General features: G+C 43.6%; 3 protein-coding genes across 6 annotated transcripts; all 3 read right to left on the reverse strand.

Moving 5' to 3' along the window:
* Nucleotides 1-24,095: 24,095 nt before the first annotated feature.
* On the reverse strand, nt 24,096-40,244 carry RRAGC (Ras related GTP binding C). Of its 4 annotated transcripts, none has more exons than XM_054721580.1 (8): nt 39,914-40,244; nt 38,381-38,584; nt 37,247-37,446; nt 33,880-33,994; nt 32,575-32,717; nt 30,084-30,232; nt 25,529-25,584; nt 24,096-25,383 (listed from the first exon to the last, which is right to left on the reverse strand). In XM_054721580.1, exons 1-8 carry the CDS (start codon nt 40,148-40,150, stop codon nt 25,303-25,305), a joined length of 1,185 nt encoding a protein of 394 aa, XP_054577555.1. In that variant the 5' UTR covers nt 40,151-40,244; the 3' UTR covers nt 24,096-25,302. The 4 variants fall into 4 exon arrangements, 3 of the variants coding, with proteins under 3 accessions (XP_054577555.1, XP_008149380.1, XP_054577556.1); XR_008557132.1 differs by lacking the exon at nt 24,096-25,383 and adding an exon at nt 25,861-26,049 and having other exon boundaries at nt 25,520-25,584; XM_008151158.3 differs by having other exon boundaries at nt 25,296-25,584; nt 39,914-40,243.
* A 4,193-nt stretch (nt 40,245-44,437) lies between these two features.
* On the reverse strand, nt 44,438-51,016 carry MYCBP (MYC binding protein). Its single transcript, XM_008151160.3, has 5 exons — nt 50,919-51,016; nt 50,646-50,718; nt 47,194-47,242; nt 46,825-46,954; nt 44,438-45,638 (listed from the first exon to the last, which is right to left on the reverse strand). The coding sequence occupies exons 1-5, from the start codon at nt 50,931-50,933 to the stop codon at nt 45,594-45,596; spliced, it is 312 nt and encodes a 103-aa protein (XP_008149382.1). The 5' UTR covers nt 50,934-51,016; the 3' UTR covers nt 44,438-45,593.
* Nucleotides 51,017-51,769: 753 nt separating this feature from the next.
* GJA9 (gap junction protein alpha 9) lies at nt 51,770-53,853 on the reverse strand. Its single transcript, XM_008151161.3, is given in 5 exon segments — nt 51,770-52,504; nt 52,506-52,558; nt 52,561-52,687; nt 52,690-52,813; nt 52,815-53,853. Coding segments are annotated over 5 exon segments (1,557 nt in total). The 5' UTR covers nt 53,798-53,853; the 3' UTR covers nt 51,770-52,234.
* Between the last annotated feature and the right edge of the window lie 5,159 nt (nt 53,854-59,012).

Genomic DNA, 59,012 nt, shown 5'->3' on the forward strand with positions numbered 1-59,012 from the left:
AACATGGGTGGGCATAGGCCCGTTAACTGCTAACGTGAAAACAGTAACCATGAGGGGTTCTGAGGTCTGTGCTCGGGTGCAGTGAGTTTGCCCTGAGGGGTCTGGAAAAAGGAACTCACCCTGGCTTTCCAAAGGTGTGTTATCTAAGTGCAGAAAGACTGTAGTCTCGGTTACTGTAAAGATTGACTGTTGTCAGGAAAAAGACTGACCTAGGACATGGCTACCACCATGACGCGCTTTTAGTTAGAAAGTTTTCATCTCAGACCGTCGAATGTGGCTCCTCTGAGTTCGTCAGGCCACCATGCAGGCCTGCCCTGAGCTTGTCAGGTGTAGTAGGGGGCCCCTTTGGGGTCCACAATTCCTATCATACACTCCAGAGACAACAGGACTGACCCAGGCCCTGGGCCCCTCCGCTTTGGGAAAGGCATGGTGACCCCACCGCTACCTCCATGGCTATCTCCTCCACCCAAACAGACGCCTCTCTCCCGTGGCTGGGCCCAGGTCCCAAGGTGGGCCGGCTCAGAGGCGCACCAGTCCCGATCACTGCTCCCTAAAGGTGTGGCCCTGAGAACTGGCGGGGCGGGGGCAGGTGAACTCTGCCTGCCTTTGTAGGGCTTGGGTCAAGGGAGAGGCCAGCAGTGGCTGCTCCAGGTCACCTCGCAGCTAGTGCGAACTTCAGAACGCCCAAGGCTGGGAGAGAGGGAAGGGAGAAGGCTCTAACTGAAGGTCACCTCCAAAGGGACCAGACCAGGATAGGCCCGGCGGCTTCCCACCGCGGATTCCACCCCGCACGACCTCGCCGGCCCGCCCCTCGCCGCCCCTCCGGGCCCGGTGCGTGCACCCCGAATCGCCCAGGGCTGAAAGTGCCGGCCACCCCGCAGAGCTCTCCGTGCCCTCGGACCCCCAGTTGGAGAGCCGGAAACAAGCCCCCATTTCATTCCAGGCAGGGGAGCCTGACCTGCTTCCAGCAACCCTCTTCCTTTGGTCACTTGGACCCCTCAACCCCGGGCTTGGGTGCCCACGGCAGCGCCTCCGACGGAGCCACCCGCGAGGCCTCCAGCCAGACCCGCCAGAGCGCGGCCGTGGCGCCCGCCGAGGCCTCCCCCCACCCGCCTGGGCGGCCCGCGTGGCCCCGCGGAGACCGAGGCTGCCATCTAGCGGGCGCGCCGCGCAGACGCCGAGGGTGCCCGGAGCCGGGCGAGGGCGGAGGGAGCTCCCGGGGCTGCGGCAGCTCGGCGGGGTGTATAGGCTGAGGACTCGCGTGCAAACTTCAGCACGAGCTGTGTGACCTTGGACAAGTTCCCGGCCCTCTTTGAATCAAACCTTTCCCGGTAAAACGGGGATAATACGACTTCTCCGCTCAGGGTCGTCGGAAAACGCGAGACCTGGGGAGTGGCGCACCCGCCCTCCTCCAGGCCACCCGCAACGCGCGTCAGCTCCGCATCTCACCCTGGTCCAACCGAGTCTTGAGCTAACCCGGTTCCCCCAAAAACGGGAGAAGGAGGAGGCGCCGCGGAAAGCCAGCAAAGCAGGAATCCGCACTGAACAGCAGGATCCTTTTCTAGGAATTGTAAATCCAGAATTGTAAATAAAATGCTAATGATTTATTCGTGCTCAAACTCCGGGGGCTGCGTCGCAGCTTTTGAAGACAATTCCAAGCAAGGCTTTCCAGGAAGGCGGGCCTCCCCGACGCGCCTTCCCGGGCTCCCGGGCTCACAGGCTGTGGTTCTGGCTGAGAGCTCTGACCGCTCCCTCGGAGACCTGGACGGGGTCGGAGGTCTTTTTCCTTCAATGCACAGCCGACTCAGACTCCTCAGCAATCCCCCGTCATTCATTCATTCAGTAAATACGTGCGCATCACCAAGTACCTACTAGTCCCTTCGGAATAGGGCTAGGAAACCAAGGTGGGACTCATATCTGGTGGAAAAGGTTGACGTAATGAACAAGCCAACAAATAAATACATGCAAATTACAAATGAGTGTCTCAAAAAAAAAAAAAGTATAGATTATAACTTACAGGATGAATTCCATGAAAGTTCAGGGAGCCTCCAGGGGCCCTGGAGGGGTGGGAAGAGTTGATCCTGCAATAAGCCTTGATTGCCCTAAATATTTTACGGTATTCCTTAAAGAATGAGCTTTTTAAAATTTTTAAAACAAAATAATTCAAACAATATGCATGTGCATCTCCAGCTACGGTGGTAGCCGTAGGGAGCCGCCTGACCTGGCTGGGCAAGGTGAAGGTCACTGAGCACCAGCAGGTGGAGAACACAGAGCCCATCAGACTGCTGTCCAGCCAGCCTCAGCCGGGGCAGCAGCAGAGATGGGCTCGCTCTCAGCTTCCTCTCCCAGCTGAGAAGGAGGCTCACAGGCCCGGGCTCAGAGCCCCCTAGGGAGGCGTCAGTGGCCACAAACCCTACACCTCACTCAGAGCAGGAGGCCTGGAACAGCCCCGCCCGGCTCTCCAGCGGCTCCCTGCAAAAGCACATGGCTGGCTTTGTTTGTTTTTAATAAGAGCTGCTCTTCCCACACTCCTTCTTATGTAATTTCTTGAGAAGCGGCGAGTCTCCGGTTCACACTGACCTTTCTAAGATACCAATGCACTAAGGCTGATCCAGAGTCTTGCCTCTACCACTAAGCTGATGTTTTGCATCTGGGGGCCTCCACCAGCCCACCAGGGAAACAGTTCCTCAGTCACTGGTCACTGAAGACCCTCTTGCTGAGGGAATGCAGGCTTCCTGTGGAGGGCTGTCCTGAATGACCTTTATCATCTCCTGCTCTGGACTGACTTGACTCTGGACTGGGCCTTGGAGATATGAGACAGACAAAACAGCAGCTGCCTCCAGGGGCTCAGGGTCTAGATCAGGTGCCCCACTGGCAAAGCAAGGAATTCTGGGATTTTCACCCTGCCCAGCCTCAGGGAGATCTGGAGCCTAGCACAATCCTGTTCCCCTTCAGTTACTGTCTGTTTTGAGGGAATTCCTGAAACAATCGGGTTCCTAAAGCTACATAAAAAGAAGTTGGTAGCACTTAGGGCAGCCAGAACCAAAGTTCAAAAATCAACCTTTTAGGGGCACCCTTGTTCCAACACCCATCCCTTAGGGTGAACTACTTTATGAATCACACTTTATTTCGCAGGGCAAGGTTCAACGTGTGTCTTTAAGATAATTTTCATGAAAAAAAAAAAATACTAGCAATGACAGTGAATGAAATTCAGTTATAGAAACAACATGGATGAATCTCACAATTAAAGAAAGAAGACACAAAAGAGCACATGCATACAGGATGGTTCCATTTACACAGCGTTCAAAAGCAGGCAGCAAGAAGCTACTTTTGCGGGGAAATTATGAAGACAAGGAAATGGTCAAGACAGTGATTACTTCTAAGAGGGGGAATTTGAGATAAGGGGGCACACAGTGGACTTTGGGGGGACTGGTAATACTCTATTTCTTGACCTGGGTGTTGGTTGCAAATGTACTTATAGTTTATTTGTCAAATTGTACCTGTGTTTCATGTACTTTTTATAAATGTGATAGCGTACAAAAAAAAAAAAAACACATTCAAGGAAAAGGAGCCCAGCAGGTATGGCTCAGTGGTTGAGCATCAACTTATGAACTAGGAGATCATGGTTGGATTCCGGTCAGGGCACATGCTCGGGTTGTGGGCTCAATCCCCACGAGGGGGAATGCAGGAAGCAGCCGATCAATGATTCTCAACATGGATGTTTCTATCTCTCCCTCTCCCTTCCTCTCTGAAATGAATAAATACATATATATATATGTATGTATGTATATATATATATATACATACATACATATATATATATTTAAAGAAAACGGGGGGGGAGGAATATGTGGTCTATTTTTTTAAATGTATTGTGATTTTTTTTGAAACTGAATTCTTCAGTTTGGGTGTCCGTACCCTGCCTGAATTCTCTACAACTGCTTGTATCATCCCTTTTATTCTTTCATGCGACTGCAACAGAGCCTGATCCCAACTCAACTTGATCGATACGGGGGGGAGGGGGGGGCGTGAAGCGCTTGGCCCGGGAGACCTGGATTCTAGTTCTGCAGCATTACTACTTCACCGGGTCACCTCGGGCAAGGCCCTTGCTCCCTGGGCCTGTCTCCTCCACTGCACGAGGAGGGGGCTTCGAGACGATGGTGTCCCAGGTCTACAGTTATGTGAGAGGTGCCCATTGTTGAGTGAGGTTTTCTCTGTTCTAGAAACCCCTCTCTATCTCCTACAGCACCCACCCCAGGAGCCCAGCAAATCCTGCGGTGTGGTCACGCTGCAGAGGATGTGAGCATCTCCAAAGCAAGGCCATCAGACACCCCCGGTGGCTGCCTGAATCGGGCTCCCGCCCCTCCCCACCTCCCAGAGGCCACACAGAGAGAATCACAGCTCCATCAGTTCTCAGATCCCTCCCCTCTGCTGAGGCAAGAGCTGTCTTTGGGCCTGATGTCCCTTGGGGACGTGAACGCGGCTAAAATCCTATTGATTAATCGGGTCCCACCCTTGGATCAATGGCTGGCATTAGGCGAGCTTAGCACAGTTTTATTAGTCTGGCTGCCCTCTTGCAGATGTTATAGATGAAGAAATAAAACGAGGAGGAGAGGGAAAAAGGACAAAATCATTAGTCTGAAAGGAGCAAAAGAGCATCTTCTCTGTTTTGTATTCAGATTTAGAGCTGCGCTGGGAGCACACACAACAAGCCATTTCTATGCTGTTTCCAGAAGTTCGGCTCAGCCTCCTGGTTTCCCGTTTTGCTGGATAGCTCAGGTCCCAGGAGTATTTGGTAGGCAGCATCCGCCAGCCCAGCCTGTGAAACCATTTTCCAGGGCCCAGGAAAACACCTGAGGTCCCACTCATTCGTTCATCCACTTCTCACGAGGCCTTTGGGAGGAAGCAGGCCTGACTGTTCTCCAGATAATCCACCTTGAAAGGGCCATATTTGCTCCGAAGGGACCGGTCCTCCCACGGAACTTGAAGAGAAGCCTGCTCTACACAGTCCCCACCTTGCCAAAGCTTTGGTTCCAGCAGAGGAAACCCGTGGCCTCTACTCGCTGACGCTCTCCGGAGAGACGCTTTGAATTAAGACCAGAAATGCTTTTAAAAGACTTCGGTCCCTCGCCTTCTAATGGTGACCTCTTCCTTAATTTTGTGATGGCTTCATCTGCCTCCTTCGATCATCTGGGTAGCTATAAAAAGCTAAACACCTCCTACTAACCCCATTAGGATGAAAGCAGAGGATTTTATTATTCATTTTTAATAGGAAGAAGCTCAAACTCCCCCAGGAAGTGTGAAAGGTAGGGTTTTGATGTATCTGGTATGGAGGGGTTGCAACAAAGCAAGCCCCCAGAGGATGGGAAGGCCTCATTCAAGGACAAACGGAAAGGATTAGGGTGACCAGATCATGCAGGAAAGCGAATGATCTCAGGCAGCCCACGCCGACTCAAGGTGCCTGAGCCCTGTGGCGCGGGCTGATGGCAGAGCCGGCCTGAGAATCCAGGAAAAACCCGAATCCCCTAGAACACTATCTCCTGATAATTGTCTGTTAAACATTTGTAACTGGCACACAAAGGTAACTAAACAGAATGGCTCCCTCCAGGACTGCGCCGTTCATAACAGTAATAAAGCCCCTGCCACAGACAGCGGCATTATCCAAACGCCACCAACATCAATATTCGTATCAAATGCCATCTGGCTAAGGAGCCTGCAAGCCTAAACCCCTCCTACTCTGGGACTTCACAGCCTCGTGGGAGAGGACGCCATAGCCCGTCCCCCTCCCCTGATGCTGAGGGCAGGAGAGGCCGGGCCAGCAGGCTGGTCCGGGGCGGGTACTAAGGCACACAGGGAAACAAGGGCCGGGAGGGCGAAAAACACCCAAGTCTAATTTATTCACTGGCATTGACTCTTCTTCCAGTCTTAATTATGAAGATGCAACCAACTGCTCCTTCACGTTGTCATAATAGGAAACTGATTGAGTATTTATATAAACCTCAAAGGAATCATTGTTCTGAAGAGAAACAGAGCTTAACCTCCCGCCAGTCCCCCGGGTTGCCTTGCAGACAGCGTCACATGCAGAACCCTATACTTAAGTTGAAAGAGCTTTCTGTGGGGAGTAATTACGTGACCCCAGAACACTAATTCTTCCTGGAGAGAGAGGCTGGGTGCTGGGGGCACAGCTCAGCTCCTCCTCTGGGCCGGATCCTGCTTCCCCAGCCACGGCATCGGTGTCACCCAGGTGACCTCCTGAGAATGGGAGGTCACCCGGCCGTGAGGCTCCACATCTCGGAGCGTGGGCCTGTGAAAGGAAGGAAGAAGCCAGGAGCCTCGTAGGTCTGGGCTTGACAAAGTGGTGCTGGGCACTGGCAGAAAGAAATGCAGGAGCAGGCTGCAAACATCCTAACACATCATGCCCGGCTCATCTTCCTCTCCGCCAACTTTGGCTATCTAATCTAATAATAGACAAATATGCAAATTGACCGCACCTTCGCTACACCTAAGCCACGCCCACCAGCCAAGCCACGCCCACCAACCAATCAGGATGAGTATGCAAATTGCCCCAACAAAGATGGCGGCTAATTTGCATATCAAGACAGCGTCCAAAGAAGCCAACAGCTGCAGAAGGGAGTAAAGCTTGGGGGAAGGGCGGGGCGGAGGCGGGGCCAGGGGGAGGAGAAGGGCGGGGCGGAGGCGGGGCCGGGGGAGAAGGGCGGGGCAGAGGCGGGGCCGGGGGAGGAGAAGGGCGGGGCGGAGGCGGGGCCGGGGTGAAGGGAAACGCGGGTGGGCTGGAGGAGAAGGCGAGGCGGGCGGCAAGGGCGGAGCGGAGGCGGGGCCGGGCCGAAGGGAAACACGGGCGGGCTGGAGGTGAAGGTGAGGCGGGCGAACAAGGGAGGAATGGAGGCAGGGTAGAGTGCAGCAGGAAATCCTATTGCAGGATTTTTCCTGCAACGGGAAAGCTAGTTATGATTATAAATATCGATAAATGAATAAAGGAATGCCTGTTGCATGGGGTTATGGTGAGATCTGAATGAAGTAGTGATGATGATGATGATGATGATGATGATGGCTATCATTTATTGAGTTCAATATGTGCCAAGTACAAATCTGTGTGCTCCACATCTTATCTCATTTAAATCTCACCGCAATCATGCGAGGAGAAAAAGTATTTATCTCAATTTCATACAAGAAGAAACAGAGGTTCAGAAAAGTTGGGTAAGCTACCTAAGCTTATACAAGTGGGAGAGCTGGATTTTGAGCCCAGATCTACCCAGCGGCAATGTCCAAGCTCCTGACCACTGTCCTGCGCTGCTACCACGGCATTTTGTAAGCTCTGATATACGGAGCACAGGGTTTTGAGTTAGAAGGCCAGGGCTCTAGTCCTGGCTCCACTGCCTCGTGGCTGTGTGGCCTTGGGTCAGTCGCTCTGCCTCTCTGGGTCTCAGTGTATCTGCCTGCTCAGGGATGCTCTCCTAATGGGTAAAGCACCGCTCAGATGAGAAGAGCAACAACAGGAGCTTCGCTGTCAGGAACAGCAATGCCCAGCAGTGAACAGCGGGGAAGCTGCAGCAGCCACGGCGAGAGGAGCAGCTTTAGGGAAGCGCCAGGGGAAAGGGCTCTGCTTGACCCAGGGTCTGTCTGTCTGACCCAGGGTCTGTCTGTCTGTCTGACTCAGGGTCTGTCTGTCTGACCCAGGGTCTGTCTGTCTGACCCAGGGTCTGTCTGTCTGACCCAGGGTCTGTCTGTCTGTCTGTCTGTCTGACCCAGGGTCTGTCTGTCTGTCTGTCTGACCCAGGCTCTGTCTGTCTGTCTGACCCAGGGTCTGTCTGTCTGTCTGACCCAGGGTCTGTCTGTCTGACCCAGGGTCTGTCTGTCTGTCTGTCTGTCTGACCCAGGGTCTGTCTGTCTGACCCAGGGTCTGTCTGTCTGACCCAGGGTCTAGGGAAGCCAAAAAAAGCAGAAGGACCATTCCCAACCACGCAGGTCCTCTTGAGAGCGACCAAGGGCAGGAAGAGGGTGTTTGGGCTTCAGGCTAAGAACAGGCCTTGGGTCCCACACAAACCGACTTGGGGACAATCATACTCCCAGAACCAGGGATGCGACAAGGTGACAGGACATCATTACCCTTAGCAGCAGCGCCCGCAGCTTGCACACCGAGGTGTGGCTGTCTGGCAAGAACTGCTCTGACTTGTACCACCTCGATGACAGTGAAGATGTTATAAGGAAGCCCGTCTCTACCCCCACTTTAAATCCTTTCGGGAAAGATACAGGGCTCCGTGGATTTAAAAAACAAAACGAAAAGAAGTGAGCTTCCCAGCATTGGGAGCATCCACACACAACCCACCAGGGAGGTCCCAGGGACGGATTTCTCCTTGAGAGGGAGATCTTCAGTCCGAGAACGTCAGTCCCGAAACAGCCCTTTCTAATGGCCCAGCACAAAGCCTCCCTACAGGAGACAGGGACGGAATTGGACAGGGGACACAGCTATGTCCTTAAGTCTTTGACACCAATGTAGTACTGGTCATACTGTGTCTCCTGTGGCAAAGTCTAATTGTCCCACACCCCCTCTCCCTCCTCGCATGCCTGTTGGGGCTGGTGTGGTGGACACCCGCCAAGGGCTAGAATGGGGTGGGTTTGGAGCCCAGGACAGAACTGGGCTCCCTGGCCTGGGAAAGCAGGAGACTACACTGCCAGAGGGAGCAAAGTCAGAATGCAGCTCAGTCCAGAGCAAGGAGACGAGGTCCAGCAAGGCAAGGCAGGATCTAATGGGAAATCCACATAATTACATCAAATGTCAGCCAGCGTTTAGAGCTCGCCTTTAAGGCCCATGGGGATGTGACTCGTGGCCTGGTCAACCTGGTTAAAAAACGACCAGGGTAGGATGGGTGCTTGGATAGGAGCAGCTCCTGGCACCACAAGATGCCAACACCCTGCCCTTGACTGCCTGTAGTGCCCTCTGAAAGCCCAGGGCACATTTTCCTCACTCCGACCTACTAACATCACAAACAGGGCACTTGGTCTGCTTCTCCCTAATGTATTCAGGCAGAAGAGTCATTAATACTTCACAAGGAATGAAAAATCAAAGGAGGAAGACGATTTTTTACTGTATTTTTTAAACATTTGGGAGAGAAAAGTCAGATGTCAAAAAAAAATTCCCATTTACATCTTTTAAAATACGAGCAATTAATATTTTCCACGGAGGTTCACGCTCCCTCTCTTCATTCTGTTTGCAGGGTATTGTTAAGCCATGCTTTGTAATTTGTTGCATGTTTAAATATTCAGTCTGTATTTCATTTGGGCTACACATTTAATTCAGCCAACATGTTCATTTTAAGATCAATACTGTCATAACTATGTTGAAAAATTAAATTATTGTAACTTTATTTACATTTCTTAAAAGTACTGTGAAAATTATTCTTAACCAGGACCTAATCAATGTTAGAGTCTAAAAATATGCCACTCTGCATGAAGCTATAAAAAGATTAATGTACATTTTTTTACAAGAAATTAGTAGCTTAATGAAGTGGATAAAAACGCTGTCACAATTTTTATTGGATCTAAATTGCATAGTAGTGGAGGTACAGTAAGTGCCTTCTACATAATGACATAATGAGTCATGACTGGTGCTGGAAGGCTAATTTGCCCTTAACTGACACAAAACCAGGGAATTAACATCCCAGTCGCTCTACGCCAATAGCAGATGCATTATTTCATTGCACAGCAGGGTTTTTAACTAAACTCTTAACTGTAGAAATATTGATCTATTCTTCTGTGAAATGATGAAATTGGAATTTTTTAAAAGGACGTCTTAAATTATGGCTGCAGCAGTGACATTTGCTTTCACAGTACCATGCCTGCCGACAGAGTAGATGCAAGAGAAGTTTGGTGAGGCTCATACCTGTGTTTTAGAGACTTTAGTCAGAGGAGAGAGGAGGGGAGCATTTTTTAGGAGAGCAAATGCTGGCATTTGAGAAAATGACCGACAGTCTATAGCTATATGCTCAAGTTCTGGAATGGATGTTCTTGAACATGTCCTCGTCCAGAAATTGGCTTACTTCGAAGATTATTTAGGGCTTGCATGTTGTTTGGGGTAAAACACCACCAAAACAGCGATATTCAACTTAAGTCTGAAATAAAAATTTAGTAGTAAATGGTAGAATGGGTAGAAGGAGCTAGAGACCCTTACTAGAGACAAATATAAAGTTAGAGACCCTGTACCACCCTGGTTTCAACCTTTTCATTCTCTCATTCACTCATTCATTGGACAGCTACCAAGTGCCAGAGATAGATAAATACAGTACCTGTCCTATGGTGGCTAACCATAGCTTCTGTCAAATGACACATTGCAACGTGTTTCTTTATTTAACCAAGTGAATCAAAATTCATCTTGCTTTGCCCTACCCCATTTGGATCAGTGAATAGAGCACCTACCTGCAGACTGAAGGGCCCCGGGTTCAATTCTAGTCAAGGGCACATGTCCAGGTTGTGGATTTGATCCCCAGTGTGGGGCATGCAGGAGGCAGCCAATCAGTGATTCTCTCTCATCATTGATGTTTCTCTCTCTCTCTCCCTCTCCCTTCCTCTTGCTTTGAAACTTTTACAATAAACCTGGTACTAAATGTAGATACTTTGAGCTAGCACAATCCAGGAATTTAGAAGGAAAAAGAATGGTGTACTAACAAATATACATCTGACACGTCTTGTGTGTATCTGTTTGACACATCAAAAACAAACAAACAAAAAAAGAGTGGCAAAATCAGAATTCTTTGTGCTTGAGGAGCTGGGGAGACCTAACCTATTTAAGTCAATTCAACAAGCCTATATTATGTCACATGACCTAGGCCTGAGAAAACAACTCAGTGAAGTTGGATCCAGCCTACAGGCCAGTGGTTCTCAACCATACTCACAATAAGTCGCATGGGGTCAGCCTCATTTTATTGGTTTGGGATGGACCTGGTATCACTATTATTTAAAACCAGAGGCCCAGTGCACGAAATTCAGACACTGGGGGGGGGGGGATCCCCTCAGCCTGGCCTGCGTCCTCTCGCACTCCGGGACCCCTCAGGGGATATCCGCCTGCCAGTTTACACAACAATAATGTAAGCTGGCAGGCAGACATCCCTTTCACAATCTGGGATCCCTTGCTCCTTACTGCTCTGCTCGCTGCTCCTTAGCGCTGCAATGGAGGCGGGAGAGGCTCCCGCCAATGCCACTGCGCTTGCCAGCTGTGAGCCCGGTTTCTGGCTGAACGATACTCCCCCTGTGGGAGTGCACTGATTACCAGGGGGCAGCTCCTGCATTGAGCGTCTGCCCCCTGGTGGTCAGTGTGCATCATAGTGACCGGTCGTCCTGGTCATTCCGCCATAATGGTTGCTTAGGCTTTTATAATATAGATCACCTGAGTGCTTCTAGAGTGCAGCTAGGGTTGAGAACCACTGCCATAAAGGCCTACAACATAACAATAGGAACTACACAGACCATGCTCGAAGAACTAGACTTGATGATCAGGCTCTGACTAGGAGCTGGAAGGAAAAGAACCACAGACCGGCCAGGTGAGGATGCACAGAAGAAGGGCAATTTGACATGATAGAAACTGCAGACAATAAATTCGGTCCCCCTTCTCTGAGTCTAGGGCCATACTATACTGCATGTTAAAAACCAATAAACAGCCGAAACCGGTTTGGCTCAGTGGATTGAGCGTCGGCCTGCGGACTCAAGGGTCCCGGGTTCGATTCCGGTCAAGGGCATGTACATTGGTTGTGGGCACGTCTCCGGTAGGGGGTGTGCAGGAGGCAGCTGGTCGATGTTTCTCTCTCATCGATGTTTCTAACTCTCTATCCCTCTCCTTTCCTCTCTGTAAAAAATCAATAAAACATATTTAAAAAAAAAAAAAAGCAATAAACATCTCCTCCTCTTCTTCCCTTCAATTTTCTTAAGATTCTTTAAAATGCATATATGGCCCTCGCTGGTTCGGCTCAGTGGATGGAGTGTTGGCCTGGTGATTGAAGGGTCCCAGGTTCAATTCCGGTCAAGGGCACATGCCCAGGTTGTGGGCTCAATCAATCCCCATTAGGGGGCATGCAGGAGGCAGCAGATCAATAATTCTCTCCTCATTGATGTTTCTCTCTCTCTCCCTCTGCCTTCCTCTCCGAAATCAATAAAAATATTTTTAAAAATAAAACGCATATATGTATATTGTTAACTATAAGAAAGGATACATATTCACTGTAGAAAAACTGTAGATACATATTCACTGGAAATCACGGTTAAAGAGGTACAAAAGAGTAAGAGACTTTTCCAATGTTATTTTAAAGAGGTACAAGAATCAATCAGTTCTAAAACATCCAAAAATTGATTGCAAAAGCATGTGTGAAAGATTCTGTTCTTGAACTTGCATCAACATGGAGTATCATCCTTTGGGAAAAACAATGCCTATTTGATAGAGAAAGGAGAGCCCATTGTTGTTTTAATATGCATTTTCCTGTTACTTATGAGGTTTAAGGTTTTTCATGTTTTTGGCCTCTTCTACTTTGCATGTGAGTGTCACACTGATATCTTTTCCTCATTTTATTTTGGAATGTGTTTCTTACTGATTTGTGAAATTGTACTAAGAATATTAACTTCTTCGATTATACATTAACAAACATTTTTCCTAAGGGTTTCTCCTGTTTTGTATATAGTACATTTTGTTTTGAAAAGAGCAATAAACAGAACTCTTTATTAAATTGCCTCTAATGTCTTTTCTATCTCTCCTCCCTATCCTCTTTGCATGTTGACAAGCCCTTGGGACTTGGAATCCAAAGATGGACACGCACGGACCAGCTAGGCAATTTAGGGCACACACTTCCCTTCTCTGAGCCTCTGTTTTCCTCCGTCTGCATCCCAACTTTTGTCAGAATGGCAAGAACTTTGCTATTTTATTCACTGATAGATCCCCAGAACCTAAAACAGAGCCTTGCACCCAGTAGGTACTCAATAAATATTTGTTCAATGAATGAATAAACCTCTGGCCTGGACCCTTGCTCAAAGCAGGCAACCAGCAAATATTGGTCACCCACAGGCAAGCCCAGACATCACTGCTCCTAAGAAGTCCTTCACGGGTCAGAAGTTGTATCTCCCAGTCCTGCCATTTACATGTTTCCCATTATTCCCCAGCACGGCAATGGATCGGCAGTGCGGTATGAGGCCAGCCTGTTCTGAGCACCCTGGTGGGTGCAAAATGCACAGACCCTGCCTAGGCCTGGTGATGGCCCTTGCAGGATTTCATTATACACGTAGAATAATTAAAAGAGGAGATGAGATGGGCCAGAATGTGGGCCAGGAGTCTCACTGAGAAGCGAGATCACGAAGGGGAAAGCGGGAGCAGGGCAGGCTCGTTAGAGGAGGGAGCACCGAGGGACATGAAGGATGAGGACACTCCTGACATACAGAGAAGAGGAAGCTGGCAGGCCAGATGGTAAACCGTGATCTAAGCTTACTTTCATTCCTGAGACTGTGGGTCTAATGTGCTACTTGACCACAGATCAGTACATTTTATATTCATGATTTCCCTCGCTCAGACTGTTTTACTTGCTCATTGACACTTGTACCATATGCTAATGTATTGGTTTCAAGAAAAGCTCTCCTTTTATAGTTTTTACACATACAAGGGGGAAGTTTGGAAACCCCATGGGAAAAAAAAAAAAAAAGTGAAATCCAGAACACTCAGCCAAATCAAGTTTTTCATTTCTGTTCTAAATATGCTTCCTGAGTGGTTTCTATTCAGATTCAAAACTGGCTCTTCACCTTTGTGAGTGCAGACCCTTTGGAGTATACAGAGAAAAGCCTGGTTCCTTCTGTCCAGTCGGTACATGTAATTTTGCACACAAATTCAGGGGCTCTCAGAACCCCTCTAGCTCATCCATTGGTTCCTGGGGTCACACAGCGAACTCCTTGCATTAGAAGTTTGCCCTAAGAGTATCCAGTAAACCCCAGTTCAAATTCTGTAATCAGTATAATCTGCTTGGCCTGAAAAAACATTATTTTTAGCATTTTGCAACTGGCCACAAAAGCTGGGTCTTTCTGGTTCACTTCTTTCCAGAGATTCTTTCTTTTCTCACTCCCTAACTGCCTGAGCTCCTAGCCAAGAATCATGACCCATACAGCGTCTAGGTGTTAAATTAGGATTACACCAGCTGCTATAACAAAGAAAGCCCATCATGTGAAAGACCTCACATCAGAGGCATTTATTCATTGCTTCTGTAACAAGTGTTTCTGGTCAGCAGATGAGCTTTCCACAGTGTGATCAGGAATCCAGGCTTCTGCCATGTCAAGGCTCTGCATTTGCAACAGTGTTGCTGTGCGCACAGGCAGAAGGGGAAAGGATCATGCATGGAGGATCATACATGAGAAGCTTTTATGGGCTAGGCTTGATAATAGTATACCTCACTTCCACTCACATTCTATTGGCCAGAACGCAGTCACAGAACCATCCCTAATGGCAAAGGAGGCTGAAAATGTTATCCCTGTGCCCAGGAAGTAGAGGAAACTTGTTTGGTGACCCCATTGTCACAATGGGTGTCTACAGCTACCCTTGAAGAACTCTGGGCCAAGCTGTTCAGAATCCCCACGTAGCCATTATCCCTCCTCCTTCTGTAGACTCAATTTTCTAAGGAGCTCTGCTACTACCAAGAAGGCAGATCTTTGCTCTGGCATCAGACTCTACCAATAATTAGCAATATGTTCTTGCACATTCCTTAGCCTCTCTGTGCCTCGGTTTTCTCATGTAAAATGGACCACAAAATAGCTCCAACCTCATGACATTGGGTGCATTATATGAGAAGGCAAGTAAGCTGTTAGCATAATGGCTGGCAAGTTGTAAGCACTCAAATATCATACTACTCATAATTACTGTAACAAAATAATCCTATATAACAAAAGCCTCATATACAAATTGTCCCCTCCACCGGAGTTCCACTGGAGTTGGACTGCTGGACCAGTCGCTATGACACGCACTGACCACCAGGGGGCAGATGCTCCAACCGATAGGTTAGCTTGCTGCAGGCACTGGTGGGCTGGACTGGAAAGTGAGGTGTGAGGTGAGAGCCATCAGGAAGCTCCCAGGGTTTGGTCCCAGCCCCTGGCAGAGGCAGGTGGGGGTGGGAGCCAGGAAGGACCGGGTGGCGCGGGAGGCTGCTACACTTGATCCGAGAGTCGTGGACTGCACAGCCCTACGCAGCCTGTGGCGTTCTCAGTAGCAATTTAGTTAAGTTTCACTAACTACTCCAGGAGAGTGGGCAGCACCATTACAGGGGGAAGGGCCAGGGCTCCAGGGGATGCAGCAGAGAGGGGGGCGGGCCTCAGAGAAACTGAGTCCAAAACTTGGAAGGAAGCGGGAGGCAGCGAGGGGCGGAGGGTGACAGCTGCCCAAGGGCCTAGAAAAGCTGCTGGGTGGGGGCAGCCGAGGAGCCCGGTGCCTCTCCCACGGGACAGGTTCCACGTCCCTCCATCCCCCTCCCCGTGACCTGTCACCCCAGCTCTCCTCCGAGGCGCTGCCTGGGCTCACCCAGCGCACAGCCCTGCCTGTACCGCCTCACCAGCCCCCCACAGCCACGCCCTGCCCCACACAGCCTTTGGGGAGCTCCACCCCCCGGAGGAGAAAGGGGGAGACTGCAGACAGGAGGTCACAGGAGGAGGGGGCAGAGTGGGGTCCATCAAGTTAGATGGAGGGAGAGACCCCACAGGACTGGGGACAGAGATGGGCAGGGAAGGAGGGCCATGGGGAAGCATCGCCCTTGGTTGAAGTAGAAATCCTGACCCCATTTTACAGACCCCAGCAGAGTGTGTGTGTGTGTGTGTGTGTGTGTGTGTGTGTGTGTGTGTTTGTGTGTGTGTGTGTGTGTAGGGAGGGGGTAAAGACAAAAGAGTGTGAGGGGACTGGATGGATGGAGAACAGTGACATTTGATTCATGGCCTATTTATTTTTATTTTTGTTAATATGTTTTTATTGATTTCAGAGAGGAAGGCAGAGGGAGAGAGAGACAGAAACATCAATGATGAGAGAGAATCCATCTGCTGCCTCCCACACGCCCCCTACTGGGGATTGACCACACAACCCAGGAATGTGCCCTTGACCCGAATCGAACCCAGGACCCTTGAGTCCACAGGCCGGGGCTCTATCCACTGAGCCAAACCATCTAGGGCGATCCATGGCCTATTTAAAACCACTGCAGTAGGCTGAGCAGGGGTCTTACCATGATGGTGTTACCTGATAATGAGGGTGTCTCTCCTTATGTTGGGGTAATCGGAACTGCAGTGAAGTAAAGGCACACCATGGAGCCTGCAAAGGGTTTCTATGCACACAATGCAATTTACTTTGTGTGGCAGCTGAAGAGGGTGAGCAGAGCCTTGGAAGGACATGAGGTCTCCAAGACTGGGGCCGGAGGGAAAGTGCATGCCGAGCATTCCACAACATGAGTTACAATCTATAATAATAAAAGGATAATTAGACCGGACATCCTTCCAGATGTCCTTCCAAACGTCCTTCCAGGCAAAGCCGCAGTGGCTACGAGGACCAAGGGCAGGCAGATGCAGCAGCCAGCAGGAGCAGCAGCAGTGGGGTGATGGGGGCAGCGCCTTCCACTGATCAGCCTGGTCGCCTCCTGGGGAGCGGGCCTAAGCTGTCAGTAAGACATCCCCTGAGGGCTACTGGACTGTGAGAGAGGGCAGGCTGGGCTGAGGGACCCCGCCAGTGCACGAATTTTCATGCACCAGGCCTCTAGTCTGTCCTATCTAATAAAATAGTAATATGCAAATTAACCATCACTCTGCTACACCCACAAGCCACACCCATAAGCCAATCAGGAGCAAGTATGCAAATTAACCCAACCAAGATGGCTATGGCCACGGAGCGAACAGGAGGCTTGGGTTTCCCCGGCAATGGAGGAAGCCAAGTTTCCTGCACACCCTGGCCGGCCCAGGCCTCCGCTGAAAGCTACAAAGTTTCAATTATAGAAGATAAATAAATCCCAACAAAAATGACTGCAGCCACGGAGCGAGCAGGAGGCTTGGGTTTCCCTGGCAATGGAGGAAGCCAAGTGACTGGCCTGCCCTGGCCTCCGCAGAAGGCTACAAAGTTTCAATTATAGAAGATAAATAAATCCCAGATACCAGGGCCTCTGCTTGGGTCACCAGGGGGCGTGGCCGGCCTGCAAACCACCACAGGCCCCTTGCCCAGGCCGACCCAAGCCCCAAGGGAACCCCCACCCTGATCCAGGACACCCTTCAGGGCAAACCAGCTGGCCCCCACCCGTTCACCAGGCCTCTATCCTATCTAATAAAAGAGTAATATGCAAATTGACCATCACTCCAACACACAAGATGGCTGACCCCATGTGGTCAAAGATGGCTGCCCCCATGTGGACACAAGAGGGCAGCCACAAGATGGCCAGCAGGGGAGGGCAGTTGGGAGGGACCAGGCCTGCAAGGGAGGGCATTTGAAGGTGATCAAGCCTGCAGGGGAGGGCAGTTAGGGGTGACCAGGCCTGCAGAGGAGGGAAGTTGGGGGTGACCGGGCCTGCAGGGAAGGGCAGTTGGGGGGGGACCCAGGCCTGCAGGGGAGGGCAGTTAGGGGTGACCAGGCCTGCAGGGGAGGGCAGTTAGGGGCAATCAGGCTGGCAGGGGAGCAGTTAGGCATCAATCAGGCTGGCAGGGGAGTGGTTAGGGGGTGATCAGGCTGGCAGGCAGAAGCAGTTAGGCGACAACCCCACCCCCATGCACAAATTTCGTGCACCAGGCCTCTAGTATATATATTAAAGCTTCATATGCTAAGTGTCTGACCAAGCAGTCAACAGACCGGTCGCTATGACATGCACTGACCATCAGGGGGTAGATGTGCCAACCGGTAGGTTAGCTTGCTGCTGGGGTCCAGCCAATCGGGACGGGGCGAGACAGGGCCAGACACACCCTGGAGCTCTCCCACAGTCCTTCCCTAGCCACCAGCCCCTATCGGCCCCGATCGGGGCTAGGCAAGATGGCCCTGATCAACCCCGATCACCAGCCAGACGGAGGGACCCCACCTGTGCATGAATGTTGTGCACCGGGCCTCCAGTACTATTATATTATAGGCTAGATTTTTAAAACAAAGAGAACCCAAGAGACAAGCCAAGGCTCCTATAAGAACTGAGGTAAAATGTGGTAAGGGTCCGGCCTAGATGGGGTAAAATAAAAAAGGATACCAGTTATCCCTAGCCAGCTTTGCTCAGTGGATAGAGCATCAGCCTGTGGACTGAAGGGTCCCAGGTTCGATTCCGATCAGGAGGCAGCCAATCAGTGATTCTCTCTCATCATTGATTTTTCTCTCTCTCCCTCTCCCTTCCTCTCTGAAATCAATAAAAACATTTTTTAAAAAGAATACCAGTTAAACAAGCACTTCTATAAGCATTATCTTAAATTGGAAAGAAATAAAAAATAATTTAGGGATTTAATAATCCATTGGGAGAGGAGAGTCTAGGACAGTGGCCGGCAAACTCATTAGTCAACAGAGCCAAATATCAACAGTACAACGACTGACATTTCTTTTGAGAGCCATATTTTTTAAACTTAAACTTATTCTAATGCCACTTCTTCAAAATAGACTCGCCCAGGCCGTGGTATTTTGTGGAAGAGCCATACTCAAGGAGCCAAAGAGCCGCATGTGGCTCGCGAGCCGCAGTTTGCCGACCACGGGTCTAGGACCTTCAGAAATATAAAGTGGCCCTGATCTCCAGTTTGTAGGTCTTTCAAAGTCACCAATACTCCCAGGCAAAATCAAGGTCTCTGGTTTTCATTCTTCAGACCTCTGCTGCATTTCACATTTCACAGAATACCTAGTATTCTTTTCACTTCAAGTTATCATCCTGATTTCTTTCCCAGCTATCCTCCTTCCGTTGATTGACCATGGCCTTCCTGAAGTCCTGCCCCAGACACCCAAAGCCTGGGGGTCCGATTCCTGGTCAGGGCACATACCTATCAATAAATATATCCTCAGGTGAGAATTTTAAAAGTATAAAAGTTTAAGGATCTTCTCATTTCCTCCCTGGCTACTTGAAATCAGCCAACATCATGAATGACACAGTAACTAACCGGACCAGGAAGTTCATGGCCAACAGACAACTTCAGCAGAAACAAATGGTCATTGACGTCCTTCACCCTGGGAAGGCAAAGCTACCTAAGACAGAAATGTGGGGAAAACTATTCTAAATGTATAAGACCACACCAGATGTGACCTTTGTGTTTGGATTCAGAACCCATTTTGGTGATGGCAAAACAACTTATTTTGGGATGACTTATGATTCCTTGGGTTATGCAAAGAAAAATGAACCTAAACATAGACTTGCAAGACATGGCCTATATGAGAAGACAATTAAAAAAAAAAAAAAAACAGAGAAAGGAATGTAAAACAAAGAAAGTCAGGGGACCGCAAAGGCCAATCAATGTTAGTGCTGACAAAAGTGAGCTGGGGCCAGGCTGGCGTGGCTCAGTGGTTGAGCATCGACCTATGAACCAGGAGGTCATGATTCAATTCCCAGTCAGGGCACATGCCTGGGTTGCGGGCTCAATTCTCAGTGTGGAGCATGCAGAAGGCAGCCAATCAGTGATTCTCTCTCATCATTGAGAGAGATCTGTTGTAGATGTATTCTACATCTCTCTCTCCCTCTCCCTTCCTCTCTCTTAAGTCAATAAACTTTTTAAAATTAAGTGAGCTGGGGATTGGACAACAGGAGTAAAGATTCTCCAGTGGCTTTATCTGTGGTGACTGTGCAGATATTTCACAAGAAGATTAATAAACTAAGAACTTTTATGTGAAAATAATACTGTAAGGATCTTAAAGTAGAAGTTGCAGCACTTTTAGGGCAACACATTGGTAATAACAGGCATTTGCAAGTTGGGGGTGGGGGGTGGGGAGCCTACTAGTTTCCTTCCACTCAATTCCTCATTATAACTGTCCTTTTAAACTTTTAAACAGTTCTCAGTTATATTTTAAACCGTTCTGAAGATGCACTGATGTATCTAGTTCCTTTTACACTGAAAGTTGTCTTCGCAGCACAAAGGCACAGCTGGAGACTGTGGAGAGATGATACGGCTCTAAGAAAGAAAAACAAGTGTCCATGGAAGGATAGTGGGCTGGAGCCTTTTCCTTTACATTTTAACTCTTAAGTGTGAAATGATTACAACAAAACTTATTTGAGGCAAAGAGAAGTGATGAAAGCGGATATTTTTATTCAAATATGTGGCATTTCCTTCCTTGGACGCATTTAAGAGGACATACATCTACAACAGGAAGCATAGGGAGCAAATCGTTTGCCTGCTGTAGGAATGTGGACAGAGTAGTCTTCTTAAGGCCTTTTGTAACCTGTAATCCTTGAGGTAAATGATGTCATGACCTTCATTCTATCCAACTCTTTGTTAAAAAGCTGTTAACAGATACAAAACTGAAAAATTGCAAACTGCTCCAGTTCCAATAAAATGTCTCAAATCAGCTCTGAATATTATTTCAGGGGAAATAACATCAGCAGTTCTTTGGATCTCTAAGTTAGGTGTACACTGGGGTGATACAGGCAATTTAAACTTTCTGAACAGAGTCAACAGCAGGAAACAGAAAGCTAGAAGCCATGTTTAAATGATACAACACTGCCACCTAGAGATCAAACACTACAGAATTGGTCACTACAGCCAAACCCAGGCCCTGCCTTCACAATTTAAATGAGCATGGGTTTTCTTCAACATAGGAGACACAGTGAGGAAATGCTACAGAGTAGAAAATAATATGGTTCCCCCATCACTACCTACAAGGACAGGTCCTGAGCTGAGAACAGACTCACCCATGACAAGGTTTGAAGGGGTGGAGAGTAGAGGTAGAAAAGGGGAGTGGTCAGAAGATTTTGTGAAGGATGTGGCATTTAGGCTAAGCTTAGTAGGATAATAGAATTTCTACAGACAAAGGGAAGTGGATTCCAGGCTCAAGGAACAGCCAGCATGAGCTACTAAACTCAATTGCGGAAATACATAAGCTTTACTCTATCTCACAACGAGTGCACTGAATGTTGTGTTAAAACATGTGGGGAAAATGGAATAAAAATCATATTCCCAATCCCATTGAAAAGATCTATATATATAAAACCTAAGCGACCGTTCAACCGGTAGCTATGGCACGCACTGACCACCAGGGGGCAGACGCTCAACGCACAGACATGGAAACATGGAACAGACTGATGAATCTCAGAGGGAAAGGTGGAGGGGAGAGGGCGGGAAGAGATTAACCAAAGATCTTATATGCATACGAGGGTCCCTTGGCCTGGCATGCAGGGATCAGGCTGAAACTAGCAGTCCGACATCCCCTGAGGGGTCCCAGATTGCAAGAGGGTGCAGGCCAGGCAGAGGGACCCCACCAGTGCACGAATCCATGCACCAGGCCTCTAGTTTCAGTATACTTGCATGCTGCTTGAATAGGCATTTCATAAAGGATCAAATAAATTTAGGAATATGGGATATAAACCAAGGTCAAATTCTCTATTACAGATCTTCTCAAATATTGTAGAACCTTTAATATTTGACTGTACATAGTAAATCTCCAAGAAGAGACTATAGAATGCTGTTTGCAAAATTTAACTGTCAAACTTTTCTGCAAAATATCCCATGAGTAAATCCTACTTGAGAAGCAAGGTCAATGGCAGTTTACAGATGAAGGTTCTGGAATCAAACTGCATATATTCCAATTTTAACTCCACCACTCACAAGTGAGCCTCTCTTGGACTGTTTCTCCATCTGGAAAATGGGAACATATACTTACCTCTCAAGGTATTATGAAGATTACATAAGGAAATACACATAAACCACCTAAATCATTGGTCCTTCCTTATGCTCTTTATGTCTCCCAGCTCTATGGGAGCAGTCCAGGGAAGATACTATTAACAGAAATACACTCTAGCTATGTGCAACTGCTTGCTGCTCACATTCCCTGTAAAGACTGTTCCTTTGGGGTGTCTCGGGAGGTGGAGGAACCAGGAGTGTGTAAAGTTCCTTTACTAGCTTAGATGGAGAATAATAATGGTATCCACTTTACTGGCTTAGATGGAGAATAATAATGGTATTCACTAATCTCTTTGGGATATAATTGGAAGAGCTTTCAGCATTAGCAAAACAAAACAAATAGAAAACCATAACAAAGTCCACAAATCACACACATTGCTTTCCCCAACTACAAAAGTTTGTACTATCAGAATTTTATCTTTAAAATCACTTGTTTCTGTGTATAAGCACAGAACTAAAAATGTAGAAGGTAAATTAGCAAAACTCACAAATATATTGGGGCATCATTATATGTCTGTATGTGTGTGTATGTATATATACATATACACACACATATATGTGTGCATATGTGTATGCATGTCAACATACATGAATGTGTGAGAGAGGTCGTGATGTGTGGGACAGCTGTAACACCTGGCTGCGAAAGATTTTAAAGGCTTTATTTCACCATCTGTCCCTGCTCTGAGGTAGCCTGGCACACATAAACATCCCTCGGGTGCACATCGGGCAAATCCTTAATAGTTCAATATGATTCTTCCATTCCCCTTTTCCTGAGTTGTCCCCTTTCCTCATTGACTTTATTTTCTATTTCACCTTTTCTCCTTAATCACTCTCTGAATTTATAATTTTCCATAGTAGTGGGGAAGAAATATTGCTTGGGCATCTATGTGCCATGTTACACTCATCTAGAGACATTACCTCCACTTAACCAATGGGAGCTTAAGGCTAAATGGGCTGCCAGATCTGAAGCAAAGGCCCCAGCTGGCTACCAACTAGGTCTATGACAAGGCTGGCCACCCTTGGTTTACTTATGACAGTGCACTTTAGACCTATTGCAGTGTCAACACTCTCAACAGTACCATGTCTGGAGTAATTCATATGGTCACACCATCCATAACCCTGGACAAGGCTATGTAATCCTCTGGATTTAGTTTCCATAATTTGAAAAAGAACATAGGACTTATGGTTGTTTTTCACTTTGTGACTTTTTTTTTTTAATTTAAATTCTTAACTTGATATTTAGAGAAAGGGAGGAGAGAAACATCAATGTGAGGCAAAATAGAGACTGGTTGCCTCCTGCACGCTCCCACTGGGGATCGAGCCTGTAACCCAGGTATGACCGGGAATCAAACTAGCAACCATTTGGTGCACAGGACGGCCCAACTGAGCCATATCTGCCTGGGCTATTTCTGTGATTTCTATTTCAGAGTTTCAAAACTGAACTTCTAAGGTAGCCCAATTATGGAAGTAAAGATCATTTGACTCCCCTCCCTTTTAATAAGCTAATGTATACTCTTTACTCCAAACCATTTAGACCCAGCCTAACTATATGAGCATCTATATAGATAAACATTGATTTAACTGACATATAAAAGTCAGTAATGAATATCTCAGGAACTGGAAGAAATGAATCACAAGCTGGAATCAGTACAAGTTTGTTGTTGTTGTTGTTAACCCTCACCCAAGGATATGTTTTCCATTGATTTTTAGAAAGAGTGGAAGGGAGGGGAGAGACAGAGAGAAACATTGATATGAGACACATCGATTGGTTGCCTCTGGCACACACCAACCAGGGCTGGGCATTGAGACTGCAACCGAGGTACATGCACTTGACTGGAATTGAACCCAAGACCCTCCAGTCTGCAAACCGCTGCTCTAACCACTGAGGAAAACCAGCTAGGGCAGCGCACATTTGTTATATGGCGTCCTGCTTAATTCATCTCCGTCATAGCTTGAATATAATACATCAATTATGCCAAGCCCTGGATATTCCCCATCATGAAATCTGTTGGTATAAAACACCACAAAAAACCATTTTCACCTGAGCCTAGATCTCCTATCCTAAGTAGAAACAGCCCAGGAGAGATGTCTGGACACAAGATAGGAAATTCCTGCATCAGGATAGAACTTGAAGTCCTGAAACATAGGCATGTTAACCATGTGAGGCAGCAAAGGAAAGAAAATGGATGATAAAATGACAGAGTGGGACAACCCAATGTTCTATCACCCCACCCTCTCATACCTTAGGCAAATAAAAAAACTGATTTTGGTGTAAATACATTTATTGATACCCATTTTATATAGTTCAATGAAATAATCTATAAATATAAAAGCACTTTTCTGTTGGATATCACCATGGTCCATGTAAATACTCAGCAGTCAGTCATCTGCAGGAAGCACTCCAAGTCGCACTGTTAGGTTTAAAGACCTGAATATACACATTTCATTCAACAGTGGCACGTATGTACTCAAGTGGTCCAGTGGCTTTGGAATAAATGACTACTGGGCATGTGAAGTAAAAATAATGTGTAAGTTTAAATCAACAAAAGGGTATCAACCAACAACAAAAAGAAAAAATTATGAATTAATATGCTAAGCGAAGGAAGTACCACAGGTGACACTTGGTGTCAGAATACTGAAGACGAAGAGTGTTAAACAACACATGTGCTCTCCAACGCCCAGGGGACCAGTGCCTTAGGGTCATTCATGGTCAACAAAACAGCAGTACTTAAAAGAATCTAGACAGCATAGAATAAAAGGTATGTAGCTGCTGGTATCGAGTTTAAAGAAAAATGAGTTAAATATTTCAATGACATAATGAGTTTCTCCCCTAGAAGAAGGAGATTGTGGGGAAAACAATTTTTTAAAAATTCCCTTTGTTACACTGATCATGATCATTTATCATATGTAGGAGAAAAGAACCCAGATATCTGGTACCCCAAACACCGTTGCAAAAATTTTCTTCTGTTTTAAAATATTTTCCTCAGTGCTTCCACTGCTGAACCTTGCCCTTGATCTGATGCAACATAAAGTTTTCTCATTTCTTCAGTAACAAATACAGGAATGTCCTTTGCTGCAGTCAGACCACAAGTCTTCTGAGTTAGCAGGCAAACGCATTTAAAAGGTCTTAGGTATGCAATGTCCAAAATTGAAATCTGAGAGGCAGTGTTAGAACTTAAGCAAGGCAGCATTTTTAGAGACTACTCAACTGAAAACCTAAGTGGAGCATATAAAAACTCAGTTCTATTATTTTCAACTGGTAAATGGTGGCAACATTCCATGGAAAGGATGGGTAAGCGGTGTTATCTCCAGGTCCGAAATATCCCAACCACTTAAAGTAGGACCCCAAAGAAGAGAAACACACACTTGACTTCTGTGGTCTCTAGAATTCTTGTCATTTTTGAAAAAGAAGAAATAGTAGATTCGGTTGTAGACCACTGGCTGAAGGGGTTTTCATCCAAATGAGAAACTCTACCCCTCGTCTCTAGTGGGACAGGCACCAGATTCCCACAAGTGGCAACTCCCATGTCCTGCAGCACGTGGCATCTGACCCTGGAGTGAAGAGTAAGCTGGCACAGAGCCCCGACCACTAGAATTCAGGCTAGATGGCATTTCGAGGCGTGCCATTGTGTGCCAATGCTTTCAGGCTGGGGACACTGGTCTGGTGACCACAGCCCCTGTGAGAAGTCACACCCACCTCAAAAACCTCATGAATAGCTTTTCGGAAACAATGGAAATTGTAGTCTATTAAACCTGCAAGGAGAAAAAAGAAGATCAGTCCTCCTGAATGTCAACTGTAAAGTTATCTACTAAGAAACATTTGGTGACAGAAAAAAAAAATTATATTTATTAAAAACATACATCCAGCTGAGGAATTCCCTACACTGAAAATAAAGCATATGCCCAAATTGTTAACACTGGTTACCTCTGGGGCCTGGGAGTAAACAGGTAAAAAAAATAAAAATAAAGGAGTTAGGAAGGTAAATTTACAATAAAATATAAAATGAAAATAAAATACTTTTTAATTACCGAACTTTTCCTTTTACACATCTTTGGGGCAGCTAATGAAGACTGAAGGAAACTGCTAGAATAATCGTTGGCAAACTGGTCAGAAGAGCCCTGGCGTTTGGGAGGTACCAGAGGCCCCCCAGCAGAGCTTCAGGCAGCCTGTACCCCACCTCAGGCAAGGCAGCTCCTTCTTCATGTTTCATGAACTGGCTTACAAATAAGATTTTGATCAACCAAACAGTTTTATTTTATGACAGAAATGGCTAGCTGCCCACTAAATATCCATTTTCCTTCTTTTACCTCAGAGCCAGAACCCCAATTTTATACAAGCACACTGATGCTCAGCTGAAACACTGCACTCCGCAGACCTCCCTGCAGTTATGTATGGCCACATGACCAATTCTGGCCACTGAGATAAGTGTAAGTGTGTGGGATTTCCGTGAAGTTTCCTTTAAAAAAGAAAGAGGCTATATTCTCTCCTCACCCCTGTTCCTCCTTAATGACTGGAATATGGATAAAATGGCCAGAGCTCCTGGAGCCATTCCAAACCATGATGTGACCTTGAGAATAGAAGCCAGCGCTAAGAAGGCAGAGCAGAAAGAAAAGAAATGATGCCCCCCTCAAGGACACTGGGACAGGAAGATGACACACAACAAACAAATCAAAACAATCTGGTGTCAAAGTGACTCCAAACGTGAACAAGCCCAAAGGAGGGAAAGCAAAGTGCAGGGCAAAAGCAGCCAATGAAACTTCAGAGATGAAGCAGCACTTTGGGGAAACCAGTAAGATTTCATTAGGCAGGAAACAGGAGCAAAATTATAAGACAACAGCAGGAAACTGGCAATCAGAACACAGCACAGGTGAAAGATGGGGAAGAAACTAGTCTGACTGGAGAGAGGAGCAGAGAATTCTTGGTAGAAAGTACTGAGAATCAAGTCTAAATAAGTAGGTTAGAGCCAAATTAAGAAGGTCCTTCAGAGGCAGAAAAAAAACTAGAAAAGTTTCGATAAGTTCAACTACATTAAAATTTACTTCTATGCAAATGGTAAAATAAAATTAACAGTTGTGAAATTAACAGTTGTGAAATGTTGAACACTGGTCTGATATTTGATATTATGAAATCATTATTAATTTGTTTACATGTATTAACAGTAATACTGTTATGTTAGAAAAGAATACTACCTCTTAGAGATATCTGCTGAAATCTATACAAAGTGATTTGATGTCAGGTATCTGCTTCAAAATAATCTAGTAGAGAAAGAAGTAGAGAGATGAAATAAGATTGGCTTTAATTTTGATAATGTTGAATCTGGGTGACAGATTAAAAAGGGTTCATTACATGATTTTCTCTACTTTTTTTAATATGTTTGACAGTTTTCACAAAAAAAAGAGTAAAAAAAACATTTCATTGGGAAAAGGATATACAGAAAACAAGAGTGACCCTATGTTGATGATTACTGAAGCAGGGAGATGGGTACATGAAGAGTCATTGTGCTGGTCTACTTTTGTGTATATCTGAAAATTTCCATAACCAAGAGTTTTAAAAAATTTAAACAGAATGGAGAAAAATAAAGAAATCCTAAGAAGCACAAAAAAGATCAGTACAAAAAAGCAAAGGAATGAGAAGAGGTAAATCACCAAAGAAGAAACCTGATCAGGCATAAAAAGGTAATTAATTGCTTGCCCTAACTAGTGAAAGGAGTAAAAATTAGAGCCAAATGAGATGTTATTTCACACCTACCAGACTGATAGTGACTAAACAGTCTAACAACATCAAGTATTACCAAGGACATAAAGCGACAAGAACTACCACACAATGCTAACGGGTGAAAGTGGTAAAACCACTTTGGAGGGCAATGTCTTATAAAGACGCTGTTCTGGCCCGGCCGTCACGGCTCAGTGGCTGATTGATACAGGAGGTCACGGTTGGATTCCGTCAGTGCACATGCCGGGTTGCAGGCTCAATCCCTGGTAGGGGGCCTGCAGGAGGCAGCCGATCAATGATATTTCTCTCTCATTACTGATGTTTCTCTCTAGTCTTCTCCCTTCCTCTAAAATTAATAAAATATTTTTTTTAAATGAGTGAACTCAATAGAGCTGTATGTTATCAATATGGATAAATCTCAAAAACAATTTTGCAGAAACACTATTTACATTTTTACATCATTTATACTCTATACTGTTTATAGATAGATGTGAAGTAAACAAATAAATCATGCATGGGAAAAATAAAACACTACAAGTGCAAAGGAGGGGTTTTCAATTGAGAAGTAACACAGAAGACACACAGGGCATACATGCATTTGTCATGTGTTACTTCTTAAGCTCAAAGAAATACAAACATTTTTATTTTATCCAAAAAGTTACACATATCTGAAATAATTCATTAATATTAACATTAATGAAAAAATAGTAATCATTTAATATTAATTAACATTAAAATCTCAGGGAGAAGAGCAGGGACTTGTTGCAGTGAATAATAGCTATTATAGATCCATAAGTAATAACATAAGTAATTTTCTGAATTCTAGTCTTCCTCTGGAATAAAAGATGATACATACCAAGCCTTCTATATATGTCCAGAAGTGGGCAAAGGTAGGTTTATAGTTATTCATATAAAAATAATACAACTAATAAATAATGATACAAGAATATAATTCTCTCTCCCTATCCCTTCCTCTCTGAAATCAATAAAAATATATTAAAAATAATAATACAAGAATACAACTCTTTCATGTACTCACAACTGTAAACCTACTTTTGCCCACCCCTGTATATGTTGAATGCATAATCTCAAGTACGAAGTTGCTGCAGCACCATAAGCCTAGAGGAATGAGGTCTTATGACAGTGGAAATAAAAAGATAACCGCCCTAGCCAGTTTGGCTCAGTGGATAGCGCATCAGACTGTGGACTGAAGGGTCCCGGGTTTGATTCTTGTCAAGGGACTTGTCCAGGTTTTGGGTTTGAACCCCAGTGGGGGGAGGGGGGAGGGGGGGTGCAGGAGGCAGCCTATCAATGATTCTCTCTCCCTCTCCCTTCCTCTCTGAAATCAATAAAAATATATTAAAATAATAATAATAAAATAAAAAGAAAATCCAAGAAACAGTGCCAAGAAACAAATAAGATTTGGTGAAAATTCAATGTAAGCCATACAGGAAAAGACTGGAAAAAAAGAGAACAATGAATGCCCTCTTATCTGCAAGAGCCCCTTCAGCAATACCACCACACAAGATAGCTAAGCTTGGACACCAAAAAAAATGTCAAAACTAATAACAGAAGTAGGGTGCCAGGAAGGCCATGAAACAAAGGGGAAGTGTTCAAGAGTTTTTGACACCTGGGTAAGACAATAATCAAATATTTAAATGTAGGTGTCTTACTAATAGCAGCTCCAAACATGGGACAGGGACGTGGGCCCATATCAGAGCTGCAGATGTGAATTTTCCAACCAACCACATAGAGAAGATTAATGAAGCCATGGCTTGGATGAGCGGACCTGGAGAATAAAAGAAGTAAGCAGAAAGACTTGACTCTGAGGAACAACTCAAGAAAAAGAAAAACAGAAGAAACAGGAGAGGTCCTCAGAGAAACAAATACATAAAACAACCCATAGGTTCAGCTTTAGGAAAGCAGAGAGAGAAGAAAGCTTCAAGGTTGGAGAGGCTTCAGAAGGCCGAAGAAGCTGCAGATGAGAAAAGGCCACTGGCAGCAAGGAGGTAACCTGGTACCTGGCTCAGGAAGAAGCCAAACGGCAGGCAGTTGGGTAATGAAAAGATCTGAAGTAAAAGACTGGAATAAAAATCTTGATTTAATATAGAAGATCAAACGAAGGAAGGATTAAGTCTGACTATATATGGAAGGGAAGGGAGAAAAGTAGTTTGAGCTTTTAATCATCTAACACAGTGATTTTCAACCTTTTTCATCTCATGGCACACATAAACTAGTTACTAAAATTCTGCAGCACACCAAAAAATATATATTTCCCCTATCTGAAAAAATACATAGGTATAATTATGATTCATTCACACAAGACAGCTACCGTTGGCGGTTGTCATTTTTTTATTTGACAATCTAAGGGAAGGTCAGTGCCCTAAGTAGTCAGTACTGCATGTTTTAAAAATCCTTGCGGCACACCTGTTAAAAATCACAGGTCTAACACTGCAGTATTATTTTCTCATTTTCAAGAACCTAAGAAATTATAACAAGAGATCTTAACATAAAAACAGCATTTTAAAAATGTCATTACCTTTTCGTTCAAAACTTTCTTCCCTAAGAATGCAAACCAGTGCCAAAAATTTAGTCACTTCCTTTAAATAAAGGACAGTTGTATTATTCAGCTTGATAATTGCCATAGATTCTTTGTCATAAGCACTTCCACTGCCATCTTCCTTTAACCTGTTTTAAAAGAAAGTATTGTTCATTACCGGGTTCCCAACGAAGTATTTTGTCACATTTCATTTGCACAATGACATGTCTTTCCACCCAGTTTCCCAAATGTGTTTTGAGAAAGAAGAATACTGGCTTAAATATATTGCACAGAAGTTTCTCGTTTAGGTGTATAGGGTTCCCAGACCTTGATGCAGCATCCCATGCGTTCACACCTTCATCTTGTTTACCTAAAATGCATGGAATACAGCAGTTTAGGTAAATTTTCCCTCATGCTAATCTGTACTGACAAAGTCTGCAAATAAAGGACCAAAATATGAAAACTGCCACTAGTGAAAAAAGAGTAAGGAAAAAAAACTAAAATAGCCAAAACCGGTTTGGCTCAGTGGATAGAGCGTCGGTCTGCGGACTGAAAGGTCCCAGGTTCGATTCCGGTCAAGGGCATGTACCTTGGTTGCGGGCACATCCCTGGTAGGGGGTGTGCAGGAGGCAGCTGGTCGATGTTTCTCTCTCATCGATGTTTCTAACTCTCTATCCCTCTCCCTTCCTCTCAGTAAAAAATCAATAAAATATATTTAAAAAAAAAATAGTCTATCAAAGATACTGTGGAATCCTGATGCCTATAAAGTGAGTCTTGGAAAGAGGGAAAGAGAAACATCGATGTGATAGCAAAACATCAATCTGCTGTCTCCTGCATGCCCCATACCAGGGAATAAGTCCACAGCCGGGCATGCGCCCTGACCAAGAATCAAACTGGCAACCTTTCGGTGCACGGGACAATACCCAACCAACTGAGGCACATCAGCCAGGGCTAGTCATCAATTTTTTAAAATTAGAAATGGAAACATGAAACCTTACTGAATAATATAAACAGACATCTCATTTCATTATGGAAAGAATCAAAACAAAGGAGAGCATGTAATCACAAAAGTGAAAAATAGAAATGGAAGACAAGAAGAGACAAGCACAGGTGAGACAAATGCATTTTCCTACTCAGAGGCAGTTGGAGAAAGACACTGACAAATTAGGCAGAAAGACCAAGGTCAAGGGTAGGAACAGAGAAATGAAAGAGGAGTTTAGATGGAGCAGAGATCAAGATACAGAACACAGGTATCAGAAAGCAAAGGCAATGTTATAGCATCAGAAAGTGTGTTGGGAGTGCTGGTGTTAACATATTAGGGCAGCGATTTTCAAACTTTTTCATTTCATGTCACACAGAAACTAATTACTAAAATTCTGCAGTACACCAAAAAATGTATTATATTTTTTGACGATCTGACAATAAAAAAAAAAAAAGGTATAATTTTGATTCATTCACACCGGATGGCTGTTGTGGTACTGGCTGTTATCGTGGGTTTTTTTTTCACTTGACAATCAGAGGGAAAAGAGGTGAGTGCCCCTGACTAAACCATCAGGTATTACACATTCTAAAATTTTTGCAGCCTGGCCAGCGTAGCTCAATGGATGAGGGTCGACCTATGAACCAGGAGATCACAGTTCAATTTCCGGTCAGGGCACATGCCTAGGTTGTAGGCTTGATCCCCAGTAGGGGCCATGCAGTAGGCAGCTGATCAATGATTCTCTCATCATTGATGTTTCTATCTCTTTCTCCCTCTCCATTCCTCTCTGAAATCAATAAAAATATATTTTTTAAATAAAATAAAAATTTTTGCAGCCATCAGTGTGCCTGCCACAGCACACCTGGTGAAAATCACTGTATTAGGGAATCAGGGCTATCAGAGGCAACAGAGGTTTTTGGCTTTTAAAATACCAGTAATTCACCAGTTTTCACTCATCCCTCTGGAATAATGTACAAAATCACATCTTTACTGGCTTTTATACATTTCTATATAGTTTGGTGAATTTACATAAAGGAAGAGTTTGTAATTTAGAGATTTACTTTTACAGAAACTCAGATATATAGGTCAAATTTTTATATGTATAAATCCTTCTGACATTCAAAATTCCAACTTCCTTAAGGATCCCTCATTCCACAAAGCCTAAGGTTAAATTAGGAACGTTACTCAAAATGTTTTAAATAAATTAATCTAGTTTTTTTTTTATCTAGCTAAGTTCCCTAAATGAGAAGACGCAGTGCAAAACCCCTCAAATAACGGCCGGAGGAAGTCTGGCCCCAGTCACACTTTTTCAACCATTCTTGTTCATTCTCTCTGAAGAAGTAAAATCCAGCAGCCCACCTACTGAGAAATCATGCTCCAAGCTGCAGCACTATGGTCAGAACGAGTCCACTTCAGACAATACTAGCTGGAGGCCTCACAAATTAATCCCCCTGACAAATCAAACTAGTAGTTTTCCACCGGAGATCTTACAGAAATATGTACATAACTTACCCATATATACAAGACACATCAATTACAACATCAATCATGTCACAGCAAAGTTCATAAGATTGCATATCCACAGGAGAACTGTCTGTTGCAATGTAGATTTTGCTGACAACATCAAAGAGAAAAGCTTTTTCAATACCTGAATTCTTGGAAAAACAAAATGGAGGAAGTGTTCAGTTTTTTTTAAGAATTACAATTTGCAACTTATCAAAGATCTTGAATTATTGATGAACTCTCCAAGGACATTTTTAATGACATAACTCAATTCCAAAATAACTAAATAGTACTGGGGAAAGTGGCACTTCTGTTATCCAAGAATAAAAGTGAACTTATTTCTCTGCTGACTTACTGACCTCATCGCATCAGTCAGTCAAGTTTGTTTTCTCTCTCTCCTTTTCACTTGAATGAATTATTTTCTAAGACATCATAAATAAAATTAACAAAACAAAGAAATCCTCCAAAAATCAAGCCATGCTACATTTTCAATAACCCTTTCTGGTTACAATAATCAGTCTCTGATCTGAACGACCCTGCCACCAGAAAGGCTGTACATGACCATTAGCAAAACATAAAATATTAGTTATATCAGATGTCAACATCTAACATAACCCAAAAGCCCAAAAGAACTCGAGATCACTACACACTGAGCCCTTCAAAGTAATGTTTAGAAAATATAACGAAAAATACTAAGTTTATTAGAGGGATATCCTTTTTTTTTATTTACTAAATTGATTGGGGTGACACTGAGGGTGACATTAGTCAACATGAACATATAGATTACAGGAGTGGATGTCTATGTTACAAGATCTGTATATTGCACCATGTGCCCACCACCCAAAGTCGAATTTTCTCCTGTCACCTCATATTAGGACCCCCTTCTATCTCCACCCCCTTTAAGCTGGATCCTCAAAATACGTGAATGTAAAATGATACTAAGGTTAGCAAGAAAACGAAAAGATCAATTTTTCAATGCGACCTCCGTTAATGCAGAGAAATAAACTAAGCCAAATTCCCAAAACCCAGTCTTTTCCAGTTACTTGTTTCAGGAAACAGACATCATGAAGATATTTTTTAATTTAAAAAGCATGAGGAAATTTTTCATCAATTCATTTTAAGATAAAAAGGGTAAGTTCTAAGGAAAGAACTCAGAAAATAACTCAAGCCATTTTTAATGTTTTTATTTGTTATCTATTAAGTGCGTCGTTAGTCTTTCAACTCGATTCAAGCCATTTTTTGGAGAATTTGATAATACAAATATGTTCAATGAAAATGAAATCAAAACTATAGTGAATTAAATAGCTCACTTACTGATATAAAAATATTTAATAGGTTTTCCAAAGTCGGCAGTTGTGGAATGAGTTTCTGTACCACCTTACTAAAGGCTTCAAATATTGAATGGTCATAGATACTAGTCAAATAAAAGCTGAAAAACAATACAGTTTGATTAATTTGAAAAATCTCAAGTTTGGTAACAATGATCATAATACACAAAATTTCAAGTTACTTAACATTTTATTTCAGTAAATTCAAATAAAAGCTTTTTATCTTGTCCACCATTCCCATAGTTCAAGATGACAAATGCAGTGTCCCCACCTGCATCCATCCCCTTTATTGCATTTATACACAAGGCATTTGAGGTACTACCCAGGAAAGCATTTTAAGATGCAGAAACTTGAATATTCACCTAAGCCCTTGCAATTTGATCCACAAAGCTTAGTTTCTTAAGCTCATAATTGACAAAAGTCAAGAGAAAGCTTAGAGGAGATAGGTGACATTTAGCAAATCCTATATAATAAAAGCCTAGGTGGCGTCGCAAGACATCATCACAAGATGGCCGCCACAAATGGTCACCACAAGATGCCAGCAGGGGAGGTCAGTTGTGGACGATCAGGCCAGCAGGCGAGGGCAGTTGGGAGCAAACAGGCCAGTAGGGGAGGACAGTTGTGGGCCATCAGGCCGGCAGGGGAGGGGGACCAGGCTGGCAGGGAGGGCAGTTGGGGGCGACCAAGTCAGCAGGGGAGGGCAGTTAGGTGCGACCAGGCCGGCTGGGTAGGGCAGTTGGGGGCGAGATCAGACCAGCAGGGGAGGGAAGTTGGGGGCAACCAGGCCTGCTGAGGAGGGTAGTTGGGGGTGAGATCAGGCCAGCAGGGGAGGGCAGTTGGGGGTGGTCAGGCCGGCAGGGGAGAAGTTAGGCATCAATCAGGCTGGCAGGGGAGCAGTTAGGGGGCGATCAGGCAGGCAGGCAGGCGAGCGGTTAGGAGCCAGCAGTCCCAGATGGTGAGGGATGTTCTGTGGGATCGGGCCTAAACCGGCAGTTGGACATCCCCCAAGGGGTCCCAGATTGGAGAGGGTGCAGGCCGGGCTGAGGGACACCCCCACGGGCATAAATTTCATGCACCAGGCCTCTAGTAAGTATATAATTCAGGACTCGACCAAAATGTCACCTCCTCAGAAAGTTCTTTCCTGATCCCCCTACCTAAAATAGTACCTGTGCACCACTGCTTTCCCTAATTTTTCTTCAAGGCACTGACAAGAACTTAAAATTACACTATACATTTATTTATAAGTGCTTTTGAGCTGTCTCATTCATCAGAATGTAAGCTCCATGAGGATAGAGATTTTGTCAGCTGCAAGCCCACTGCCCTAAACAGTGCTCATGGATATCTGAATAAATAAATGGATACAACTGATGCTTAGAAAGTATGTAAGTAACATATTAGGAAGGATGGCAGCTGGGGCCTCAGAGAGAATGGAAGCCTAAAAGGATGTGCGGTGGAGAAGTAACATCTATAAATTTAGTGAAACACATATTTGAGAGTGAGAGAGAGATGCCTTTAACAATTTAAACAGTGTGGACAATCCTACCTGCTTTTTCACTCAGTGAGTATAATCTTCATTATAGAGTTGTATCCATGACACATTTATAAGTACATACTGCAAAGCCAGAAACACAGAACTGCGTGTATCATACTTGACAGGTAATTTAAAGATACTTTCAAGGAGCTGACCTAAGAGCTTAACAAGATGGGGTTCTACTCTTGACGTGAGAGCAATGGAATAGGTGAGGCCAAGATGACCCCCCCAAAGGCAATGAAGACACAGAATATTTTAGTGTTTCCTTTAGTCAAAAAGATTAGCAATGTGAGAAGGTCCTGCAGGGGCAGTGAGGCTTGGAGGTGGACAGGGACAGGGAGAACAGGGCATTTTAGACCGCCAAGTTTCTGGAAACCAGAAATCAAATGGTGCCTCATCCACAAGCCTGCAAGTAATTATTAAAAGCTTGATGCAGAATTGTGAGGTTAACAAGGCCTAGAGCCCTATAAAGCACTGGGGAAAGGGATAGTATGTACCACTTGGATGGGATGCTCTGTAAAGGGACACAGCCATGGTGTAGAGCAGTGGTCGGCAAACTCATTAGTCAACAGAGCCAAATATCAACAGTACAACGATTGATATTTGAGAGCCAAAAACCGACTTCTGCGCATGGGCCACGAAGTTTCAATCGCACTGTACATGCGCGCCCGCACGTGGTATTTTGTGGAAGAGCCACACTCAAGGGGCCAAAGAGCCGCATGTGGCTCGCGAGCCGCAGTTAGCCAACCACTGGTGTAGAAGATTAGGATTCCTATGGGCATTGGGGAACACAAAACAATCATGGCTTAAAATCCACTATTAATAGTGGATTCCCAAAAAATGATTGGGGAGACTGTCACTTTCTCTTACAAATATTGTTTATTTTTTAAATACATAAATTACTTATAAATATTTAAAATTTTTAATCTAGGTAAACTAGAGCTCAATGAGATTTTTCTATAAGATTTTCTAGAAGAAGAACTGAAAGACCCTGGAGTCTGAGGCCCTAGTGAGTATTTCAGGACAGGGGTGGCTTGAGCCCATAAGGAAGTCACTGTAACAGACCAAGGATAAGGAAATAGCGACACTTGAATCTCTCCCCTGCTTCCCGTTTAAGCTGCTTATAACAGCAGCTGTTTATATCATCGAGAGGACATTTTCTTGGGAACTTTTTATTACTCATTTCTACCTATAGCACAAAAAATGTTAATAATTTCTTAATGGTCTTTAATTAAGAATCAGCAGTTCTTCAAACTTAATTACAGCCCTAAGCAGATTTATAGGATTAACCCACCTAATCCAAACCTTAGTTTCATAAAAGCATACAGTGTTTTAAAAAATATGAACAAGATACATTAGAGTCCACACTTGAATGTATAAAAGGCTCTTCTACTAAGAAAAATACTGTAAAAACTCAAGCTACAGAGATCTATAGCAAATGTGACAGAGAGTCCTTGAACTGCGGTAAGACGAAAAAAAAAAAGAGAGAGATGAAACCAAGAGAAGGGAGTCCCAAAACAGTTTTATGCCATGAGGAAAAAGCCTGACTCTAGTCTCTTGGGATGAATCTGTAAAAGAAAGACTTCACATGACTTCAACCTCCAGGAAAATGCAAAAAAAAAAAGAAAAAAGAGGGAAAGTAACTTCTCAATAACATCAGGTTCCCAAAACTGCTTAAATTCAACCAAGAAAAGATCAAAAACATTATAGAATTGGGGAGGATATACTGGTAACAGAAAGCTTTGTGTCTGTAATGACAGAGATGGGAATACACTGACACATTTTTCAGGACTCCCAGATCAAACACACATGTTGTTGTTACCTAAGGTGGAGTTTTTCTAGCCCAGCATCTGCAAGGTCATCATTGGCCCTTTGATGAATGTCCCTCTGTGTTTCTATTTTGTGATCATCAGACAGACCATCAACTTTGTGAATAAAAACCTCAAAATTCATGTCTGGGTTAACTTTGTAGGCTTTAGAAACAGTAATGTGAAGTCTTGTTAAAGCCTCCATGTAGTCATCCTGTAAGTCAGAAAAAAATAGTTTTTTTAAAAGAAATCTTATAAAAGTCAAGTAATGAGTTAAGAAAGCCTCAAAACACCTCTTTCCCCAACCATAGAAAATATATTATCCTAACTATTCATACTCAAAACTTTACCACTCAATAGATCTTTAATCTAAGATTAAAAAATTCAATTACCAAGTAAATGTTGTCATTTTTGATACTGATAATATAAGGAAATAAAAAAGGAAATGGACATTTCTTCTCAATAGACTTTTTAAAGTAATCCCAGCTCTGCCAATTATTAGATGTATGACTTTAAGCAGGTTGCTTAAAGACCGTGGTCTCAGTTTACTCATCCATAAAACTGGAACTACAGCACATTCCTCCGAGTATGTAAACGATAAATCAGGTCTGCGAAAGCACCCATTCCACAGCCTGTCACGCAGAAAGCACTCCTCACTAATGCCCTCCTATAAAAAGCAAGCTTCTTAAGGGGAGACATGTCCCATTTTCTGAGGGCCCACCACTGCCAGCCCCTTAATAAATGCTTGTTATGCTAAACTCAATTGGGACAATTAAGGAAACTACTCACTTTAATATTTCTCAGTTCCCATATTCTTACATTATGGGCACTGATGAGATCTTTTCAGTGAGTGACATCATTATTGCAGTAATTAATGAAGTACAGCAATATCTACTATTAACAAATAAAAGTGGAAAACTGCTCATGAACTAGAACTCAAGGATATAAACCACATCTCCTAATCATCTGCTATTCTGGACTGTGCTTGCTCCCAAAGCACCTTCACACTTGCATCTCTTGTACTGCTAGGAATCTACTGGCAAAAAAATAAGCAGCAAGAAGCACATGACAAAGAAGATAAACCACTCTGCCTTGTTTCTGCATCTTTTGCCACCAGAGAAGAGAAATAAACAATTATTCCCAACTACCTGTGCATCAATGACATATATCAATGCTCCTGTTCCCCTGAAGATCATCTCGTAGTCAAAAGTTGGGTCAAAAAAGTCCATTTGCCCAGGAAAATCCCATATTTGGAAATTCACAAAGGAACTATTAGAAATGTCATCTTTATAAATCTTGTTGGTACTTTCCAAAAAGAGGGTTTCGTTGGGTGACATTTTATGAAACACCACCTGTTAAAAGAAAGACAATTTTGTGACTATTCAACTTTGTATCAAAAGTTAAAAAATCTACCCTGAATTAACATAATTTAAAGAACCTGATCCCCACTTATTGGAATGCCTACATTAGGCTCTAAGATAGTCAGAAATGGAAAATGACAGAACCCTGCCCTCACTGAGTTTGCAGTCCTGTGGAAGAAATAAAACAAAGACAGTAATTATACCAAGTAGAAAGTGATATATGCGGGATACCGGAGTAATAGACAGGGAAAACCCATGAGAAAAGAAATGGTAAAGACAATTGTTAAGAATCACAATAATCGCAATCCATACAACTCTAACCCAAAACTAATTTGCCTTTCACTGTTATTTTCTAAAAGAGGAAAATGGACAGTCACTCCCAAGATTTAGTCAGTAATACGTATTAATACGAAAAGGATTAAGATTGGTTTGCTAAATACCTACCATAAATGCACCCTGATTTTGCTGTAGAGGTGGAAAACAAGCAATCCAGTAAATTGGGAAGATGACTACTTTTCAAAAACAAATGTCTGCAAATTATCACAGAAAGGTTTATTTTGGATAGACCTTTGCAACCGAGTGGAAAGGGCAAAAGAGCAGGTACCTGGCCTTTTACGACCAGGTCACCGTGCCTCTCTGGACTTCCCTTAGGAAAAAGTGCACAGCCCTCCCTTCGTCCTGACAGATCCTAAGTGGAAGCAAACGCACTGGCAAAGGCCTGCAAATATTCCTAACCACGCAGTCAGGGGCAATCCCACCAGCAATTATACCCGCCAAGCCACAGGTACTAAAATAAGTGGAATAACAGCCCCCAATGTTACAGTAAGATAGCCTTCGTGTTAGTAACAAGAGCAAAACAATGGCCGTGACTCAATCGCAACTCTTTCTGACGCTGCTCCCTGGGGCTCACCTGGGAAGCCCTGCAAACTCAGGTCACCTGGAGTGAGTGGAAGACACAAAAACGGGGAGGGGAGGGAGTCCGCGAAGTTCTCCAAGTGGAACTGGGGAGGAGGTCAGTTTCGTGAAAGGCGCAGGGGCCGGTTCCCAGGAGGCGGAGGTCCCAGGCGGTGCCACGGGCACCTGCCTCCCGCCAGCCAGTTTCGCCCGCGGGACGCACTCGGCCTCAGCAGACTGGGGCGTGGACTCACAGACCGGGGTCCTCGCGCGGGCCGCGCCGGGGTCTCTGCTCCTCAGAGGAAACGTGCGGTGGGACAGCCCTGCGGCCAGCCCGGCCGCCGCCCTCTTCGGGGGGCCTCTCCCGCGCGGCGGCCACCCGCGTCCCCGGGGAGGGGCGCAGGGACGCGGCGCGGCCCCACTCACCTTCTGGATGGAGGACTTGCCGCTGCGCCGGAGCCCCATGAGCAGAATCCTCGGCTTGGAGCTGTCAGCGCCCCCCGGGCCACAGCCTCCGCCAGCCCCCGCCCCAACCCCGCCGCCCGCAACTGCCGCCTCCTCTTCCTCCTCCTCCACGCCGTAGCCGAAGTCCTTCGGGAACGAATCCGCCGCGCCGTAACTGCCGGCAAGGGGCGTCTCTTCCGCCCCGTACTGCAGGGACATGGTGCTAGGCCGCCGACACCCGCGCCCTGACAGGCCAGGCCAGGCCAGGCCAAGCCAGGCCGCCGCCTCCCCAGTACCCCGCCGCCGCCGCCGCCCCCGGCAGCCGCCACCGCCGTGCGGCCCGCCCCCCCCCTCCCGGCCCTCATTGGCTCCGCTCCGAGGCCGGCCGCTCATTGGCTGCACACGCTGCCATTCGGGAGCAGCAGGGTAGGTGGTGCCCATCACGTGCCCGGAATCACCTGACTCCCTGACTCGGAACAGAGGAGGGGGGAGGAGGAGTCACGAGGAGGGTGGCCCCGCCGGCCGAGCCTTCTGCTCTCCGCCCCAGCCCGCACCTCGTCCTGCCCAGCCACGCACAGTGTTCCTCACCGCTCTCCTGGCTTCCTTGGAGCTCCGGAGGCCGTCGCAACGAGAGATGCTCTTTGGGCATTTGGAAGGATTGATTGTCCCTCCGGTACAATTGTACTCGCCCAAACCAACATGGATTGATGTCTGCGAAGTCCTGGGACACAAAACTGGAACCGACCCTGACCCTGCCTGCTTCCCTCCAGTTGTTCGAAGATTAACAGCGTAAGTAGTCTCGGTACGAGATACGAGTGGGAAGGTCAAAGATACAGACTATAACGCTCGGGAGTTGAGAGGGTGAGAAAGTCTACAAGAAGCTGTTGTCTGAGCTGGTCGTTGGATGGATTGGTTGGGAAATGCAAAGGTATGGAGGAGGAGCCGTTCAGTTTGAGGGCAAACCTCAAACAAGGCAGTCCTGAGAGTGTATTCTAGTCTAGTTCATTCCAGCAGGGAGAACATCTTTCTTCAGCGAATCACTGACAGAGGATACTGCTGCCACTTCAAACTCAACATGACTCAATTTCCCCTCCTTCCCACCTAGTCAAAACCTACTCCAGGAATTCCATCCCCCTAGAGAACATTGCATCCCCCGACAGAGACCAAAGGAATACACAATGAAAGCAGATCAAGGTAAATGCTATCACCAAACGTTTCGAGAAAGCTGGAGGAATTTTCACCCTTGACTGTCAGGTTTTAGAATTGGACAGCTGAGAAAAGAGGATCTTCCTCTTAAAGTGGGGATGGTGGTGGTGGTACTGGTCTTCCAAGTTATGAAGGGAAAGCATGTTCATGCAGGTCTGGGACTTGGTTCTGTCTGAATCTAGAAGTTACAGGTAGGACACATCTTTAGAGATCTAGTCCAACTCTCACCTAAAGAGGATCCACTATACAGCATCTGATGGACATACAGCATAACTTCAGTAGTTTCAAGAAAGAGTTCACTATCTCAAAACAGAGCCATTTCCACTTTAGTAAAACTTTAAGATTCTCTTTTTCAGCCAAAAAAAAAAAAAAATCATACTCCCTGAGCTTATAGTTGAACACAGGAGTAGTCTTCTCTTTCATGACACCCTTGATTGCAGTCTTTGTTATCCACTAAATCTTTTCTTGGCTCCACATTAAACATACTCAGTTTCTTCAACCATTCCTTCAGTGATGCCCAGTAGAACATTCTATGATGACAGAATTGTTCTAATCTGTACTGGTCAATATAGTAGCCAATGTGGATTGAGCACTTGAAATGTTGCTAGTGTGACTAAGGAACTGCATTTTGAATTTTAAATACCAAATGTGGCTATGGTTACTATATTAGACAGTACAGCCTTGTATTTTCAAATGCCTTTTCTCTATTGGTCACTCTCTTTTATATGCATTTGAGCTTTTCAACATCCATCAAATGTCTGGCACCTACAGTGCAATACTGACCACCAATACAGCCTTCAGAATGATTGTTTAGCACCTAGAGAGTATTTCTATTAATGCTTTCCAGAATGGATTTTTAAAAAATATTTATAGCCCGCCCTGACTGGTTTGGCTCCGTGGATAGAGCGTCGGCCTGCGGACTGAGGGGTCCCAGGTTCGGTTCTGGTCAAGGGCATGTGCCTTGGTTGCGGCACATCCCCAGTGGGAGGTGTGTGGGAGGCAGCTGATGTTTCTCTCCCATCGATGTTTCTAACTATCTATCCCTCTCCCTTCCTCTCTGTAAAAAATCAATAAAATATATATTTTTTAAATTTTTTAAATAAAATATTTATAAAAAGCCCAGCCAGTGCCCTAACTGGTTTGGCTCAGTGGAAAGAGTGTCAGCCTGTGGACTGAGGGGTCCCAGGTTCCATTCCGGTCAAGGGCACATGCCAGGGTGTGGGCTCCATCCCCAGTAGGGGGTGTGCAGGAGGCATCCAATCAATGATTCTCTCATCATGGATGTGTTTCTCTCTCTCTCTCTCTCTCTCTCTCTCTCTCTCTCTCTCTCCCCTCCCTCCCTTCCCTCTCCTCTCTGAAATCAATAAAAATACTTTTTTTTTAAAAAGCCCGGCCAGCATGGCTCAGTGGTTGAGTGTCTGCCTATGAACCAGGAGGACATGGTTCAATTCCTGGTCAGGGTTGCAGGCTCCATCCCCAGTGTGGGGTGTGCAGGAGGCAGCCAATCAATGATTCTCTGTCATCATTGATGTTTCTCTCTCTCTCTCTCTCTCTGAAAACAATAAAAATATATTTTTTAAAAATATATTCAGAAAGTACAAGTGTTCCCCACTGATAATCACTGAAACTAGTACATTGTCAGCAATGCTAGTGCCTCGACTTGTATAACTGCATTTTTTAACCTAAATATAAGACTTGCTCAGCTTTCTGGTTTAGGCCCAGAGTTTGGGTATTCCAAGTTGTTAAGCATTTTCAAGCTTGTTTCAATATAAGTCTACCAATCAGCCTTTCCAACTTGGTGGCACTTAACAGATTTTGCATTACTACCATCTGACCCGTATGTAGTCCTTTATCATTTGCAAGGTACTTTTCATCCATTATATTTGATCCTTACAACAATCTTGTGAGGTAAGCAAGATATGAAATCTACATTGTATAGGTAAGTTAGCTGACGCCTAGCAGGAACTGAATGGATAGGGTGCTTTTTCTATTCCATTGAGCCTCTTTTATACTATCTTCATCCAAATCCTTGATGGAAATGTTGAAGAGGACCTCCAGAGGCCAGGCTGACTGACTTCTTCAATAGCACTGACTGGTACAGCAGTTTAGCAGGTCAGTTCCACCAAAAAGTGTGATTATCCAACCCAGATTGGCATTCTGTCCAAAAGGATGGTACAAGACACAACCACCTGACTTACATATGTATTAATACTAGTCCCAAGAGAAAAAAGCAAATGAGGGTTAGCTGCCAGAAAAAATTTCTACCTGTCTGTATCCACAAGGGGACTATCATACCAACTGCTTAAAGAAGCCAAGTCTCCCTCTCTTCCAAACTGCCCTGGGGCCATGTTTTATTTTGATGAAGATTCTTAGCACATCCTAGTCCATATTGTAATTGCTTATATACATGTCTTACAACTAATTTCAAGTATAACACCCAGCACTCAGCCCTCTGCTGTCCATGTAGAAGGCACTCAGATTGGTAGAAGATAAACCAATTCAAGTGAATGTTCTTCCAACAGTATCTGACCGCCCTCCCCATCCAAAAACAAAACTTGTGATTAGAAGAGGCACATTCCTACCAATTGCCACATTCCTACCAACATGACTGAATAAAATTCCCTTACAATTGGCTTAGTCAGTTTCTCACAGGTACTGAGACTTTTGCTAGTTAAGCCAGCTTTCAGTGTATTGTTTCATTTTCTGTGTGTTTTGACCAAAAAAAGCTAGGTTCTCTAACAATCAGGATAAGATATACGAAATACGACTACTTCTTAATAACCTCAATCAATCAATAAGGAAAATAAATGATCAAGAAAACAGAGGCCCTGGCTGGGTAGCTCAGTTGGTTAGAGCATCGTCCCAATACACCAAGATTGCAGGTTCAATCCCTGGTTAGGGCGCATATAAGTGAGTGCATAAATAAGTGGAACAACAAATCTATGTTCTCTCTCTCCCTTTATCCTCTCTCCCTCTCTCCTTCCCCTTTCTCTAAAATCAGGTTTGTGTTGTGTGTGTGTGTTTTAATATATCTTTTTATTGATTTCAGAGAGGAAGGAAGAGGGGGAGAGAGATAGAAACATCCATGATGAGAAAGAATCATGGATTGGCTGCCTCCTGCAAGTCCCCCACTGGGGATCGAGCCCACAACCCAGGGCATGTACCCTTGACCAGAATCGAACCTGGGACCTTTCAGTTTGCAGGCCAATGCTCTATCCACTGAGCCAAACCAGGTAGGACTAAAATCAGGTGTTTTTTTTAAAGTCTGTAGGTCTTGCAAAATAAATGAAAAGAGACTAATGAACAAGAATCTAGTGCTTTACCATTTACAAATTTTTCATACATTCCATTTGACCCTCACAACAACCCTGTGAGGTAGGCAGCACAGATATTATTATTCTCAACTAACAGATGTGGAGAGTGAATTTCAGAGCAGTTAACTGATGTGCCCAAGGTTCAACAGTTAGTAATTTGTATTAATATCAGTCTTTGGCCTAAAAATTCAACACTCAACCTCCCCTCATACTTGCCCTACCTACTTCACAGGGATGATGAAGATGAAATGAATTCAAGGCTAGAAAAATATTTTGAGAAAAAAGCACTATATAATTATACCAGCAAACTATAATTTTCCTCTATATATGGCTTATTCTCCTTCTCATCCCAGCTTGTGAATGAACCCAGAATTTTATATTCCCTCTGTTCTGTGCTCAACTGAGCAACTAAGTAAGGCAGGGGAACAGTGTGATCCTGTTTAATGTGATAGAAGTTACAACCGGGTAACTGCTATTATAGCAAATTGAAAATCAACACAGGAAAGCCCATGTGCAAGTAGCAAGCAGGCAACATCATCAAATAGGGCATGAATGCACAGAAGAAAAACGTGGTGTCAGAGTTCAAACTGGCACACACAGTTACCTAAGGCAAAGTGGTGGCAAAGAGGAGTTATTTATTCCGCATTATGTAAATGAGCAAAAGATTCATTAGAACCCATGCAAAGCATCTCATGGCACACAGATCTCTCCCGCTGCCTACGGAGAATAGAAACAATGTCATCTTCGTTTTAAAGAATGACTGTGCCTGTGCTCATACCCTGAACTAAACCAAGGAACAGCTCCATGCTAACCTTCCTCAGCTAAAATACAACCAGCACCATCATTCCTAGCCAGACTAGTAAACAGAATGTCTTTTAAGGTAATGAATTATGACTGTGTTTAGATTTTTTTCAGGATTCACTTTGGATACTCCTGCTTTTAAGACCCAAAGAAGGTTATATTGAGTTTTTATTGGTGATTATAAGAATATGTGTTTATAACAGTTAAAGTGTGATAGGTGAATTTAACATATATATATATATAAAAGTTCTATAGCATCTGTTCAGAAAAGATTATATACTATACAAACTATTTCAAGTCTTACAAAACATTTTTCAGTGTCTTTTCAACTGAGAAGAATCCTATTCAGCACGCTTCTCCTCCTGAGGTGGTTCATACTGAGCAAGCTATAGGGCAAAGACAGAGGAATTTAGATGAATTTTATTCTAAACTGGATAAAAAAACTTAAGAGTAACAAAACAAGTTCACTATTATATTCAATTTAATTACTGACTCAGTAAGTTTATATGTTTAAATGTTTAAACCATTCAATGATTTAAGACTTAATACAATCAAACCTAATGAAGGCTTTTTACATAAATCTTTAATATTACTAGGAAATTAAAATTTAATTCCAGTTTATGGCTACCCTGTCAAGACACTTGATATGCAATAATCTATATTTTCCCAAGGATGATGTGGCTTATTATAATAAGCCCCTCTACCAAAAGTTGACTGAACTTTCTCCTAAAAAGTAGAAAAAACAAATTATGTGACATATATGAATCTAGCCAAATAATAAAGACCTGCTAATGTCTTTGATTTAAAAGGTGCCCAAGAGTTAACTGGTATTTTCACATTGTGGAAATACTGCATTTTCTTTTATGCCAAGTTGTTCCCTTGGAAGAACACTAAGCTAAGATTTGTTCCATTAAGCTGTTAGATTTGAGAAGCTAGGCTTCATTGTGCTGTAGTTTCCTCACCTGTGCATCTATTTCACTTATCTCACAACGTTATTGAGAAAATAAAACTCATGAGAAATTCCTAGAGTAATATAAAATGCATTATGTGATTCAGAATGTGGTGAAACCTCAAGGACTTAGAGTTGACTAATTTGAAGTTTATTAAAATTCTCACAGGAGTTTAAACAAAGAAAAACTAGCACTAGACAAAATTAAGTGCAAACAAATTTACAAGAGCCACCACATGACTAGGTAGATTGTGCACTGCACAACTCTAAGAGGTGCCACTCACAAAGCAACTTAAATCAACTGTGTAAGACTCTCAGAAATCTCCACATACTAGAAGTAGCATTAACCAATATTCTCATCTTTTTGTTGATGCAGGTTCCCAAGAACCTCTTCTTGACCACACTTTGCTTATCCTATTTCTAATCTGTCTGTGGTTTTCTAGACAGGGCATCAGTTTGGCCTTGCAATTAATTGAGATTGATATTCACCTTCCTCCCTCCTCTACTGTCCATTTTAGTGAGGTTTTGGTCATATTAATATTATTAACATGAATGTGTTAATGATAGGTGAAATTATTAACTAAAGATGAAGTTATTAACATGAATTCTTTTTAAAAATTTACCTTTGCTTTCAGTTTTTTATTTTCTTCTACAATAGCTTCATATTTCTCTTTCATTTCTGCCAATTCTAGACGAAGCAGCTCTATTTCTGGATTTTCTGGGGTAGCAGCTCCTAAGTGATGCTTTAAAAAACTAATCTCAAAGTTAAGAATTTACTTGAGCTAAATGACAGTAATGAAATAGCCCCGAGTAGCATCTCTGATCAGAGTCACCCTATCCCACCACCCATATTTACCCAGAGATCATCACCCAAAAACTCAAAGGAAAGTAACTTTTTTCATAATCAAAAGTATTTTAAAGATTATCTATGTGAAAAAAATGAGAATTCTAAAAATAAGGCCTTTTTCTGACTTGAAAGATGAAAAGGATACTCCAAAGCACTATTAGGTTTCTCTGGTTCTTCATATAAGGCTACCAATACTGCAAATCAAAAAGCAGAGAGAGCAACAATTAAAGTCTTAAATTTGAATGGTTGAAATTATATTCTGTAACTTAGAATGTATTAAGTGCCTATTATATGTCAAGCACATTGCTAGGCCTATCCATACCATGGTGAATAAGACAGACAAGGTCCCCACTCTCAGTGAATTTACAGTCTAGTGCAAAAGGTAAGAAATAGACACAGAAAGAGAATCAAGGAACGATCAGGATAACGGGTTGTTATGGGAGCACAGTGGAAAAACACCTAACTCTAGGGCACCAGGGAAGGCTTCCTAAAAGAAGGGAACTAAGATCTGAGATCTAGGTGATGAGGATTACAGATAAAATGGGAAGGGCAGGGGGAAAGCGAACACCGTACGGAGGAACTGAAATTAAAGTGTGGCTAGATGGAGTTGTCAACCATGTGGCAGGAGTATCCACTCATTGATTTGCTGAAGAAACTAGAAGGGAGTAGGGGGCAGACTAGGGAAGATCCTGCAAGTTCTGTTGGACGTTGATTCTAAGAACAGGCACATAAACATTTTAAGCAGTAGGGTAACAGGATCACTATTTACTGCTGTGTGGAAAATCAGCAAGTAGGACAAGAATAAAAGCAGGAAGAACAGTTAACAAGCTGATGTGGTAATCCTGTTGACAAAGATAGTCAACTGTACTAGAGTGATAGAGGGGGGTAGTAAGAAAGTAGATCAATTTGAGAAAAATTTAGGAATATCAACATGGTTATGGAATTCAAAATGTTCTTCAAGAATGAAGTTTTCATACATAACATGCTAAATAACCGCCAACCAAAAACTTTACCAGTAATCAACATTAAAATATACTTTATTGTTTTCATATCCAATAGCTCATATCAGTACTACCTTGCTCATCTTCTATTGAACAAATTCCTACTAGGATTTACTACTCAGCTAAAAATCTCTCTAAATCAGTGATTAACATTTTTGTGCATGGAACCCTTTGAAAAGCCTGATAAAAGCCCCCCAAAAAAATGTAACTACACACACACAAAATGTGCATATCTAGACCCAAAGTTAACAACTCCTGTTGTAAACCAACTTACCATACTTCCCTTTTATTTTTTAGTTTTAATTACTCATCAAAAGATAGACAGTATGGAAAAACTCAAATGGGCAACTGCTTTGAGTTCTGATAGTTACTCTTCATCTCTCTGAATATACTTACATTATTTTTTGAGAAATTTATATATTTAATATTACTACTACTCTCTCCTCAACCTGCCTTGTAATGTTACAGTACTCTTTAATTCCTCTACTCACTATCTTTTCCTTTAAGTTATATACTCAAACTTGTTTCTTCCATTAATTTCCACTGAGTCCTAATTTTATAAAAACTGAATACTTTTATCCTTTCTTCCTCTTCTATCCCAATTTTTTCAACTTTTAAATTTCTGTCAGTGGTACTTAAAAGATTGATAATTACATAACATAATGTAAATGTCAAGTTTTCTGTGCTTTTCTATAGATAGAATATACTTCCTTTTAGTCAGATAAGAAAAACACTATACCTGATGATCCCCTTTTTGCCTTAGCAGCCAGGATTTTTAGAGGTTGATACAATGCTCAAAATAACTCTTAAATGCCTCTTCTTCCTAATGGTTTATCATCTTTTATCTTTAGCCATCCTGTCTTTCTAGTGTTTTAATGTTAGAAGCAGTTTCAAATCCTCTTGGAAATAAGCTAGATAAAAATTAGAAATTAAATCTATGTAAAGTACCTATGTTTGATGCTGAAAATCAAATTTGAAATAGATCACATCAGTAGATACTATGTTACCTGATGTTATTTAGGGAAATGGAAATGTAGGGAGGTGGTGAGGGGTTAGACACCAGTAGATGTGAGCAAGGGAAAAGAAGCCACCAATGGTTTCTAATCTCCCATGAAGGAAAATCACATACGGCCACAAAGCTGTACATCTTCAGTCACCTCCCACCAGGGTCACTCTGGCCTTTACCATTCTACTTTTCACTCACTCCATCCATGCACTTTGGCCTCTTTACACTTCCTGGAACTCTGGACATCAGACACTATTTCATTCAGGTCTCAGCTCAAATGTTACTACTTAAGAGAGTCCTCCCCCACCACCCTACATAAGATGCCACACCCATCTGTCCTTTATCCCCTATTTTGCTATGTCTTAATACCACTGGCTGACACAATGTATTATGTCTTCCCCCAACTAGGATATAAGTTCATTTAGAGCAGGGAGTGTGGTGTGTGTTTTTCCACTACTGTATCCCCATTTAACCTGAATAAAATGGTTAAATTAAAGAAAGAAATTAACTTGTGGAGTTTTTATTTTTAGGGGAGAGGGCCTCCAAGAATCTGTAACGCTTCCAGAAAACAGAGGACAAGCCCTTCATAGAGTAGTTCCTTAATGTTTGCTGAAATTTATTAATGTTTGCAAAGAGGCAGGGAAACTAGTACCTGAACCCCGCTCAAGGTAAGGAGGAAATCAAAATTATCAGTCCATACTCGAGAATTAAAAGCCCTACTTTCTGCTAAGACAGAGTTATTCTTCTCTTCCAATTTTCTCCTAATCTTTGTTTCTGGCCAAAGAGCGGTAACCAAATTATTTCCCAGACACTTACTATTCTCATTTAGACCTAGGTCCTCATCCTGCCAACTCTTACACATCCTTGAAAGTGAGTTCAGTGATACATAATAGGCATTTAAATTACTGCTGAGCTAATGAAATAAGCAGTACCCCAACTATCTCGAAACCCTCAGCTTCAAGCACCCTCACTTAGATCTTGAACCCCGGAGGAAGAGACACAGTGTAACAGTGAAACAATATAACGATTTTGAGGTGCTCTCAAACTCCTTAAACTGTAATTCTACTTTAATTGTGAAATCTGTACAGTGTAGAAACGAATATGGACTACGAAACAGGGGTTGAAAAGCCTAATTGACTGAATCGCCTACTCTGGGGATTAGGCTCACTTAGCTACTTCATACCGCTCTTCAAATCTGGAAATTCTCCAACTTGGTTCGAGGTTCAATGTTTCTTAACAGGATTCCAGGACTCCCCAGAAACCGTAAGGCGGGAGGAATTGGGATCTCAAGGTCTTTAGCAAACATGCCCACTGCGGCTGCTCGAGGCAAAGCAACGGAAGTTGAAGAGACTTTTTGCAACAGCTGCAAGAGTTTCACTCCCGGCCGGGAGAGGGGTAGCGTGCGCTAGGCAACCCGACCCGGGCCGGCGGCGTCCGGCGGCAGGGCGTGCGCCGAACCCCAAGGCCCACCTCGCTGAACCCCGCACGGGTCCCACCTGTCCCCTTCCTTCCCCACGTCACAGACCGTCAGGGGCGCAGCCCGCGTAGCACGACGAGAACACGAGGCACCCTCTCCTCGCCCATACTCACCCTTGGTCAGCGTGTCCAGCACTCCTGACTTCTCCAAGTACCTCCGGAACTGCTCGCGCTTCGAGTCGGCGGCCTGAGGAGATACGGCGGGTCAGTGGCCGGGATCCGGGGGCCGGAGCAGGAAGAAGGCTCTGGAGGCTGGCAAACCCCGCCTCCGCATCGCTACCTCAGGCCCCCCCGCCAAACCTGCGCGCGCCCCCATGCCCACCCGGAGCCGACCCGCGGCTGGCCACCTCCCGCACGCCCCCAGCCACGCCGCCGCGCCCCCCTCACTTTGTAATGGGCCATAGTGACAGCGGCAGCGGCGTAGCTGGCGCCGGAGACCGTGGCTGGCGGGCTCTAAGCAGTACTGCACATGCGCGGAAGGGCGCGCGCGCCTGCGCACTTGCGAACCACGGTCTGGAGTGGTCGGGGTGTGGCCTGTTTTCATGGCGACAAGGACGCTCTGAATGCCCCGTGGTGGGCTGAGCCGAGGGAGTCTGCGTACGCCCGCCCATCTGGCTAGACTGACAACTCTCTTTCCTCTTCCGGTCCCCGCAGCGAGTCTGTTGCCTCGGGACAAGTGAGGTTTTGGTAACTCGGGACCAGCGTCCTTGTGGGGCCCAAAGACGGGCGAGGCTCCCGGGGGTGGAGCCTGCGTAACTCGGGAGCCCTAGGGACTCTTCAGACACCGATAGTAGGCGGACCTGCCTCAACTGGGACCTCGGAATCTGTGGTAACCAATCAGTATGTTATGGCTTCTTGGCTCCCATCCTAAAAAGGTGCCCCGGATTTCCAATGGTTTGAGGAGTGTGTTTAAAATCATACGTTTCAGTTCTGGCTTTTACGTTTGGAGTTTCCTTGTTATGTGGCCGAGTTAATGTGGGCCTATAGAGTGAGCAGTCACATGTTAATGAGAGCTAGCACTCTGGATCGCCTATTGATGCCACTGTATTAAACATGTGTTTCTTATTTTGGTCTTCACACTATATCTGTAAGATAGGTACTGTTAGTAAAATGGTGAGATTAGATAACCAGTTAGTGGTAGAGCCAAAAGTTCAGTCTGGGCACGGAATCACGATGCCATAAACTGGTCAGAGCGAGCCAGAAATCTTTTTTAAGATTTTATTTACTGGATAACAGCATTAAGATTATACTCATGACACATTAAGTTGCAATCTGTAAGGAAACTAAGTCCCAGGAGCAAACAAAATTTAACCAGTGTCCACAAATAAAAGATCAGTAATTAAAAGGAGTAATTATATACATTAAGAACAATCTCCGAAGTACTGTGGTCCCTTCAAGGAAAAACTCGATTCCAATCCATTTAGCCTCAATTCTGAACATATAATTTCCCCAAACTCGGTTTTCACAAATTCTGAAGTGGACCTGTGAAAAAGTAATCCTGATTTGGTAACTCTATATCATTGTTTTCGAAACTACCCCTTCACAATTCAGAATTAGAGCTGTTTTTCCTTTTTGAAATGGGTTTGCAATTGCACATTTTAACACCTGGTCTTTAGAGCTGCCCTTATCTGCTTTGTCTGTGTTCCACTATTACTAGGCTACTTCTGTGATAATAGGCAAAATGTCTAAAAGCCAACAGCTGTTCAGATCTGAAGGTCTGTGGGAGCCCGCCTACTAATGAGATTGCTTGTCAGCAACACTAACTGATTTGGAGGACAAGCAGTAGGATTATTGCAGGTTCTGACCAACTTGGATCCAGAGGACAATGCTCCAAAAGAATTAGGAGTGTCTGGAGTGTCAAGTGGTTGGAATTCTCCCTGTAAAGGAGAAAGTGTTCTGACTGTACTTTCTCTGAACTAGCCCTTGAGATTACCTTTAGGAGGTGACCCCCAATTTTCATCTTCTGTAGAGGGGACTCCATGTAGCAGGAAGCCACCTTGGTTTCCTGTCGCAATTAGCTGACAAGAGAAAGCTGTTTGGAGTGACTGCCCTATGTGGTTGTCCAGATCTATAGCAACACCTGGACTAGAACAGTGACCTGTAGGGTACTGGTTCCTTTTGCTGTTTTTGCCATCAGTTTCTTTTCTTTTCTTTTCTTTTCTTTTCCTTACTGTTTACCATTAACTTCTTTTCCTGATTTTTTATGAGTGTTTTCATTAGTGCTTGAGCTGATGCTTTGAATATCACTACAGGTAGTACTAAATGTGCACATCTCATTAGAAAATAGTTTCCTGTTCATCCAAAATGCATTTCTCATCATTTCTGTTGTGATTATCAGGACCTGCCTGAAATGCAGAGCAGTTTGAACTAGGATGCACTGTTGCGTGTGCTTGCTTTTCCACTATCAGATTATAACCAGGTGCAGAAGAGAGTCGCTTCAGTGAATTTGCAGCTGTGCTCTGATATTTGGCAAGATTTTGTCTTGACCTGTTTGAATAGAATTCATTATGCTCATCCTTCAATTTATATTGTCCCCAGAGCCCTCTCTTAATCTTTTTAAAGCCTAGGTGGAAAATTTCTAGAACGTTTAAGAAAAGTGAAACGATGGCTATGGATTGCACAAATAATAGGAATATTGTCTTTTCTGTTGAACTTGAGACAAAACAGTCAATTATATTTGGACATGGGTAGCCTTGGCATTTAAATAGAGACTCTAAATGAAATCCATATAAAAGGTACTGTCCAATCATAAACCCAATTTCAAGAACAGAGCGAGTGAAAATGTGTATCACATAGGTGCAAAGCCAGGTTCCCCTGAGTGGAGCTTTATTAAGTTTCCTTTGCTGCAGCTGACAAAGTGCTTGCTCCAATCTCCTCCGATGATCCCCAGGCATAGCAGACTCAACCCCTTTCAGTTCTCCTCCCAGTTGAGCTTCCTCCTTCGGTCTCTCTTTCTCCAGAACTCTCAGTCGGTACAAAGCATGGGCCACGTAGACCAGGGATGGCGAAGACACGAAAATCACCTGCAGAGCCCAGGATCTAATGAGGGAGATAGGAAAAGCCTGGTCATGGCATCCATTTCTGCAGCCAAGTTGTTCTGTGTTACAGATGAAGCCAGACTGCTCATCATTCCAAACATTTTCAGCTGCTACACTCAGAACAAGCATACGAAATATGAACAGGGTGGTGAGCCAGGTCTTTCCAATCACAGTGAAGTGGATGTGAACTTCCTCCAGAACGCCTCCAAGGAAACTCCAGTCCTCCATCTTTATTTAGTCCGCCATCTTAGCTCTGAACCCCATCAACTAGGAGGCAGGTAAATTCTTCCATTCTGACTGTGTGCTATTCCTTAAAGCAACCTATGGCCAAAATATGAACAAAACATCGCTCTATCCATGTGCTAGTTGCTTTACTTTTTTTTTTTAATATATTTTATTGATTTTTTTACAGAGAAGAAGAGAGAGGGATAGAGAGTTAGAAACATCGATGAGAGAGAAACATCGATCAGCTGCCTCTTGCACACCCCCTACTGGGGATGTGCCCGAAACCAAGGTACATGCCCTTGACCGGAATCAAACCTGGGACCCTTGATTCCCAGGCCATCACTCTATCCACTGAGCCAAACCGGTTTCGGCCCGGGGGGGTGGGGGGTAGGGGGGGTTCTTGATTAAAACTTTGGTCTACATTGTAATCGCTTTTGTTTTTTTTTAATAAAAGGAAATTCACTTCTTAGATCATCGTTAAATTTGCATCCTATTTTCTTACTCATGTTAAAAATCTAAAAAAAATAATTTAAAATTATATTATAAATTATTATATACATATTGCTTAAAACACAGTAAGTAGGTACATAATTACATGAATATATTTTATTGTTAGTTTATAAATTAAATTAATTTGTTATAAAGTAACTATATTTTAAAAATTATTTTAATCCTATATTTCTTTCTAAATAATAACAATACTAACTTGTATTATTTTTCCTCTGAATTTGCTGTGACGTAAGTCGTGAGTGTTACTTCAAGGCCGGCACTAGACTTTTTGCCGCCACTATAAAATGTAAATAATACAAGTACTGTCGCTAAACTCAAGAAAATTTATGTATTTATGAAATAAATAAATAAATTACTTACCTAAATTATCTGAATAGCTGATTTGTAATGACATCACTTGTTTAACTAGCTTACTAGCATGTAGTATGATGTGTATCGTCTGAGAGACAGTTACAAAATGTTTTCGTCGTTGCCAATCCCAAAAAATGCCATTGTTCATTAAGTCCAAACAATGGTGGTCGAATTCTAACAACTGATCAACAATGCGAACTTTGATAAGCAGTTCTCGATAATCAGTTCTCAACAACTATTTGTTATTATTAAAGTTTAACATTATAAAATTAACAAAAATAATAATAAAACTCATATCCTGGCTATATAGCCACATGGCCGCCGAAAACCGTATATTCCCTTCCTGTTCTCCCGCCGTTCCCTAGCTTGTCGTACATTCTTTCCAAAAATCGGGACTTTTTTAAAACGCCTCGGGACGCGGGACAAATTGTTAAAAATCAGGACTGTCCCGCCAAAAGCAGGACGTCTGGTCACCTTATAATTAGCTGAAGTTTGTTGTTTTATATTTTTTAACCCAGCTTTTGGAGAGGTTCCTGAAACTACTGATTTGATCTGTTAAGTTCTAACCAAAGTCAGTGATTTTAAAGTCTCATTTATACACAAAGGAAGATGAACGTGTTCCATTTCATCAGTCAGTAAGACACAGCATTCAGTAAGAGCAGAGGGAACAGAGCTGGCTCTCACTATAAGAATTTAGACTAGTTTTTTTATCCACATTTAAATGTCTAAGTTCTAGTTTCTTTATGGCAGTTTTTGAACATTTTCAGAAATCATTTTAGTAGTATATTCATGGATATTCATCAAATCTTTATTATATTTTGCTATGAAAAATACTGTAAAATTTTATCATCTTAAAATTAACTCCAAAAATTTTCAACTATTTATACTACCAAGATGTTATTAGATAAATAAATGGAACATTGGAGTGGTGGTGATAGTACAGAAATGTTCATTGTAACAGTATTTGACCTATTTAAGACATGAAGCTTGCCTTTGTGGAAGGAACAATAGGACAAGTTATAATTTACATGCTTAGATTATCAGCCAGGTTTTATATTAAGGTTGGTATCCTCGGATATCTATCCAAGAGGAAATATATCCCAAAAGAAAGTAAGAAGAATAAATGTTTTCATTCACTTTCATCTAAAATATAAATGCATGTCCTATATCCCTTACAGAAAGGGAAATGTTACACAAACAATATCCCGGGATACTATAGTTACAAGATACATCCATCACAAAAATCCTACGAGATAGGTATGTTGCTTCCTTATTTGACAGTGAGGAAACTGAGGCACACCTTATATTACCCAAGGTCACAGCTAAATTAATATAACTCTAAAGTCAGCTCTTAACCATGGTTATTAAACTGGTTTTTCTCTTTAAGCATACTTAAGAAATCTGCATGCAAGAGACATTAAGAAATCGTCTATTTTCTCTTAAAAGTTTAATTATTTAAATAAAGATAGTTTTGATTTTTTAAATAACTGGTTAGAGCCTTTTTGAAAGCTTTATGCAGTTAAAAAAGACTTGGAAAAGCATCAACCTTCTAAAATGTATTTGTATTCCTGAGATAGAGTAAGTTTATATTTATGTTAACAATATTATTCTCTTTGACCCAACAATCCAAAGCACTTTAAACTGTAAGCAGGGCCCTAACCGGTTTGGCTCAATGGATAGAGTGTCGGCCTGTGGACTGAAGGGTCTCAGGTTCAATTCCGGTCAAGGGCAAATGCCCAAGTTGCCGCTCAAACCCCAGTAGAGGACATGCAGGAGGCAGCCGATCAATAATTCTCATCATTGATGTTTCTATCTCTCTCCCTCTCCCTTCCTCTCTGAAATCAATAAAAAATATATATATTTTTAAAAATAATCTATAATAATAAAAGCATAATATGCTAATTAGACCAGACAGCCGAACGACCTTCTGGACAACCTTCTAGACAAAGCCAGGGCTGCAAGGGCCGAGGCAAGCCACCATGGCCTTGGCTGCCAGGGTCAAGCCCCTTACACGAATTTTGTGCACTGGGCCTCTAGTAATAAAATAAAAGACATGAAGTGTAAGCAGGTATTATGATAGTAATCATAACTTGGAAACATACACAATAATTATCGGTATAAGAAAGACTATTTTACATAACAAATAATAGTACACCCACCGTGTGGTAATATGCAAACAGTAAAAATTATAATCAAGCCCGCAGCTGTGCCAGCAGCTCAGCAACCAGTTCTCGTCTGGGGTCCAAGCCCAAAGGCCAGTGTGCGGATCCCGGCGTTATCGCCCCCGGAAACCACACTGTGATCAGCAGCAGTTCCTCCTGGCGTCTCTGTAGACCATCAGTTGGAAAAACCACACCCTGGGAAGTCCTCGGGGACGGCTGTCTCTCAGCTCTGGCGTGTGGGAGGCCCCTCCGTGGTGCACAGGCAAAAAAAAAAAAAAAAATTATAATCATATATTAATATAAAAAGACATTTGATAAACAGTTTCAGTGATATTCAGATTATAAAATAGAATAATATGGCCCCATCATTGTGAATTTACTTAAATGTAGAGATGCATACAAAAAAAAAGGCCATGTCTTGGCCAGTTCCTCAGTGGTTAAAGCGTCAGCCCTCATACTGAAGGGTCGCAGGTTTGATTCCAGGCAAGAGCAGGTACCCCAGTTGCAGGCTTGATCCCTGGCCCCGGTCAGGGGGGCAGTGTGGAAGGCAACCAGTCAATATGTCTCTCACACATCAATGTTTCTCTTTCTCTCCCCCTCCCTTCCACTCTCTCTAAAAAATCAATAGAAAACCTATCCTTGGGTGAGGATTAACAACAACAAAAAAGAGCCTAGAAGTATATTCATCAAAATCTTAACTTATCTCTGGGTAGTATGAGTACAATTAACTTGATTTTTGATAATTTTTTTACCATGAGCACTTTACTTTTCTATCACAAAAAGAAATAAGAGATTTTTTTTTCCCTTAAAGGGAATAGTATTTCCTGAAAGAAGCAGTATTATTTCAGCACAAGTCTTAGATTCTAAAGCTTTTATAGCAAATGACATGAATGCTAATGTACATAAATACATTACTATAGAATTCAAAAAGCAGAAAATAACATTTCAATTGGCTCTTAATTAGCTAAGAGAGAAATTAACACAAACCTTTCTTAGTTTAGATGAATATGAATCTGAAGCAAGTCCTCCTTAGAAGTTATAGCTCAGCCATTTTCAACTTGTGCTCCCTTTGCAGGTGTAGAGCAGGTTCAGTGCAGTCAGTGAATGAGTCAGCCACCAGCCAAAATCCATTTCCCTTTCAGCTCATTCTTGCCTCTAAAACAGGCTGTCCAATAGGGCTCTTTGCAGCAATGATGAAACTATATGTGCTCTCCAATAAGGTAACCCCTGGTCACATGTAGCTTTTGAGCTCTGGCAATGTGACATGTGTAAGCCACCTGTGCCTAGTGGCTACTTTATTGAACAGCACAGGTAAGAATACTTATAGTATGTCTAAAAACCCAGCACAGTTTGGAAGACTAAAGTTATGAACCCCAAATTAAGCCGAATAAATGGTTCCTCTATAATTCAGAGATATCAAATTTAAAACACCAGATGTGTATATGTGCTCTCTTTACGGTAATTTTTCCCTCTGGGGAACCCAATAAGATAATCACTGTGTTTGGTCATGTGAACAATGTTTCTAGTACCAAAAAACCTTTCTGACTAGATAGTAACTATTTAGTCATCATATTAATAATCAATGGGTCATGTCCGATTTCATAGATGAACCCTGTTGCTGTCCAGTTTTCTATGGCTAACCATTACATTGCCCTTTAGGTCATTAAAGGTCTCTCCTCAGAGCTAGTGACCTGGTGTATTCACCACGGCAGATGAGCATTTCTCTGAATTTGTCCCTTTGGGGATGTAGTGTCGATTCAGTGCAATTCCGTGCAGTGAGTAGTGAGCCATCATCTAAAATACATTTCCCTTTCTGCTCATCCTGGATAGAAAAAGGCCTAGAATACACACCCAGCTGTTGACAGTGGTCATCACCAGGGGCAAAAAGCAGTTTGGAGGGTGAGAAAGTAAAAAAGGGAGGAGGGAAGGGTACCTTTTTACATTCTTATTCAAATATTTGTTTAACCAAGAAATACTCATACTCAATTTTTTTTTAAATTTTAAATGCCAGACCAGCTTTTCTCAAAATGCTAAAATACGTTCCTCACTGTATTAAGTGGAGGTGCTTATAAATAAAACATGTCGAAGGGATGATGAAAGGAGAATAAACTTGTACTTCCGATGTTCAGATAATCTAAAACTACTGTTTGGGGAAAAGAATGGCCAACAATCTGGATCCTTTACATGAAAACGAC

Source organism: Eptesicus fuscus, chromosome 9 (assembly GCF_027574615.1).
Source record: "Eptesicus fuscus isolate TK198812 chromosome 9, DD_ASM_mEF_20220401, whole genome shotgun sequence".
In the NCBI taxonomy this organism is placed as follows: domain Eukaryota; kingdom Metazoa; phylum Chordata; class Mammalia; order Chiroptera; family Vespertilionidae; genus Eptesicus; species Eptesicus fuscus.

What these genes read in the sequence shown, in the direction of transcription:
- RRAGC (XM_008151158.3), bottom strand. Translation starts at nt 40,150, where the DNA reads ATGTCCCTGCAGTACGGGGCGGAAGAGACGCCCCTTGCCGGCAGTTAC. An exon ending in CTAGAAAAACTCCACCTTAG is followed by an intron (nt 33,995 to 37,246) that starts GTAACAACAACA and finishes ATTGTTTTTCAG; the next exon opens with CTTTTATTTGACTAGTATCT. An exon ending in TATTAAATATTTTTATATCA is followed by an intron (nt 32,718 to 33,879) that starts GTAAGTGAGCTA and finishes TGTTTTTCCAAG; the next exon opens with AATTCAGGTATTGAAAAAGC.
- MYCBP (XM_008151160.3), bottom strand. An exon ending in GCTGGACACGCTGACCAAGG is followed by an intron (nt 47,243 to 50,645) that starts GTGAGTATGGGC and finishes TTTGATTTGCAG; the next exon opens with TATTGGTAGCCTTATATGAA. An exon ending in ATAAAAAACTGAAAGCAAAG is followed by an intron (nt 45,639 to 46,824) that starts GTAAATTTTTAA and finishes TTTGCCCTATAG; the next exon opens with CTTGCTCAGTATGAACCACC.